Here is a 60,948-nt window from a genome sequence, read left to right on the forward strand (position 1 = left end):
TATCATGTGAATCTGGGTGGTGGTGGGGGGTGTCTGGAACCAAGAAAAACTAATGAATTGCTTACATAAAGTCTTCTGCAAGGATTGTCTCAGTCTGTCAGGATGTCTGGGAGAAAAGCTCACCACTCATTGGAGCACAGTGTCCATAACATGGATGCGCTTTAGAAGAGAGAGAAAGCAAGTAAGAGTGAGAGGGGTGGAAAATGGAGAACAGATGAGAGAGGTAGAGTTAAGGATAGCAGAGAGCAGGGGAAAAGTTGAGAAAATAACAGATGGCCAGTTATACTGTAGCTGAAAGAGTGGTTGGGTGGGTGGATGGATGAGAGAATAAGTGGGGGATGGATACCGTTAAACATTCTTAGATATATAGCTGGATGGCTTTAGCTCAAAATCTGAGAAATGAGAGGATCAAAATGACAGTGGTTTGTTGCAAAATATTTTTTTTTTGTAAAATAGCACAAGTTATTGAATAAAAAAAAGTTTTCAAGTGATTGATAATCACTGACCACATAGTTTTGTCATGTGGATCAACTCACACTTGTTTCATTGAATTTTTTGATTGATGAAAAAAGAAGATAACGAAGGAAACGAACGACAAAAATGTAGAAAGGGGAAATAATAATTTACAATGTATCTAAAATATAATAGATAAAGGACCACTGATTCATCAGTGATTAAGCTCATACAAAAAATAAAAAAAAACCCACAGAAATATGCAATCTTAAGATGTAGTTACGGATTCAGTACGGAAGTTGATGCACAAAAGAAAAGAAAGATAAATGTACTGACAGTAGTTTATAAGCAGGCATGAAAGCCTACATATATATATATATATATATATAAATTAGACTTAGCAGTTATTCGAGTTCCAAAACATTAAGCTAAGATGACAGTAGACCAGCAGTTATTGGTCATTATTATTATTAAGTCAGTCCATTATTATTTATCATTATTTAATGTTGTTTTACTTCATTACTAGATCACTTGTTGTTAATAACAAGGAAAGTGTACAGCAAACTAATGTCAAATCACATCAGATTGCACAGCTGTCTCTTTTGTAACGTTCATGCTCGAGATTCCTGTGAACTTTGCAGGTAGTTAGCTACTTCCTCAACACTCCTGTAAAGACGAAGACATGTCATGTCACTGTCTGACCCCAGTAGCAGATATTAGCCTAATGTTTGGATAAAAGCTATCGGGAAATAGGACCTTCATTTCTAATTATTAGTGGCTCATTAGACTTTCTTAGAATCAAATTTTTAGACGGCAGCACTGTTCTGAGTAGAGTAGCAGCAACTGTTGCTCACTGAACTGTCTGTACTGTGCTTGTGATCAGTGTACACATTACCTTTGGTTAGCTGTTGAGTGTTGTTACTCTTATGTTTTGAATGCATCTATTTAATGATTTCACAGCTTTACTACATGATTATATGATGTGATACCAGGAGACTCCATAAAGTGCATCCTGTTGTTCATTGGTTTTCTCGTTCTTGCCCAGTTTACTGGTGTTTTTGACCTAGCTCATTTACTGTTTTGCCTCTTTTGCCTTTGCTTTGTTTGTTTTATTGAACTGAAGACCAGTGTACTACACAAAGCCTTCTCTTTGGAGTCATGCATTTGGGTCCCTATTCTGAGTATACCAGTCAGTAAATTACCTTCACCTATGGTTTCTTATTGACACGAGTTCACACTTTTTCCACAGTATTGTTGGTGTCATTTTATTTGAGATAAGTCATTTTCTCTTTTCTAATTGCTGTCATTGAATTAGAATTTAGCATTTAGTAAAGTATTTGCATTTTTTCTATTACTAAAACCTCAAAGTATTTTGTTTGTTTAGTTGTTTGTTTTTAATTGGATGTGCACCTACACAAACAACGAGGCAGAAAACTAGCTTGAATGTTTGAGTGAAGCTTCTGCAGTACAGTGAAAAGGTTGAGCGAAGGTTAAGAAATGAGTGGGTTGTCAGAAAAAAGAAACAGAGCAAAATGCATTTAAACTGCTGAAAGTGTATATGAAAATGATACTATACTGTAAGTACATTACAGTAGATTACGAATCTGTTTTATATTCCTTTTATTTGTCTTTAAGGCTCTTAAAGGTTGTGCCCTATTATATCTGTGGTCTGCTCATCCATATGTCCCGTCTTATTCTCTCAGGTCAGCAGACCAGATGCTTTTGCTTGTTTGAAAGATACAGCACAAACTCAGAGGTGATACAGCTACAGCAACAGTTACAGCTCCAAAATTGTGGAACAATTTGTCATTAAACATCAGGCAGGCTCCTTCACATACAGTTCGTTTGCTGGCCTTCGACCCAGTGTGAGACATTGACTGTGATATATATATACTGCCTATTTAAACAAATGTTTCCTTTTTTCGCATGTACAGGAGTAAACTGGAGTCAAATTTCTTAGTTGTTTGTCATTTCTGTTTGGTGTTATTGTACACCAAACAAAATAACATATTATGTTTTCGGAATATGTTATATTATATATTATATGGGTGGTGCAGTTGTCAGCACTGTTGCCTTACATTGTTGCCTGAGTTCGACTCCACCACAGCCTGTGTGGAGTTTGCGTGTTCGCGTGGATGCTCTCCAGGTTCTTTGTGGGTTTTCTGGTCAATCTCAACCACCCTAGGGGAAATTTTGACCTTGGGATTTCCAGGCCACGTTTGGTACAGATGTTCCTGTATACCAGTGGTGTCCAAACCCAGGCCTCGAGGGCCGGTGTCCTGCAGGGTTTAGATGTGTCCTCAATCCATCACAGCATCACACACATCACAATTACCTCCTCAACATGTCTTGAGGTTTTCCAGAAGCCTGGTAATGAACTAATCATTTGATTCAGGTGTGTAGACCCAGGGTGAGATCTAAAACCTGCAGGACACCAGCCCTCGAGGCCTGGAGTGGGTCAAGCCTGCTGTATACTATGCCGGCCACTTTGTTATGGCATTCCATGTATGCTTGGTCCAGGATTTCTCCATATCAACCAGTTCTTCTATCTGGCAGTGGTAAATGCCATACAGGAGTCAGACCTTCCATGTATAGTTCCTGTTCTTGCTCTTCTTCTTTATCGGGTTTCTGCTGCCTGAGGTATTCACTAAGCACATGATCTGTTGTGACCATCTTCTTCATGTACTCATGGACTCAAAGGTATTTGTACCTCAAATACCTTGGAATCCATGCCTTCTGGTAGTGTGATCCTCTCACTTCTGACTACTACTTCTCCACTCTAAATGACATTCTGATGTTGTTTCTGTAGATCTCGGTGGTTTGGATCAGTGAATCCAAACCACCATCCATGTAGAGGAAGCAGCTGATGTCTCTTTACTAGACATTACTCAAAATGTCTAATAACATCCTTTTCCGAAATAGATCAATGGCAGTTTCTTCTCATCTATGTTAGAGCCACGTGAAGTTGAAAAAAAGCATGGACAATCAACGGGAAAGCTAGACCTCATGTCTTGGAATTTACCACACACTTTGACAAGTGCAATGATCATAAAGTGGACTGGTCATCTTAGCAGAGTGAATAGCTCCAGGCTTCCAACACAATTCTATTCCCTCTTCAGAGATAGATGTCTTAGCCCCAGGGGTCAGAAGAAGCATTTATATGACAATTCCAAATCATGAGGCACACATGACACTGGGGACAAAACAGAGGAGGGTTACTACATTGGATTTAGGGCCAGTGTGATATATGTAGTATATAAAGCATGCCCCTCAAATGCTTGGCTGACAAAGCAGCAGCAATTTGTACTTCAAATAGCATCATGTTGATTTAGATTAAATGCCATCACTATTTGAACATTAACTGTTACATATTAACAATTACACTTCACTGGATTATTATACAGAAAAATGGCTTGCCTTGGGTTACTTTCTTTCACCGTGTCCATGTATTTTAATTCAAAAACTGATGTGCTAAAGTAGACAAATTTCAGTTTGTCTGTGCTTTAAACTACATATCTTAGTTTGACTACAAAAAAAACAAACAAAAATACGATAAGATAAACAAGAAAGATACCAACCTTTCAAGTTCTACGCATTAGGAGCATGCAGAATAACCCCTTTTCAATCATGTTGTCAAATACTGACAAGTTCTATGAATGTATAAAAACCACAAGGTCAACTCTAAAAGTGTTATGGCTTTAGAGGTATGAGCCAGGACACTTTCTGTAAAATGGGATTGATGCTTAAAAGAATCTGAACCTACATTCTACTGTATAAGGCACAATACACCCACTGCAACCATCTCAACACCATCACACCCTATTACACATATAAGCTCCAGTGGTCACACCCCTCGCCAGTGTGGTCTAGTGCCCTCCATCAATCAAGATCAACTAGCTATAGAAGCTGAATGGAGGTGTGGTAGGGACTGAAAAGCATTTGGGATATGCTAACGTAGTCCCCAAATGACAGCCATAACCACTATTTAAAGATGTGTGACCTGACCTTAATTTAATTCACATTGCTTAAACGGCTTCTCTGTAAAATGAAACACTAGCAAAGGCTGTTTTAAGGTGGGTTTTTTCCAAGTGTCAGGCTTCAATTTTTTCTCATCCATAAGCACAGAAAAACACTATCGGAAACATTACACAACCGCCAGTGCTGTCAGTTTCAGTCAACATCACACAATGTCAATCTTGATTAAGCATTTGACCTTGGATGTCACCACTAAAGGGTGGGCGATACCACCTAGCACAGCTCTTGGTTCATGCGTGCTCAGTAGTGTGCTGCATTGTTATGCCGCCGCAGATCCGACTCCCCTGCATATTCTTAAACAGTGGCAAAGAATAAAAGGCAAAACTTGTTTACAAGACTGCTATGCCAGTAGTGCATGTTAAAACACGCACAACAAAAGATTGTGTCTACAATCAATCAATCATTTTCAGAAGCTGGAAGGAGTTTGTTATTGTTTTTTTATTGTATGTTTTTTAACAGCATCAACTTAGTTTTCATTCGTCTCTATAACTGCCATAAATATGAATATTTTAATATTGCATCTCAGAATGGCAGCGACTACATCAGCAGCTTGGTCATTACTCATTATAATGTCTACTACATAGTATTAATTACTACTTTCTGTTAATTTACTACTAATTGCTACATGTTTAACTAGTTATTGAGTTCTCCGCTGTTAGATACCGTGGTGTATCTCCTCAATATTCCGTAGAACCCTTAAGCTGGTTTTCCAACTGCTACGTCATTCGCCTTTTGTCCTGCTCTTCGAAACCGTCGCTTGACTGTGGGTCATGGATGAAGGCAGGATTTTCTGAGCAAAGACAATTTTTCTTATGCCAGCTGCTGAGGTTTTTTTCTCTGCTAGGGCTTAAGGGGCTGAGCCAAAAGCAAAAGCCAAATCACAGGCTCCACTCTCTGGTATTGATTCGCAGGCTCTGAGGTAAAAGGGACAATTCAATCATTTACTTTCAGTTTTTTGTTCTTCAGTGTTTAAAATTGATAACATGTCACCAGCATCATTTTACTCATTAACAAGATGACATGTCAGATGACATCATTTCAAATCAAACTACAGTAAGTCTAGTCCTGTATTGTGCATTGTTCGCCTGGACTCAGTAAGGTAACTCACACAGAATGGATTACTGAGTATCCACAACACTGAGATTCTCACCTTTTTCCTCATCACTCCACAAAAGGGAATGTGGAGCGTGGTTTACCAGGACAAAGACAACAATAATTTCAAATCCTATAGAAACAGATGCATGGCCATAACTGCGAATGTCACCATAGAGTTAAGAAGATCAGCACTCATTATTTGAATATTTGTAATTACCCAGGTGTCTGCACTGAGCAGTATCTGAAAGACACTGAAAGAAATGCCTGTATTGATAAAATGTCTGGGACCATTATAATCTGAATATGTCATGTTGGTGTGCAACAATCTATTGATTTTTCTTTTGTTAATAAACTGTGCAATTAAATGTTTCGGTGCTGTCTTTTTTTTTTTATCCTTTCCACGTTACACTGATTAGATTTGCTTTAATAACATGAAAGTAGGACTGCACGTGGCCAGAAGCTTTATTTGTGACAAGACTTTGTGAAAAGACTTTTTCACTGGTGCTCAAAATATCAATTTTTCTGCGTGTCTGTCTTTTTTTTTATTTTCCACTCCTGCTAATATATTCTGAGTGGCAGCAGCTGAACGAGTGCTAAAAGAGCAAAAACAAAAATAAGCATCAAGTTTTACCACTTGTTCCTGCTAGACTCTGATCAAAGGGGGGTTTAATTGTAGGTCTGTGTCTGATGGATTTTCTTATGAAAGCAACAAGAGACAGAAATGATGATGCCTGCAGCCATTTAATTAGGTATCTAAGCTTTATCTTTTGATTATGATGCCAAAGTTGTTTATTTTCTTCATTCTCTGAATCCTGTGCTTTACTTAACTGCTTCTAGCTTCTTCAGCCACCTTCAGTTGTCTGTAGACGCCACAACTTGCCTATAAATTTAGCAAACCTGGCTTCACTAACAAGCAAGTAAAGCTTGTGTTCACAATCTTTAAGTTCACACGTACACGCCCACACGCAGATGTGGTTGGCCGGGTCCCTTCACGCAGCTAGCAGTTTTAACTGTTGAAACAAAGCTGTGAGAGACAGGACAGAGAAAGTCAATCCAATGATGGAGATGTGCAAGAAGTCAGATGCAGATGAGGAAGAGCTGATGCAGAAAGAAGAAGCTGTGATGTACATTACATAGACAAAATTTTGGCTTCAGTGAACACAAAATAGAAAAAAAAAGACACATAAAAACTACTGCTGCTCTGAAGAGACTTACATACAGTTTGTTTTAACGATTCTTTAACACGACCATGTCACAAACTGGGTCACATACAGGTTTCAAAAGCCATATGTGAAACCTGAAGACTCAGTTCTTTTCTATTACATGTAAATCTATAACTATTTAATGTGGTAATGAAAATCCAGAACTTTGAGTTTACAGTTTAAGAGGCTTTTTCACATCCCTCTTTGTTTATAAGTGTTGGAAAAATTGCACTTTATGTTAAGAAGAATCGTTGACTGTTATTGCAAGACATGGGGTTTATAACAGAACAAATAATGTTCAACTGATGGTTCAAAACAAACCTAACATTCACTGATTAGACACATTTTAACAAGATTATCAATCAAAGGGGAAATTTGTGCTTGTTTTACAGTAGTTCACAGTAAAAATTATCTTTGGGAAGAATGCTATGAATTCACTCATATTTTTGCAGCGTGTGCATATAGGTGTATGTATGTTAAGCCATTTTACAGCATAATTCAAATTTTAAAACTCTGAAATCCACAAACTGCTTTAGAAATTGAGGCTTAATTATTAAAAAAAAATACAAGTTAAAAAAAGAAGGAAGAAATAGTATCTTTTGTTGGCTGTATGGTGGAAACTGAAGCGCAGCTTTTTGTGGCTGCAACCCAGAATAGCACCTCCATACAAATTTACAGTTTTGCTGAATGAGTGAATGATGAGCTCTAATGAGTTAGGAGATGTGTGAAAAATATTTCTTTTCCTCCATTCCCTCTATCTGTTTTTTTAATGCTGTCACTTTCTCCCTTTCACACACATTCACATGCACGCTCTGACACCATTCGTTTCTCTGTCACGCAGACACACAAGAATTTGCACAAATCCACACTTACACATGCATACACAAATACTCCTACACCTCCAGAAATAGAGGCAGCAACAGTCTCGCTGAATCTCTCCGCTCCCATGTTGATAATGTCACCTTTTCAGAGTTTCATTACCTTGTGCTAACAATCAGAGAACATCTTTCTCTCTCTGCCGATCTACTCTATCACGTTCGCTCTGTCTTTATTTTGGGATCAGTGGGATGTTTGAGAGGAACTGTCATTCCATATAATTGCCACAGTTAATGCCGCTGCACTGTAATTTCTTCATCACATCTGGGCAGGAAAAAGATTTTATGATCCATTAGTGTCAGCACTTAAATGTAAACTGCACTCAGTGGAAATATTGGGCAAAGGGACAACAGCATGGAACCGAGGTGCATCACGAAGGAGGTTTAGTCACAATTACAAATTAAGAGAGCCCCTCAACTCTAACATCCCGTTGATCTTCATAGCTTTGATTATTACTTACAGCTGATTCGTTTTAGTTACAATGCAGTCTCAGAAAATCAAATCTTATTGTGTGCCGCCTGCCACAATTTGATTTATAAACACAAACAAGCAGTTAGCACATGGTAAAACAATGGTTGAGAAACTGAGACTTTATCCATGACCGAAGGTAAGACCTCAGGAGGGCTAATGGTCAGCGAGTCAGCTAACATGCCGAAGAACAAGAAAAATACTCAAAAATGAGCATCTAATGCTGTAATTACATTTTTCAGAGCTTGCAGTTGTGTTTGGCTGTATTCAAGCGCTGGCTGGGATAACATCCGCTGATGTAAGGAGTACTGCCAAGAAAGCTTTGGAAGAATATACAAGACAACAGAATCAAATAAACATGCCCCGCTGAACAGAATGAAAACCGGTCATCCTGAGACATTAATCAACAATACCTATAACAAAATTAAAAAAAAATAAAAAATCTTCCTCCCATACCGTATTGGTATACCCTGAAGCATCACAACATCCAAATAATGATCCATCCCCTGAAGGGAAATTGGTTTCTTATAAGTCTAATGTGTTTCTCTACCTGGCTCACTTTGGAGAATAAATAAAATACAAAAACAAACCAACATACACTTGATGAGGAAAGTTTGATATCCTGCTCAATGCAACAGAAAAGAATTGGCCTAAGTGTGTTAATAATATTTTATAAATCCCAAAGATAACATTATGACAGAATTTAAAAAAAAAAAAAACAGCATAAAGGGCTACATTGTATCTGCAGCTGATTTATTTTGAAGGTGATTTGCTGTGAAACCACCGTGTGAGGCATGAGTGGCAGCAGCGGACAATTTTAGGTAGAATCAGTGTCCAGGAAAACTATTTGAAGGAAGTCAACTATGCAGTTGAACAGATGGTCAGTGAAACCCAGGCCAACTAAACTGTTGCGCATTGGTTGGCTAAATCTCAGGGTTATAATCAGTGTTATGTAAACTGACGAGTGAAAGCGCTGCTGCTGCTGCTGTGTGGTCTGCCTCTGCTCTGTGGCCCGGCTTGGATGCTTCCGCAGTGCTGTTTGTGTTTAGTGTGCTTTCATGTGCAGGCGTCCGTGTTTCTGAGATGAACCCCCCCACAAAAAAAAAAACAAAACAAAAAAAAGCTGAAGGCAGTTTGGCTATAAATCAAGCAGGACAGTAGGAGCAAAAGAGAGCTCAAGATGTGAGAGAGAGAAGCAGATAAATTCAGACATTTAGTGCAATTCAGATGCACTTGGTAGAGCAGAGATATTTAGGTGGCATAGTCACATCTCTTTCATGGAGACCCGAGTTAAACACTGAAATCAAAACAGCCGAATGCTGCAGTTACTGCAAATAATCCTTAAGTTGCATTTCCTCTAGTGACCACTAGAGGCTGGATAAAACAAGTTGTATTGAGGTGACTGTGTGAAACTCTGTGGGAAAGGATGAGTTTAGTTAGGACCTGGTGAAATTCAGGCACCACATGAAGAAATTGAAAGCTTTTCTAAATATAGAAAATAAATAACACATATTTTAAAGCACAAGTTTAAACAAGCAGTCAAAATTGAAGTTATATTTGTAGCAGAGGACATAAAAATCAGTTAATTCTCAAATAAATAATGCTGGCAGAAATAATAGGAAAATTACTTCTCATTTCCGTAAATATTCTAAGCTGTATTTAAATTGTCTTTCTCCCCTTTTACCATTCCTTGGAAACTCTTTTTTGATTATAAAATTATTCAAGTTTTTTACACTGGTCCCATAAAGGTCCTTTAAACGAATCCCTGGCTGTTTTCTTCTTGTATTCAAACATAAGACACACCATGAAAACTGAATACATTTTTTCGATTTTAGATAGATTTTAGCTACCACAAATCGAACCACAGAGCAAATTTTAACTATATATGCAGTGCTATTGTTGCAAGCCGCTGTAAGCATGTGTACATTTGTGTGCATATTTAATGTGATTGCTTTATTTTACATATACCCATGTGGCCTGTGTGTGTCAGCAAGTATTTTGGCTTGCATGGATGATTCATACGCACATCTACATAGGTACCATATCTGTATATGAGTGTGCATGACTGCATATATGAGTTCATATAAATGTGTGTGTGTGTGTGTGTGTGTGTGTGTGTGTGTGTGTGTGTGTGTGTGTGTGTGTGTGTGTGCACCTATGCACCTATGCAAGCGTGTGTTACACTGGACTTGGCCTAAAACTGTGAGTCAGAGAAGATGTCAGCTTTGGCTGATTGCAGAAAGCAGCTCACAGAGGGGAAGCACTCTTTTGTCCTCTGCACAGCCTGATGTATTTCTCTGAACAACTGATTGAGGCAAGTCACTCCTAATACTCTGCAGAAGGAGAACTACAGACAGCAGTGACAGTGGATTTGTGTCTACTTGCGAAACTGCTAGAACGACAGGTACCCAGCAATTTGGCGATATTAGCTTGTGACTACATTCTGGTTCACTTAGTGCCTCCTTAAAGTCGTTTATTAAAGGAACTATGCAAACAGTAGTAATACATGGATTCATTGTTCGTGTCTCTTCTTCTTAGTACCACTTATGGATAACACCACAATGAAAATCTTTCCACTATACTTGTACGAGTTTTACCCTGATTGGAAGGCTGAAGCATAAATGATGAAATTGGAATCCAGGTGGAGACGAAGACAACATGCTACAGAACAGTGCAAAAGTCTTGAGACTTGATACATTTTGAGTACAGTATTTTGTTAGAAAAATGGGGGAAAAGGTGTGATGACTTGTTGAAAAATGCTCAAACATACATGAAAATTAAGTATATAAAGCAAAAATTAAATATGTGAGCTTGAAAGTCAATATTTGACATCACCTTTATTCTTCAACATAGTTTAAACTCTCTTAGTCAGGCTTTCTTGATTGTTCAGATTTATTCAAGCAGTCTTAACAAGTAATTTTCCAGGCTTCTTGAACTACATTCTGACCTGAAACAGTTACACCTGTGGTGTTGTTCCATTTTACTGTCCTGCTGTACAGTCCATGTAACAAAATAATATGGGTTTGAGGGTTTGGGATCATTGTCATGCAGAGAAATTAGGTATTTCCAATCAGATGATTTCCAGATTCAAATCAGTTCAATTCAATATTATTAACACAGCACCAAATCACAACAACAGTCTCTTCAAGGTGCTTTATATTGTAAGGTAAACCCTACAATAATATGTACAGAGAAAAAACCCCCTATGAGCAAGCACTTTGGCGACGGTGGGAAGGAAAAACTCCCTTTTAACAGGAAGAAAACCTCCAACAGAACCAGGCTCAGGGAGGGGCGACCATCTGCTGTGACCAGTTGGGGTGAGAGAAGGAAGACAGGATAAAAGACATGCTGTGGAAGAGAGCCAGAGATTAATAACAAGTATGATTCCATGCAGAGAGGTCTATTAACACATAGTGAGTGAAAAAGGTGACTGAAGAAGAAACACACAGTGGATCATGGGAATCCCCCAGCACCCTATGCCTTTGCAGCATAACTAAGAGAGGATTATGGGTCACCTGATCCAGCCCTAACTATATGCTTTAACAAAAAAGAAAGTTTTAAGCCTAATCTTAAAAGTAGAGCTAGTGTCTGTCTCCCCAATCCAAGCTAGAAGCTGGTTCCATAGAAGAGGGGCCTGAAAACTGAAGGCTCTGCCTCCCATTCTACTTTTAAATACTCTAGGAACAACAAGTAAGCCTGCAGTGCGAGAGCGAAGTGCTCTAGTGAGGTGGTATGGTACTACAAGGTCATTAAGATAAGATGGGGCCTGATTATTTAAGACCTTGTATGTGAGGAGCAGGATTTTGAATTAAATTCTGGATTTAACAGGGAGCCAATGAAGGGAAGCCAATATAGGAGAAATATGCTCTCTCTTTCTAGTCCCTGTCAGTACTTTTACTGCATCATTTTTGATGATCCTGCATGGTGGGTTATAGCTGACAACACTTTTTTTACATTATTAATTACATCATTTTTGACAAGATCCACAACACCACTGTCTGAAATCTAGTCCCAAACCATGACTCCAACATGTCTTACAGAAGGCTGTAGACACTCACTATTGCACTTCTCTCCTGACATCATCAATACATACTGATAATGATTTGAACCAACAATTTAACATTTTGATTCATAAATCCATAAATCCTGCTGCCAATTCTAGTCCAGTTATTGTGTAATGTGGCATACCTCAGTCTTTTCTCCCTGTTTCCCTTGCTTAAGAATAGTTACCTATCAGGTACCCTTTCATTAAGAGCATGTCTGAAGAGGTTTTGGCAAACAGTGCATAGATCACACAAATGCATCTCTCAGGGACCATGTCATGTCTTTGCCTGATTTTATTTTCTATTTCTTAAGGACATGACTTTCATATACTGTTCATCTGCTGTTTTAGGCCTCCACTTGTCCAGCTTCCATCTTTCAAAGGACAAACTGCACACTGTGCAGTGTGAAGATGAGTAAAAAGGCACTCAATGTCCAAAGAAAAACTTTGAAAGACATTCAGAAAGCCTGGAGAACTACTGGTCAAGACCTCTTTAAAAATGGCAAAAGGTCTGACTCTTTGGAATTAAAACATAAAGAAATAAGGAATGATTCAAGACATTTCCACAGTACTTTACATCCAGGTTCAAAGGCCACAGCAGCACCAGACTTTAAACCAACTGACACCATGAAAAGCACTAGCCCTGTGGATAATAAAAAAGGCAAGTGCAAATCACCCTTCACTGCAGTAATTGAAATAAAGTACTGCACTTGAGTTTATATCTTCATCTCTATCTCTTGGTAGAGCCTTAGATGGAGTCAGCCAAGGGGGGAACCCTGCCTGCTGTTGCCTATGGACAGAGTAATCTAGAGTGGACTAAACAAAGCTAAAATGCGCAATTGGCTAGAACAGCCCAGAATCATGGAGACTGGATTTTCCAATCTAGTGACATCACATCCCAAATTAAGACATTTTTCCCTTGCGATGTGCATACTCCTCAAGAAAAACACTGGGACTCTTTCATATCATGCTTCATCTATTTTTTAAATGTTCTTCAAAGCCTACAAATAATTTGAAATTAGACTGGAGCTACAAATAAAGCTGAGGTGTTAAAGATTGTGTCACAGTGAGACCGCATGTGTTGACTAAACCTAAAAAAAGAAAAAAAAAGAGTTCAGTAAAAGCTTTCAGGGTCATGGGCCACTTTTTCTCTGAGACACAACAATCCTGATGCTTCAAGTGCATCCACAGAACATCCCAAACAGCAAATAACTGTCTTCTGGCATGTGCGGTCACGTGGCACCGACTTGGGCAACAGAGAATGCAAAAACATATTGACTCTGTGAAGACATAGACGAGTTGGCAGCTGGTTGCTATTTGCGTTAATGTGTCATTAATACAAGACTGCAACACATGGTGTATGAAAGCCAATTTACCGCAGTCGGTACTTTAAGATTGTGTGAAATGAAACAACTTATCACCACATACAGCACTTTGATGGATGCACAAAAGGAAGGAAGAGGGGAAGTGAGAGGGGGTGGAGGCGTAGTTACTCAACGCTTCTTTCAAAATTCAAAAACACTGTTCACAGCGAGTGATTATTTCACATAACCTGCACACCTCTCACCTAAATTACCATCATCCATCTCTCTCTGTACACACACACGTACACACACACACACACAGCTCACTTCACTATCCGTTCCCATCACCTGTCCAGAGATGGAGCTGTGAGGAGCCAAGTCGCCTTTGTTTGCCATTTGTTTAAGCGGAGTCCCTAGATATTCATCTTAACTGATCACTTGCGCTGTTTGGTAGAGGCTCTACATTGTTGCCCAAGAAGAAGTCCCCCTCTTCGGCACAACGGAAGGTTAATAAAACGCCAGGAGGAGGAGAAGAAGGAGGAGGGGAGGAAGCAACGACAGTCATACTTTTCCCTCTCCACTATCCATCGCGGGCGTGCGCGTCGATTTGAGCGCACGCGGGCACGTGTTGGTTGTGCATGCGCTCAAATCGAGTCACATGCAGCGGTGGCGTCTGGCTTTGAGAGAAGGGAGGCAGCTTGAGACGATACCCCACTTGCATTCTGATAGCATTAAGGAGCTGGGTGGGGTTGTGGATCTGTTATATATATATATATATATATATATATATATATATATATATATATATATATATATGCACACACCTGCAGCATCAGGTTAAGAGCGGAATGGGCAGAGTGCAAGTGTGTGTATGCGTATGTGTGGTAGTGGATATGGTGGTAGGGGTCCTTGTGAAATACATTTTCATGGATAGATTGATAGATAGGTAGGTGAAAGACATGTCTTATTGAATACAGACATAAAGGAGGCATACAAACCCATGACGTCCGTCATAACTAATCACTCACATGCACTACTTTAACCACGCGTGAAGAGGCACACACATACACACACTCACACTCACTCACGCTCACAGAGGAAACGTTGCACTGCAGACCAGACTGACGTGACTACACTGCCAGCTCACTCTGCCTGCTCTGATGAAAATAAACCCCCAGTCAAAACTGAAGGCGAAAAAAAGAGTTGTTCCTCTGTCAAAATCATTCTAGGATCAACAGCCGGGATTTATAAGAGGCTTATGCGACCATCAGTTATAGTGATATGATGTAAACTGCCCATAAGAATGCCCTTGCTTTCCACTTATGCCTTCTTTCAGAGTCCTTGGTGATGAAAATGTCCCCTGATTTGTAGTTTAACTTGAAATACGCAGATGACTACAAAAATATACGCCGGTTATCATAAGCTCGGTTTTTTTCCCTCCCTTGCAGATGCACGCAGCTCAGCGCTCCTCGTCGTTCTGTGCTCAGTCTGGAGCGGCGCGGCTGTAGCAGCAGAATATTTGGCTGTAAACAGAGACAGTGTTGGGGTCTCGATGCAAAACGTGGGTTTTTAGTAGACGGCGAGTGATTCGAGGAGGATTTTTTTTATTGCAGAGCGAGAAGCTCGTGTCATCAGTGCAAGCTGGTGAGGGAACACGATTTTCTTAACATTGTGGATGTGTCTTTTTCCCCCGCTGGTGCGCGCGAATCTGTGCCATAGCATCGTTTTTTAATTCATTTTTTCTCTTCATTGCGAGAACTCACTGTCCGTTTTATGGCCGTAACTCTTGTCCATACGATGTCCTAGCTGTTTCAGGTCGTGAGACGGTCTTTTTGATGAATGTCAATATAATCTCTTTGGAAATCATCACGTAGGAGTCAGGGAGAGAGGGAGAGAGGGAGAGCGAGATGGTGAAAAAATAACAAGGAATTCCAATCAAAAAAATGTAAGAGGATTTTTATTTAGCAGCCAGTGAAAAGAGATTAGTGCGACAGCAGTGGAAGTTAAATTGTGCTGCATATAAAATGGGCGGGCTTGTCTTTATATTAGGTCTGCACAGCCTATTCTAAAATTAAATAGTCTGCGCTTGGACATAGTCTGTTTGCTGTGCGCTTTATTTACAGATACGGTCGGTGAACAGCAATAATTTGGAGAGGGATGTCGGTACACAGACCAGATTTGGTAGTTTAGCAGAAGATTTCTCCTTTTTTTCTTCTTTGCTGCTGACAGACTGAGAGTTGAACTCACTACGGCACCACCAATGAACAGTGAGAGAGACCTGCGCATATCGTCAGCAGCCGCTTCTCCAGCCTCAAGCTAAAATTCGTCAGATCTGAGATCACAGAGGATTTTTTCTCATTCAGTCCGGCTAGAAAAGCTATTCTTAAAAGTTTGAGGATATAGGCAGCGGGCAACGAATATACCCCGACTCATCAGCTGTAAGTGATTTCTTCGTTTTTTTTCCTCGCCTTTCTGTCAGGCAAAAGCGCGAGAGAACAGTCGGATTCAGAAAAGGATGGTTTGTTGCTGGACACCGCTATAACCGAAGACGAGTTTTATTGGGGAGAAAGGGACAGTTTGCCGTCGAAATTAGAAGCGATTTAGGTGATTTTAAAAAATGATTTCTGTGGAGAACACGAGCTGCTTGATGTTTTGAAGGGAGGCAGCTTGGTTTCATCACCACGGACAGCGCTCCGAATAAAATAGCATCAACGTACATTTGCTTAATTACTCTGCCACGCACGAATCCGATCGTCATGCATGTATTTAGACCATCCATGCAACGATGCCAGTTGCATGCCAAATGTCTGTCCGTGTCAAATATGTATTCATATGTTGTTGGGGACAGGGTGACATTTCCTCTGAATAACTTAGAAAGTGTGCCTATGCGGGATTTTCTCCTCCGTTCGTTAATCTGTAGTATCCTCGCTTATCAAGTCCTTGTCAGCCTCGGGATTTATTTTCATTTCATTTCATTTTAACAGAGCAGTGCATGTTCATCTCACTGTGCATCCCGCTCACTGTGCATCTTGGCACACCACAGCCAAGTATCAGGGGTATTGTCTTCTATCTGGGCTGTGGTTCTTTGGCACCATTTTATGGTCGTTTGTGAAATTTTAGCGCTTTTTTTAATAACTTAGTAACTGGCCCTCTCGTGGACACATTGAATATGCTTTCAGGAATGGATTGTGATTTGGGGCATTGTGATCTACATGCACAATAACCCTTTCTATCGTCTGTACACTTTATGACCCGACTGCCAAAGCTAAATGAATAGAGAAGATGCAAATATTGGTCTTTTAGGGCGATTTGGTTTAATACTGCGGTAACGCAGTTTCAAATTATAGGGTATTAGATGAGGCTGTGTACAGGTGCTACAAGCTCACGGGGGGTGTTATGTGGTCAGTGATGTGTTTCCTTGTTATTTTTGCTTAATTATTATGCGCTACAGATGCAGCCATATCCTATGCATATGGATTAAGCATCAATTATGAGAAATGTGTTTACACTGTATGCCTTTTTGGTAATCAAAACGTTGATCAGTTCTTATCTCTCTCGTGGCTTGGGTGTAGAATGTGGCTCTGTCAACGTGACATGTAATGCAAAATTTGATGTCAAATCTTTGATGTAATGTTGGATGTAATGGCCCAGTACATCAGTGCATGTGGCTTGGCTTTTTGGTTTTTGATTCATGTGCTGTCAGTGAATCTGTTAGTGATGTTGAGAGTCAGGACCAGAAAACCTCACATAAAGCATCCTGGTCCATAATCATGCTTGCTGGTGTTTTACCACATCTTATTTGCTGACACTGAAATATTAGGAATGACGGTGTGCCACTGGCTCATATGACTTGATAATGATGTCCATTCTCTCTCTCTCTCTCTCTCTCTCTCTCTCTCTTTCTCTCTCTCTCTCTCTCTTTCTCTCTCGCTCCCTCTCTTTGAACCCCAGCAGTGAAAGGTCTTCATATTGCAACCATGTGTGGACGGAGCCGGACGCTCTTTCTGTATCTGTGGGCTTGCTTGCTTTTTACCAACAGCGTACTGTTTGGGAAAAGGTAAGAATAAACTTGAACTTGTGATTGCACATATCCTGTATTTCTATCGTATTCACTGGACAAGTCATTAAAGTCACAAATCTGCATAAGATGCCTCACAGATTCATATTTATGTCTTCACACTGTTAACATGTTTTGGTTTTGAAGGCTTGCACAGTGCTAGAGGGGAAAAAAACAATGTTGAGGGTGGTCATTCTTGTAGGCATAGATACAGCCCATACGATCATGCTATTATTGGAACTCTAATTGCACATCATGATTTGAACATCAGACTGCATCAGGCAAAAAATAAAAAATAATTGTGGGCATTTTTATGAAAAAGCAGAAGTACCTTTTAAAGCTGGTGTCTTTGCTTACAAAATGGTCAACAGGCTTGTACTGTAAATATGTCAGTGAATCAGCTAAACATGGAGGTAACTAGTTCTGTTCACCTGAAATGCTGATAGTCTGTCTTCCTACCTATTGCTTGGTGTATTGGGCTCCTCTCTATCAAAGCATATTCACTGTGGTTGTAACTGGGGCATCCTCACAGGACACCTCCATGCTTTTAATTGCATAGTGGTAATATTAAGTGGCGCATAGTGGGGGGAAGATGAAAGCCAAAATAGCCTCTATCAGCTTTATCACAGTGTTACACTTTTTTTGGTTCACTAGCCATGCAGGACACATTTACATTCCTAGATTTCAGTCCTGGGTTGTGTACAGTAGATGGTGTGTGTTGCACAGAGACATTTGGCAGGGGTTATTGCACATGTGTTTTTTGACGGTGGCTGCAGGGACAGCGGGGGTTGAGTTACACACACTTCTTCTCAGTGTCAACACTGAAGTGTTGGACGTCAGCTAAACCTGAAGCAAACCAGCAAGGACAGAGAGGGAGAGGAAAGTTGAAAAGACATGACACAATTAAAAAAAACACTGCCATGCATTAATTCCCACACGATTCAAAAGCAGGAAAGCATAAAAGCATAAGGTTAAAGATTCAAGAACACAAATTAAGCCGTTCCAAAAGGACAAGTAATTTATTAAATAAGACCATTGGAACTTTAACCCCTTTTTAAATCATGTGTACAATATTGGAGAAACTAAAGGGATTGGATCTGCCTCACAGCTGAATAATCCAGGAAGGCAGTTAACTTCACTGGAGATGACTTGATGTTCCCGAATGCTTTTTCTATGTCACAAAAACACACATGGAGCATGCAGTTTGTGTCTCAGATTACATGCCTTGAGAACATGCAGAAGACATATAAAATGCTTCCCATTTTAAATATTTGATGAATTGCAGCATCTCTGTATTTTTAACTCATTGTTTCTAATTAAACACAACAGCAGCTTTAGCTTGCGACTCACTGACTTGCAAATAGAGGGTCTGATTCATGGGGTTTGATATGTTGTACATTAGAGAAAATCTAAAAGTACTCATTACCTTACTGAGGAACTGTCAACGCAAACTGCAAAGCAATTATCACCCAAAGATTTACTGTATAATCCAGTCCCCTTTTTGAAGTCAAATACAAAATCACGAACACAAACACACAGAGACGCACACACACACACACACACACACACACACACACACACACACACACACACACACACATACACACCTTGGGGGATTTCAACAAGACACGGTAATCAGGAAGACCTAGAACTCTGCTACAGCATGTTGCCAACGAAAGAAATTGCCTTATAATTAGATATCCGGCTGACAAGATAGACAGATATAGAGAGAGCGAAGGAGGGAGAAAGAGAAAGAGAGAGAGAGAGAGATACAGGTTAACAGAGAAAGAGAAACACTGGCAGAGAGTGTGTGAGCAGCATTGTTGCTGTTCAGATGACCTGTAGATGGGGATGGTGTACAATGTTTCAGTAGGAACTAGCCCCTGGCTGATAAACATGTGTATTCTTCCACATCACCTTTTTTCTGTTTTCTTTTCTTGTCCTTGACATACAACTCGAACCTCTACACTCAGATATTTCCCACATACAGCTTAAAAAATATCTGTCTCTAATGAAGATCACAGTTTGTCAAGTTAAGATAAAATAAATGTCATTCAAGAAATGTGAAAAATGATTTAATAGATAGATTTTTCCAATTAGTTTTACCGATTATGAACATTTTCATTGCATCCTGTTAAATACCTGTTGACCGTAAAGGAGCTTGGCTTGTATTCTATATTGGTGGAGATTATAAGAGGAAGGCTATATTTTGGGGTGTCTTACTCCAGTTTGGCAAATCTGAAAAATACCAGATAAATACTGTGAAAATGGGAAATACACAAAACTAAAGCAAAGTAGACTGTGATTTATTTTAGTCTTAGCTGATGTGCCATGGATGTGGTTTGTGCTGTCTGTTTTTATACATAATTGGCTCCTCAGACCAGAACAAAAAAGAAAAAAAAAAGTATTATTTTGAATTACAGCACTTCAAAGCAGTTACCGACTGTGCTTATGGGCGACAAAATTGCTCATCAGTCTCTAAAGTTTGAATGCTTTTTTAAATTTATTTATTAATTTTCAGAGAAAAGTGGACACTTGTGAATTAAGGGAAACTGGAGGCAGAGTTAGATTAAGCATCTCTTAAAAACCCATGCGTGTGGATGGTGCATCCTTATTTACAAAGAAGTGCTTAGCACCTCATGTTGAAATCTGTAGGCTCTGCCTCAGACCTATAGCTTTTATTGAGAACTATGTATCTATGTGGTTGTGGCAGTCTAAACTGTATCTTCACCTTTCCAAGGCTTTCGAGTCTCTATTCCCTTGTTTTTTTTGTCTTTTTAGACTATACATTGAAGCTTTAACTCCCATTCTTAATAGGCGTCACTCTCCCACCCACTATCCCTCCTACTTTTCCCTCCAACCTTTTGCAGGTCCCCGCTAACTAATCTCGATGACCTCTCTCTCTCCTTGGAGCTGTTCAGCTAGCAGAGCTTGTTTCCAAACACTTGCTGTTTATTTTGCATGCAATCAAACCAAATCCTTTTGGCACAGCAAAGGAGGAGAAGATGATAGCAGAATAAAATATGCTGTTGAAGATAATCATTGTGCTATCATATATGGAAGCTTGTGGGTGCAGATGGTACATGCATGCATTCCTTCATAGACACACGCGCTCTTTCACTGCAGTCCTTGTGCTACACATTGTAATTAGGGGCTGTATCCCAGATTATGAGTGCGTTGAAATATTTATGTGTGGAGATGCAAACCCTCCTCTAACAATTACTGATTGTGAGTGTTTTCGGCATTGCTCTAAGCATTTTGTTTCATGTTGTTCAAAGAGCACATTCAGCAAGGCCTTTGTGATCTAAAAGACCATATTAAGGCATCAATAATGTATTATGGTTTCTCTATGTCTACTCTGTATTTCACTCTCTATTTTTCTCTGCTGAGTGTACCTAAAGGCTGTGTGTGCACATACACATACGGTATATGCTACGCAGCCCACACGCCCCTCTAATAATAAATAAATAAATCCAGTGCCAAATTGGTCTCACTATCAAGTCAACACATACTGACGTTTGGGATGGACCCCCCTTGGCGTAGCATTTTAACACACTGGATACCCCTTGAGCCATTTGTCATTGTGCATGGTGGCCTGTAAAACTATAGCCAAATGTGCCCTACTGTGCCATCACTGTTATGGAATGAGACAATGGCAGAGAGGTGGCTAACATGTAAAGTTGTTCTACTCCTAAACCTAACCATATAGTGACTGAGACTAATAAGTCAAAACTGATGTTTAGTTGAAATCAATTCAATTCAATTTTATTTCTACAGGGCCAAATCAAACAACAGTTGCCTCAAGGTGCTTGATATTGTAAGATATAAACCCTACAATAATGCAAGAAAAACAGAAAACGACAACTGTCATATAAGCCCCTATGAGCAAGCACTTTGGCGGATGTGGGAAGGAAAACTCCCTTTTAACAGGAAGAAACCTATAGCAGAACAAGGCTCATAGGGATCCATCTGCCCTGACCGGTTCAGGGTGAGCAGATGAAGACAAGAGAGAGACATGCTGTGAAAGGATACAGAGATTAATAATAACTAATAATTAAATGCAGAGTGGTGTATAAACACATGAGTGAAAAAGGTGACTGAAGAAGAAACACTCAGTGCCTCATCGGAATCCCCCAGCAGCCTAAACCTATTGCAGTGTAACCAAGGGAGGTTTCAGGGTCATGTGAGCCAAAATAAAGTTTTAAGCCTAATCTTAAAACTGAAGGCTCTGCCTCCCATTCTACTTTTCAAAACAAAAGTTAAAGAAACTGGAACTCCTGCCATCAGACTGAATAATAGGACTCTTCAATGCTATCCACTCGCCCAAGTTCTATTTTATCCAGACATTTTTTTCAGTTGCTATACTTTGTCATCTGGCAAAAATGTAATCTGTGCTTTGGAATGTAATGCTATAGTGTGTGAACATGTTACGCCAAGTGGTTCTGACCAAGCGTCAGTGATGACTTGGAAGTGAGAATGTGCTAATAGTAGAGAAAAACTTGGCCTCACGGGATACGTTCGTTTCCAGTCCACCTCTGAACAATCACTTGCTTATTTATTTCATATCAATATGATCTGAAACCTCATGCTCGTGCTCACACACTGAATTCTAATTTAGCAGCTAAATTTGTCAGTGTCATATAGGATTTGGCTGAGTTTTCTTTGTGTTATCACAATGTGATTCACGCTGCATTTACGCTACCCATGTGCATTAACTACAAAGCTGAAACTGTCCTTCTTCCCCCTTTGATTTATAATACAGTTTGTTCTTAGACAGTTGATAGTTCTGACTGTGGTTTTGGATTCTAGCTGTGACTTTAAATCTTATTCTTTGCGTTCCCAGCTCTGGGCAGAACGGCATGACAGATCAACAGAAAGATAACACTACAGTCTTCACAAAGATCTTAGACAGCCTTCTGGATGGCTATGACAATCGCCTCAGGCCAGGACTAGGAGGTCAGTAAACCCAAGTCATTGCATATATTTTGTCCCACATAATGGCTGCTGTTTGTCTTTTTTTAACTTGCAATAGAATAATATCGAAATGTTTAAATGTTACGGAGGTGAGCTTGCAGTAAGTGTCAGACTTTAAAAGGTAAAAGAATCTGAGACCTGGCCCTTCTATCCTGCTTTTTTGTGTGTTTGTTCCTTCTATTGTCAACTATCCATTGACAAAAGATGGAAGCAAAATGGCAGGAATTCAAGGACAAATCCAGGAAATGAAAAGGTGCAAACTAGATAAAGAAAGAAAAACAGAGAGTAAAAGGGAAAGGAGGGAGTGATGATGTGAGAATTAGTGTGTGAAGGACACTGAGGATTGCACAGTATGATGCAGCAGGCATCAAACAGACAGGCGAATAAAACAACGCCTGCTAGAAGTTCAGCAGCCAAGGGGAAGAAATTATGGATTATGATGGGTATCATTCATAAATTGTGCTGCCACATTTCAGTTTCACAATCACAAAAAACTAAACCTTGCACACACACACACACGCGCGCGCGCTCTGCAGCCCATTCCAAAAGAATCCCCAGTGGTCCCATTTTGGCTATCAGCATTATGGGACTAGAATGGCACATTTCCAACAATGCAGCAATGCACAAATTTATTAAGAGATTAAACCTCTGTCCGGGTAATGGAACTGACACTGAAACCAATAACAACAGAAATGGTTATTGACATCCAAAGTGGACATTTTTTAAATGTTTTGTTTTTTTGTTTGTTTCTTGTGTGCTTGTCTAAGTGCTAAAAATATTTCTGAATAGATTTAGTGCTTCAGAGGCTATAGCCAGGTGGTCCTGTATTAACAGGTAGTTAGAAGCTAATGAATGCCACTGATAGTCACTCACTCAGCAATTTCCTGCTTCAACAGAGCGTGTAACTGAAGTCAAGACTGACATTTTCGTGACTAGTATTGGGCCAGTTTCGGACCATGACATGGTAAGACTCTTTTCGCCTCTATAAATGTCATTAGTTTTCTGGTATTCCTCCCCTCCATCTTTAGCCCTGCCTTATACCCTTTCTGGACACAGTGGTCTTTAAACTGTGAAATATCTATTGATTTGTAGATTCATTCTATTAACTTATGATGTGTTAATAAAACTGTCACCTGCAAAATAAATTTTCCGGTTCATGGTTTGTAAGCTCATGCTACAAAAATGCTGTGGTACCAGTGTATACTACAAAAAAAAGCCTCAAATATCCTTCTTGTACAAGTTTGAAGGATAGACAATAAAATTACTTGCATTATTTTGGAACATTCACGTGAACTAAAGTATAATTAAGAATAAATCTATACAATAACAAGCAAAATTGTGATTATGAGTGATTGATTATGACAAGCTTAAAGTTTAACCTGATTTAAAAACAAGCCATACTTTATTGTGTTTTTCTGCAGTTTGAAAGGTCAAGTTATTTGAACCCATCTGAAATTACAAGAAGCTACAAAATGCAAAGAAATATTAATAAACACTTTTATTTTTTTCTTGTCTTATTTAACATTCAACCTGAAAAAACACACACTCACACACACACACAAAATGTGAGTTGTTCCAACACAAGTGATCTTTACCCTGTTCACTAGAAACCAATTAATCTCATTTAAACGACTCACTACCCAGCCTTGAAAATAAACCACTCCTGTTATAAGCACGTGAATTGTGTCTGCTCTGTTTGATATAATCTCAGTTAATTGCAATGGTTGACATACAGGCCAGAACTATTTTGCTTCGGTTAAAGCCAGAAGGAAGAGCTGAGGAACATTTTCTCCCTCTCTAGCCTTTCCCTATCCTGCTTTATTACCTTGAAGCTCTGTTTCACTTCATACTAATTATCTTACGAGAACTGAGAGGCAAAGGGAGGGGGAGAACAAAAAAAAAGAAAAACCCACGCTGCTCTGTAATTTTTACTGGCTCCCTTTACTCTGCCGGGCGGTCATGTGGAACCATTAAAATCTGCTCTCAGCTAGTCATTAGCTGGCTTGAAAATGAAATGTCCTCCTAATTTTGTGTCCAGTGCTTCTTTTTTGTGTCCGGTGTAATTTAGATTACTGAGCAAAGAAGTCCCCCCAAAGATAAATGCTAACAATGATCATTTTTGGCACTTACCTGACAATGCAAAACCAAATGGCCAGATAATTAATGATCCTGTATTTGCATAGGGCACATTAAACTGACCAGACAATAATTATGTAAATAGCATAAAAGAAGAAAATGGAAAGGCAAAGCCACATATTACTGTTTGAAACACAGCAAAGTTACTGTACACAGCAAAAACTGGAGTGTTAAAATTTCAGGGTTAAACATGTTAGAGTTGATTTCCACTCTCAAAGTGTCATTTTAACACATTCTGATTCAAATAGTGTTCAGTGTTGGAGTTATTAAACAGTGTTATTCAAGTCCAAGCAAATGAACTCTGAAGAGAGTTATTTATCTTGGTAGGCCCCTGGGCTTCTGCCCAGGTAAACCCGTGGATCAATTAATAGTTTGCTCTGCCGGCCGATTTTCCATGTGCTTCTGCTGGTTACACCGTGGTGGATGCCTGCCGTGTTGCTGCTTGGAGTATTTTACACAAACGGTAAGTAATTCAAACTTATATAAAATATTTTTTATATTCACGGTATTCTATCGGTGCAGTGAGGTTTTCTTGATGTTTCTTGGTGTTCGGTTGCTGAAAACGAGCTTTAATAGAGGAGGAGATGTGTCGAAAATTCTATTTAGCCTTCAATGCTAATGTTAATGTTGCAGTCTTTTTACTCGTGAGTGACGGTAGACACTGCACGTGGAAGCGCCGCGCCACGTTCAGCTTTTCCCCTGTTCACACAGACACGTCTTTCTCCACGCCAGTTCATGAGCGTTTTTGCTCCTCTGTTTATTCAGAGCAATTTTTTCACAATTGATAAGTAAATAACATCCCAAAATAATTGAAGAGAGCTTGTTTTAGTCACTCCTGCTTTTACTTTGACATCGTTCATCGTTGACTTGTCTCTAATCTGTCTCTCTCTCTGTCTCACTCTCTTCTCCCTTTGAGACACCCGCCCCAAACATAGTCAGTTAGGCTGTCCCCTCCTTTGCGATGTGTTTATTTTCATCTCTATTGTCTCTTTTCATACACGAATCTGATCGCATTTGTCAATCGCAGTATTTTATTTTGGAGAATAGCTTTTATCTTCAAAATTGCCTGGATTGTCTTGTGTGTCTTGGTGTAACTTCCTGCGGAACATGCGTGGCCCACGCAAAAAATAGACCAGATACCGAAACAATCGCTTCGTAGCACTCCGTGTCTGGTGTAAACTACACCATAGATTAACATGTATTTTGTATTGTGTTGTGTATCAATTGGACTCCTGCATGGACAGACACAGGTTTATTTGATAACATTAAATGTTATTGCAGTGAAATTCAAACGCATGGTCAGTACTAATTACCATGTACGGTATATGTCAGTGTTTTAATCATTTTTGCTTGAATTGCTCTAAATGTCAAATACTTACTAGTATGCCATTTTTGTTATTATTTTGTCTCAGTAAAATGCTGGTCCAGGTTCGATACTGCCAACAGCAGAAGTATGTGAAGTTGGAAGAGGTTGATGGGCGGTTTGAGTTTATGCAGTTTCATGAAAAAGGTTTGTTTATATCTTACCTAATTTTAGTTGGGGGGACAGAATTTTTTGTAGGGCGTTTCGCCAAGTCTCTTGAATCATACAGTGGTGTATCACTTTAGTGAATGTGAGGCAAGAACAGTTTACTTAAAAGGTGCACTCAGATATATCTTATCTTTTCCAGTCATCGAGAGATTTTGCCTGCCACCTGATGCAAAAGTAGTGTACAAAGATGGAACAGGGACAGAAGTTGATGAAGTGATTTTCAGTGACCTTATCAGCCAAGGCACTGTGGTCCTAACAGTTTTCCCAAGTGACGGTGAGAAATTTAAAGGGGCAAGCTCAACACCAGACATGGGGAAGGGCTGTGTGGCTGCTGGTTGTTCCAAATAATCAGGAGCACACAATTTGACCAATCAGCTGTTTGAACATTGAGATCAGTTAATTTAAATGAGTCAGGTCTGCAGTGTGATGTTGCTTTGCTAGTTAAAAATCTGCAGCCAGATTTTTTTTCTACACCTTACAGAATAATGTTGTTTTTTCCTTTTAGAATTTTCTGATTGCTCCTTGTCTTCTGCATCTGATTGTTCTGACTCAAGCTTCAGCTCAAATGCAAGTACATCAACTATACTTCTAGATGAGGGTCCCAGGAAGAAAACAAGAGTTGAGGGTACTGTTGATGCAGCATCTGCTAAAAAGGTTGTGACAAAACTCAGTTCCCATAGTTTTTTTTCTACTTCATTATTCTTAATATGTAGAAAAGCTATTCCTCACTTTTTGCATCTTTTTTTTCTCAAGTTAATTGAAGGTGTACTTGGAACCAATTCAGGTGGTGAAGAGGTTCTCCAGGAATATCACACAACACAAACTCTAACAGATGCTACCAGAAGAAAAATGGTCAATATAATAGTGGCTCACATGATTGATTGCCATGGGTATGTGTGTTCTATTTGTGCATTTTATTTTATTTTTTTAAATACAAGTTACTATTTTGCCATTACTTAAGCATGCTAATTTAAAATCGTTTTTCAGGCACCTCCCCACCAAAGCTGTTAGAGAACAGTACGCGCTAGGGGTAGTGACATTGTTCCCATCCCTGAAAGACCCATACTCCAAGAAAGGCTATGTATAGTCACTATTATTGCACTTTGTTTACATAATTTTCATGCTGTGCATCATTGGGATTTGTGTGCGTTGACATTTAAGTTCTGAAATTTCTCAGATTGACAACACATTATTTTTGAATGTATTTACATTTTAGGAACACTTCTATGATGCTGCAAGCAGCACTGGATACATTTCTTGGCGTTTGAAAACGATACAGAGAAAGACTAGAAGAGGATCTGCACCACCAAGTAGCTCCACTGGCTTTGCTCAAGAAGGAGGTAAGAAATTAAGTGTCCACAAACTAGATAATGTTCTCATTTACATTATATACTATTTTGTTTTCATTTACCTATCTGCTCAGCACCTATGCTTTTATGTTTGTGTGTTTTTCTTCAGGGGGCCCAAATTCCCAAAGGCCCATTAATGTCGACATGCAGCTTGATGGAGATGCTTGCCAGGAGGCCATCTCTTTGCTGAACCATACATCTGACACTTCCTTGATTTTCCAGAAGATGAGAGAGACCTTTCAGCATCGTCAGAAGCTCATCAATGATCCTGACAAAAGTCTTGATATCCTGTCTATCTTCCCAAGATTTTTGGATACAAAAGGATTGGTGAGAATATTCAGTGGAATTTTTAATATCACTTTAAATTTCAAGATGAATGTGGCAGTAGTAGATTTTCTTTCTTAAAGGTGAATCAAGACTTCACTCTCCTGTTTGATGATGAGATATCTACCAGGCTGCTTCAGAAATGGGATCCAATCTTTAGGTATCAAATCATCAAAGAGGCCAAGCAGCTCACCTCAACAGTAGAGTTGCGTCAATTGGTGCAGTCAGCAGAGAGTCCACCAGGAAGTGATCTTGATGAGGCAGCAAGTGAGTTTGTTAAATATGATTTGCTATAAGCAGTTAAAGTTCAATAGCATCAGGATTCTATTAATAAATACCAATTCATTCACCTGTTAGCTTTGCTTCATCAGTTTTCTTTAGCTGTTAGTTTAATGTTTATGACAGCACATTTCAACTTTCTTAGGAAGTGCTTTTCTAGTTCTCCTTAAAAATTGCATTTGAAAGATTTGCTGTCAATTGATTCTTGTGACTCTTTGGCCGCAGCCTTTGACCAAGACATGGCCTCCCTGTTGTTACTGTTACATCTCCTTCCGCCACCTCCAGGAGGACCAAAGTATCAAAAAATCAGCGCCTCTGATGCTGTTGAGAGACTTGTAGTCTTTCATAAGGTAATTTAATATTTATAGTTTTTATCATAAGTTGTCATGTCACTGGTTAAGAGGTGAATGAAACAAATTACAGTTGAGCTTACAAAGGAGGTTTACATACTCATTTCTGTGATGCTATTATCTCTGACTTGCTCCTGTCTAATGCTCAGTATCTTTGTCTCAACTCCAGTCTTGCTGCAGTTTGGAAGAGCATCTCCAGAATCAGCAGAGTCAGCAGCCATACCTCCTGGCTGTTGGGCGCCAGAAGAGGAAGGTCGACAGCTTCTATGTTGCCATAGACAAGCGTCTCATCCCCTGCCAGGCCAGCCGCTCCCTTGGGGCATTTGATGAGCTTTTTAAAGCTCATTTTGTGTTCAATGTGTCTTATGATGCTGCACTTGTGAATTTCTACACATTTCTGCAGACAACAGTATACAATATTGATATGGGGAAAATGAAGGAGTCCCCAAGAGTTCGTGACCTGAGAGCCAAAATCCTTAACCAGGAAATTCTTCTCACAACCTAAGTAAAAATCATTAAAATGCTGACATGTTTTTTGTGTAAGAGAGCTTATCCCAGCAGTCAGCAGCTGATTTCACATTTAAGAGGTGAACATGGTTATTATCCTGGACCTAAGTTTAAGTTATTTTGTTGGCAGCCAGGCTGCAGGCTTCAGTTCCAAACTTATGCAGGCTTTAGGAAGCACCTCAGTAGTTTTCACAGCAATGTTGACCAAAATGATCGAACTTCAGCCATTGCTTGTTTTTCTAATGACACAGTTTCACCTGCTTTGGAGGACCAGTTTAATTCCTCAAATCTTCCTCACAGTTCTCCCAGTGTTCTTCCAGAGTCTAGTTCTTCCAGTGTTCCAGTGAGCATTGATTCAGTACTTACAAGGGATTCATCCAAAGAAATGTGTGCATCCATTGTGGCCAAACTGCAGGGTAGTGGCCTTTCTAACAGTTTAGTATCCTCACTTGTAGGCGATTTGGAGGAATTAACAAGTGAGCTTCGCTCAGAAGCAAAGCAGGCCATTCTTTCTGCGTTACCCACAAAGGACTCCAGCATATCTTTAATAAATGAATGTTTTGAAAATTTTGAAAACCCTTTCACCAATCTGAACACAGAATGGAAACGAAATAAATACTTCAATCTAAAATGGGGAGTTGTAGAACCTAGAGAAATAACACTTGGAGTGTGGTATGACATCAGGCGAAATCAGAAGTCTGGTACTTATGATCAAGTACCTGTGAAGGATACTTTTATATATGTACCTATTTTGGAGTCTTTGAAGTTCATGTTTAGAAATCCAGAGATTTGTGTTTTCCTGCAGAGAGAGTGTAGCTCAGAGCCTGATGCTTATCATGACTTTTGTGATGGAAGTTACTTTAAAACTCACCCTTTGTTTTCAGCCAAAAGGCATGCATTACAAATTCAGCTATACTATGATGATTTTGAAACAGCCAATCCTCTTGGCTCTAAACGTGGAATTCACAAAATTGGCTGTATTTATTTTGTTATAAGAAACTTGCCCCCAAAATTTAATTCCATTTTGATGAACATTCATTTAGTGTCACTTTTCCACACACCAGATCTGCAAAAGTATGGTTTTGATGTTATACTGGAACCACTGATAAATGATGTCAAAAAACTGGAAAGCCAAGGGCTAAGTCTTCCATTTTCTGATGAGCAGGTATATGGCACAATATCACAGATCACTGGAGATAACCTAGGGATGCACTCAATTCTTGGTTTTAATGAGTCGTTCAGTAGCCATCATTTCTGTCGCCTTTGTTTGATTGAGAAGAATGATTGTCAAATGGTGTACAGTGAGGATGATCCTAAAATTATTCTTCGTGGGAAAGATTTGTTTGACATACATTGCCAGTCTCTTCGGGAAAATCCTAAATTGAAGTCACTGTATGGGTTGAAGAGAAATTCTGCACTCAATTCATTGCAGTATTACCATATTTGCAATAACTACTCATTTGATATAATGCATGACCTTCTTGAAGGTGTGGCTCAGTATGAGGTCAAATTGCTTTTTGAGTATCTTACGCAACACTTCATATCAGAACAGAACTTGCTTTCTAGGATTTATGGTTTTGACTATGGATTTTTAGAAAGAAAAAACCGGCCCACTAAAATCATATTGGACAGTGCTGGCAATAGCATTGGTTTGAACTCTATCCAGACATTCTGTCTTGTGAAAAACATCCCACTTTTGTTTGGTGACATTATTCCTGCAGGGAACAGACACTGGAATTTGTTATTGTTGTTACTTCAAATAATGAACATTGTTTTTTCACCTTGTCTCACTCTGGGAATGACTATATATTTGAAGAATTTGATTATTGACCACCACAAACTATTTAAGCACACGTATCCACACAGAAACTTGATTCCTAAGCATCATTTTATGATTCATTACCCATCCTCTATTCGAAAAATTGGCCCTTTACTGTATATGTGGAGTATGAGGTTTGAAGCTAAGCACAAGTTGTTCAAAGATTATTTCAAAAATTTCAAAAACCTCACCAAATCGCTTGCTAAACGGCATCAGATGGCCATTGCTTATCACTGGGAAACCTTTTCTCTTAAACAGAAGGAGTTTGGGCCAATTAAATCATTTTCTTTAAGAGATGAAAGTGTGGTCAATAGTGAAATGCTATTGTCAAAAGATGTTTTCTCAACAAGTTGGGTTAAAATTGATGGTGTAGAGTACAAAGCTGGACTCGTTGTTTGCAGTACAATGGAGGAAGACATGCCAGTCTTTTGTCAAATAATTGATACACTTATGGTTGAAAATGACATTTTTTTGTTGACACACAAACTCTTTACTGAAAACTTTGATGAACATCACCATGCATTCAAAGTAGTACAAACTGAAGAACGGTGTGTCATAAAAATAACTGAACTCAAATGTCACAGACCATTTGATATTCAAAACTCATACAGTGCTGCAGATGAAAGTTTGTACATTATATCTTCATTTATTATGTTTTAATTCACTTTCTGGGAAAAAGAAGCATGATAATAAATGTTTTTGGACAATGTACAGTTTTCTTGAAATTATTCTCATAATTGTAATTGTTGTCGTTAAAAAGTTATGTTAATCTATTACATAAATAGTTCTTTTAGGGATTAAAACTACCTTAATAAAAGAGTAAAGAGTTAAAGTAGTGTTATTTTTCAATCTGTGTAGTGTTAATTTAACCCAGTTTGGTGAGTTAAAATGAACTCAGACATGGTGTTAATAATAATTTGCTCAGTGTTAATTTAACCCAGTTTTAAGAGTTAAAGAAGGAACTCTGACAAAGTGTTAAATAATTAACTATTTTGAAAATGTTAATTCAACTCTGTAGAGTGTGGAGCTATATAAACCCTGAAAAAATGTTAAAATCAACTCTGTGGGAGTTGATTCAACACTACAGTTTTTGCTGTGTACAAAGGAGGCGTTCTTTAAAAAAAGAATACACTTACCAGCCAGGAAACCTTCTACTTCCATCCACTAGATTCTTTATGTTCGGCAAAACCGTTAATGTAAAAAGACAGTTACCAGCAGGGAAACTAGGCCAACCATAAGAAAGTCAAAGTGACATGAGGCAAAAAGAAGAAAAAAAAGAGAGAAGAAAAGTGAGAACATGGCAACAGGGGAAAAATGAGGTTAGATTACTCAGCATCTTCCTCAAGCCAGCTGAAGGTAAAAGTACAAAGAAAACTGCTACAAGGTGGTGGAGCACGACTTTTTGTTGACTTGTGTTTTTTTTGTTTTTTTGTCTGTGCCTCACCTGCTTCTTGTAGGAGTACACAATTGATGTGTTCTTCAGACAAAGCTGGAAGGATGAAAGATTAAAGTTCAAAGGCCCCATGGCTGTGCTACGTCTCAACAACCTGATGGCCAGCAAGATCTGGACCCCCGATACTTTCTTCCACAATGGCAAAAAGTCAGTGGCGCACAACATGACCATGCCAAACAAGCTTCTGCGAATTACAGAGGAAGGCACACTACTTTATACCATGAGGTAGGCCAATGTATTCTACTGCACTGGTGCAATAAAGATTTTAAAAGGAACTAGATAATGTTTTGAGATTGACTGAAAAGCGAGACTGGTATTATTTCATTACATGCATCATTTGATGAGGAATCGGGGCTAAAGGAACAGTAGATCTTAGTGGTCTAAACTGAAAAAGAAGAATTCAGTTATGGAATACTGATGTGGAGAAATTGTGAGGAATGATGTAAAATTACTTAGCCTAGAGTTTTGCTTCTAGTTCTGAACTCCCTGTTCTAGTTGTGTCAGTCCTTCCCAAGACCATGTATTTATAAATCAAAAAAAAAAGTCTGACATAGTTTGATGAGGACAGTAAAAGTCCATGTCAGTCCCTACAGCTGCAAGCCACACTGATGTATCCCCTAGTACTAATAACTGGACCTCAAAGTAACTATGTGTATCTTTTTGAGGGTCAAAAAGAGACAAATTTGTTCCCAAGCAGTAAAAAAGGTACTGGAGAGCTCTCACTAAAGGCACAGTGCTCTGTTTTTTTTCCCACATTCTGAAGACGTGTGTTATAAGCACATTGTAATTCGTAAGTAAGACTAGGAAGGCGTTTCCAAGTGTATGAATAAATGATAATAAAAATGCACAGTGTAAAATAATGAATGCCCCCTTATTTTGCAGTTTTTTTTAGAAGGTCCATTTCTGTACTTTTTACATTACGGCATAAAATTGTCACCAGAGGTTTAAGACTGAGCTCTATAAAATGCAAACCACAAATAATTACCCCCTGTCAAGGACACAACAGCAACACATCAAATGGCACTGCCCCAGTGACAAGGCAGCATAAACCAGTAATAAGGTTTTGTATTTTCTGTGTCCAGCTAGAAAACGTTTATAGCACACAAATCAGACACAACAGCTCGTAATTTATTAAATCTTTTGTTTCTCAAGACACATTTGGTGTATTAATAAGTAAAAATTTATATTTGATTGATTCATAATAAATTTTAAATGCCATAGTCATAATAATGAATGATAATATCATCCAGGGTTGTCTTTGTTCATGTATTTTTAATGGATTTGGTGGTCATCATTGGATTTTGTCAGGCTTTAGCTAAACTTGCAAATGCAATACTTGCTATAGGTCAGGTCTTGGTGTTTGGCATTAGAATGTGTTAAAAGGTATAAAATACTGGGAAAAAAAAGCTTCATGTTACAAGTCACTGTGTTCATGAAAGGGCTGTCGACAGTGTTATCTGAGTTAATGTTTTATGTGCACTGCTTCTACCCCATTTAATATAAGGAATATACTTTTTTGGCTCCTTCACACAAATATGATTTACCATACAACTATATTTTTATTTTTATGTTCTGTTACATTGATGAAGTGTTTCAATGCTTGCATTTTAATGTCTGTATTACGGTAAGGCACCATAAATTTCCAGCACAGATGTTAATGTCATTGTAACTGCAATAGCATTCGTCAGGAAAATACATTTTTATTTATTTATTTATTTTTTAACCATATTATGATTTATTGCTTTGGAGATGCCGCATGAACCATCGAGTTGATAAGGTGTGACACCTCGGTATCCTTCCACAGAGTTGGTTAAAAAAACCCATTTATGACAGTGCAAACCTCGATGCACAAAACAGACTGATGCTAATGTGAGATGTCTAAAGCAAGGATCATAAAGCATTTGTTTCAACATGTTTACTAGCAGGGGGAGGGGTGATAGGCGGAGCCCATATTGCTGTCACAGATGAGTGAGATGAGGGATAGATGGGAGATTAGTGTGTCACGGGTGGCCTGACATGCTGTTTTTCACCAGGCTGTCAGGAAATAGAAACTCACAGCTCAGGGAACTGGAGCACTTCTGTTGGTTTGGGGAAAAGTAGTACAGCTTCGTTCAACAGGCGCTGGTTCCAACAGACTGGAAAGAAGAATAGTATACCGCATGTTTCTTGTGCCTAACTGTAATGAATTGTCATTCTGCCTTAATTCTACTGTCATCACACTTTCATTATTTTTCTGCTGGCTTTGCCACATGCTCTGTTTTCCTCTATACGCTGTTTTTTTCTAATTCACTGCCCATGTCTTTGTGAACATTTTCTAGGCTTACAGTAAGAGCAGAATGTCCTATGCATCTAGAGGACTTCCCTATGGATGCTCATGCTTGTCCATTGAAGTTTGGCAGCTGTAAGTAGCCTCTGTTGTCACTTATAATCTTATACAAGCTAGGTTTCAAAAAGCATGCAAGACTGTGTAATCCTGTGGAAATTAAAACAAAATGCAATGATTTGCAAATCCATTAAAGCCCTATTTCCTTCAGATTACAAAACTAGAAAACATTAAATGTTTGAACTGAGACCGTATGCTATTTGATGGAAAAATATTAGTTCACTTTAAAGTTTGATGGAAGCAACATGTGTTATAAACGTTGGGATAGGTCAAAAATAAATGGTACTAAAAAGAAATAACTGAAAGAACATTTTGAAATTATTTGGGTTAACTGAGAACAGATCAGTAACAGTGACTGGGTATGTAAAAAAAAAAGCATGTTGTAGAGGCAGAAGTTCTCAGAGCTAAAGACAGGCAGAGATTGACCATCTCCAAAAAAAACTGTCTACAAATTGTGGAACAATTTCATGGATACCCCAGCATCTACAGTACATAATATCACAAGATTTATAAAATCTGGAGAAATCTCTGTGCGCAAGGGGCAAGTCCAAAAATAAATCTAGGATGCCTGCGATCTTTGGGTCAGGAACATTTATAGAAATTGCAGTCTATTAATACAAATAAAGGCCTTACATATTTCACCAAGACCATGCTAAACTGCATAGTACATACAGGCATTGAATTCTGACCATTGATAGGTAAAGTAAATAACAATCATTATCTCCTGATTATATTACCTGTCAGTGAGTGTGATGTGTTAGTGAGCAAGTGAACATTTTGTCCTCAAAGTTGACATGTTAGGAGCAGGAAAAATGGGCAAGCATAAGAATTTTGGTGAGTTTGACAAGGGCCACGTTTTGACGCCTAAACAAATCGGTCAGAGGATTTTCAAAACTGCAGCTGTTTTTGGGTGTTCACGGTCTTCAATGGTCAGTATCTATCAAAAGTGGTCTAACGAAGGAACAGTGGTTAACCAAAGACAGGGTAATGAATGGCCAAGGCTCATTGATGTTTTGGGGGAGCGAAATCTAGCACGTGTGGACCGATTCAACAGATAAGGTACTGTAGCTCAAAATGCAGAAAAAGTTAATGCTGGTTGTAATAGAAGGGTGTCAGAACACACCGTGCATCACAGTTTGTTACATATGGGGCTTCAAAGCTGCAGACTAGTACATAATATCACAAGATTTATCAAATCTGAAGAGATCCCTGTCCACCACTGAAAACACCAACAATGAAGAAGAACAGAGGAAAAGGGTAGCTGGTTTCATGAATCATGTTTTCTTTTATGTCATGTGGATGTGTGGACTTGGTGCATGTGTGTTGCCTACCTGGGGAACACCTGGCACCAGGATGGACTATGGAATGCAACGTTTTGCCTGGAAACCTTAGGTCCCGCCATCCATGCGGACGTTACTTTGACACGCAACTACCTAAGAATTGCTGCAGACCATCTAGGTCCTTTCATGGAAAGGTCATTCCCTGATCACTGTGGCTTCTTTCAGGAGGATTTTTTACCCTAACACAAAGCAAGCATGTTTCAGGAATAGTTTGATGAGCACAACAATTGGTTTGAGGTGTTCACTTGACCTCCAAATTCCCCAGATCTCAATCCAATCAAGCATCTGTGAGATGTGCTGAACAAACAAGTCTGATCCACGGAGTCCTCACCTCGCTACTGCTAACATCTTGGAGACCAAAAGTTACTTGGTCTCCTCAGGTCTTAGATGCTTATGGACTATTTTTAAAAGATGATTGGATGCTACACAGTGGTAAATATAGTAAACATGTCCCTGTCCCAACTTTTTCGAGATAAATTGTTGTCATGAAATTCAAAATTACCTTTTTTTCCTTAAAATCGTACATATGATGACGGCATTGTATTGTGAATAATGATTTTCAAATTATTTGATTTTGCAAATCACTGCATTTTGTTATTATTAACATTTTTTTACAGCATCCCAAATATTTTTGAAATTGAGTTTGTTGCTTATCCTGCTAGACATGCGAAGTGTAGACCTATGTTTATTGGAGTACTCTAGATAGTATTGTCAGAGTACCTTGCCAACTGTTCACTGGTGACAGCTACCTGTACCCTATATTACATTTGAAAAAACAAAACAAGAAGAAAAGAGACACAAATAAAGAATATCAAGAAAAAAATTATGAATGTGGCAAAACTAAGCCAATAGAGAAGTGAATGTAACACCGTCTCTGTGCCACTTTTCAGACAGCTGCACAGCGTGACTGAGAGGACCAAGCCTTAACTGCTTTTAAATTGAACTCACTCCCTAAATATTTTAGTGATGAGCTCTCTTCCTTATGCTGCAGTCTGCAGTTGAGCCATCCTTTTCTCTGCAGTGGTGGAGCCACACTGCAGCTTTGACAGGTTGGGTGGCCGGAGGGAAGAATAGACTGACTTGTCTGGTTTAAGGTCATGTTGTCCTGATGGGAGGTTGTTTGCTTGTTTTCTTATAAATTGAGAGATGACATGATGTGTCATGACATAATGTGACACAACATCAACTCACATTATAACACATGTGAGAAGATATAAAATATATATAGGCAATAGACAAAAAAATAATATAATAAAGATAATTGGAAAAAATGTTTTATAAGGTCTGTGGAAACTCACTGGATAAAAAAGGGAGATAATGTGCTTGGATAGCAAATAAGCCATGATAGACAGCACTGAGGTGCTAAGATGAGAGAATAGCAGACAAGAAGACAGGATGATACAAAATGAGATGAGGTAGGACATGAAGAATTAAGAGCAAGACATCACTTCAGATTTATCTTTTTTTCCACCTGGTATCCCTGGCAGCTCCAAAAATATAATGTTCAAGGCAGCAAGGGACGGCAGACACCAGGAGCACAATAATTCATAACTTCTTACTCTTTTGTTTCTTGTCAGATGCCTACACTAGAGCTGAGGTGGTGTATGTGTGGACTAGAGGGGCTGCCCAGTCTGTAGTGGTGGCAGAGGATGGATCCAGATTAAACCAGTATGATCTGATGGGGCAGAGTGTGGATTCTGGTGTGGTCCAGTCCAGCACAGGTAGGTGTCATTTTGGTTGTAGGTCTGCTCTTCATTAATTGGTCTGTTGTAAAATAAATGAATGTCTTTTAAGGGATTTTTTCTTCAGTTACTAGACATTTTAATATTCACATGGCATTTATTTGCTGGGAAAGATCAATACATAAAGAGCCATGTAGACCCTTTTGTTATCCTCTTGAGGTCTTCTTGTTAATTATTTCTTAATGCTCAAAGGATGGTGTAGACAGTCTGAATTTACAAATTTTGAGAACTGCATCAATGCATTGGCATCTGTAGTGGCATCACTTTGAGCCTCACAAATGACAGACTATGTCCCACATACTTATTTCCCTACTGGCCACCACATCTTTTTTCCATCCACCTCATTTTGGTTGATTGATACTGGCAAAAATTAGTCGCAGCATAAAATGGGTGACCTGTTTGCAGTGATGTTAGCTGCTGGAAATAAAAAGTAATGCTTAATCCCAGGCCTCCATCCTTTGTTTGTTTTACTGGAAGCAGGCCCTCAATTGACTTAATACCATCTTATTATTATTATTTTGTTTTGTTTTGTTTTAGTTGTTTGGGTCTCTGGAAAACCTCAAAATCAATGCATTCTTATGCCCAGTTTAAGTCCTACTGCTGTTTATGTGAAAAGTATGACCAAGACAAACCATGCCAATAAATCTCAAGCACAAAAAAAGAAAAAAACTGAACAGATGCAGAAGGGCAAAATACAGCAAAGCATTTATAGCACATAGACTCTATGAGCTATTTCAATCTTGTACTTGTTTTGCTGGTACAAATTTGTTGATGAGTTTGTTCATTTGGAGCATTTACCAATTGGTGGTTTATTTTCACAGAAAAAAACCAAAGAAAAATCCATCACTTAACCTTGTGATAACTTATTGTTCACCTGTATCTGAATTGGGAACAAGAAAGGGCAGGGGGGCTTTGTGTTCTAGTCACTGCTATGTTCTTTAACATGAGACAACAACAGTGTTAATATGTTTTCATGACAATGTAAAATATCTGAGCTAGATAAAACTATTCTAGGAAAATGCCAAATTTACTTGAAAGAAACATGAAAATACTCTCTTGCTCTGTACTATACTATAAGATGTTTATGAAGTCAGACGACTGAGCAGAAAAGGAGATTTTATAGTCATCATTTACAGTATCATGTTGCAGGTTTGAAAGTCTGATCATGTTCACATCACAAGCAAATAGTTTATTTTGTTACCAAACCTAGACCACATCATTTTAAGCACCTCGATGTGGTTGTTTTGGGCTACACCCAAGCACATTAACTGTGCTCCCACCTGCCCAAACGAGGAAGAAAATGAACCTGATTTAGGCAGAGTTAAAAACCATAGATGTGAAAACACCCAGTGTTCATGGGGCATTCACATTAGTAACTGCAATTGAGAATAATAAATAAAGTGCAAAGTCCACGCTCTAATTTTAATAGCTTTATCAATAAATTTGAATAGTTTTGTCAATACAGAATAAACTGTATTAGAGATATGGTCCTTTTTAGTGTCTGATGTCTAGTAGTGATAGAGACTATATAATCACTGTAAAATCAGGTTTATTCCAGTCAGGACCACTTTTGTCAAAACAAGACAATTCTCTCCATCCGCCATTATTTATGCCATGGCTCTTTTCTTGAACACAAAGCAAAAAGGTAGAGAGAGTACTATTCCCCACCATTCCCCTTCCATGTTCATGTACAGTGGTGTGAAAAAGTGTTTGCCCCCTTCCTGATTTCCTATTTTTTTTATGTTTGTCACACCTGTTTGCTTCAGATCATCAAATAAATTTAAATATTAGACAAAGATAACACAAGTAAAGAAAAATACAGTTTCTAAATGAAGGTGTTTATTATTAAGGGGAAAAAAAAAATCTAAACCTTGTGTGAAAAAGTGATAGTTCCCTAAACCCAATTCCTGGTTTGGGCCACCCTTAGCAGTAACAACTGCAATCAAGTTTTTGCAATAAACTGGCAATGAGTATTTTACAGCGCTGTGGAGCATCTTTGCAAATTTGTTGTAATTCAGCCACACTGGAGGGTTTTCAAGCGTGAACCGCCTTTTTAAGGTCATGCCACAGCATCTCAATCGGATTCAGGTCAGGACTTTGACCAGGCCACTCCAAAGTCTTCATTTTGTTTTTCTTAAGCCAGTAAGAGCTTGACTTACTGTTTGGAATCATTGTTCTGCTGATGATGTTCTGATGTTCCTTTTGCTCAGCAGTGGTTTTCGTCTTGGAACTCTGCCATGCAGGCCATTTTTCCCCTGTCTATTTCTTATGGTTGAATCATGAACATTAACTTTAACTGAGGCAAGTGAGTCCTGCAGTTCTTTGGATGTTGTTCTGGGGTCTTTTGTGACTTCTTGGTTGAGTCCTTGCTGTACTCTTGCGGTAATATTGGTTGGCTTGCCACTCCTGGCAAAGTACACCACTGTTCCACGTTTCTGCCATATGTGGATAATGGCTCTCACTGTGATTCGCTGGAATCCCAAAGCTTAAAAAATGGCTTTGTAACCTTTCTGAGAAATTGAAAGAAAAATTCCAAACATGTTATACACCATAGTTAATCTATGCTCTAACGGGGGTGGTGCTCTGTACTATACTATAAGATGTTATTAGCAGGGCAATCACTTTTTCACACAGGGCCCTGTAGGTTTGGATAACTTAATCAATGAAATCATCATTTAAAAACGGCATTTTGTGTTTAATTGTGTTATCTTTGTTTAATATTTAAATTAGTTTGAAGATTTAAAACATTTAAATGTGACAAACATACAAAAAAACTGAAAATCAGGAACACTTTTTCACGCCACTGTATGTGGAAAACTGGAAGCAGAGGCAGCAGACATCAGTGACAGTAGACACAACTACGGATTAAAATAGCCAGTGGAGCTGGGTTGCAAAGTATAAAGCTGATGTAGGCAGCTTGAAACAACTTAAATGGTGCATCCTATGTGAGATTTCCTAGTTGGATGTGTAAAAGCTGATGTGAAGATGACATTAGTTGATCTGCTGAGACTGAGATAAGTTTGACTCCATGTTGGGGTGGGCAGGCGTGGCTAAACTATAGCTAGGCTCGATTTTGTACATGTACATATGACCACAGTGTATAAATAATGCTCTTCATGAAATTTAACAAATAGCTTTACTTGCTTTGACATTTGTCAGACAACAAAACAAAATAAATGAAAATAAAAAGATGTTTCCAGGCTGGAAATATTGCCTGGAAACATATGTAACCTAGCTCTGTGAAGCTAAGGGTAGACAGATACAGAGAGACAGGAGTAAGATGCACTGTCAGGCTCATCAACTCGCTGTTATTTGCTATCATTAAAACTGATTGCTTTTCGATCTCGTAGTGATTTGTTTGTTTTTTGTTTGTTTATTTGTTTTACCAGAACTATTTTCTACCTTATCAACGCTAGCTAATTTGCTAACAAAATGGGAACCAGGTCTCTAGCTTAATTTGTAGGTCACTACGTGGGATTGACCTGGCCACCTCTGGTCAGTCTCAGCCTTAAGAAGTAAACCAAAGCAGTGGTGTTAACGCTCATGAAAAATACACAATAATTCCAAAAACAGACTGTTATTTTCCCAATTTAACAGCTAAAACCTTAACTTTTTCCCAAAACTTAAATCATTGTGTACATTACTAGATAGCTTTTAATTGATTTCTGCATCTTCAGGTCAATCCTCTCAGGTAATTGTCTAAGAATCTATGCTTATATCCTAGGGAATACTCTTGGCTTTCTGTGAAAACATAAAGGAACGTAAAGACAACACTGTTTCCATCACAATGTTACTTTAGAATATGGCAGTTAGTGTTAAAGAGACACCAAATTGGATTGCTCCATATCAAAAGAACTAAATGCATCATAAAAGCTCTTTCTGTGTTGATAAAAACCATGTCTAGGTACTACAATCTAGTATCCATAAGTAAAGTTTTTTTTTAATTATTGTAAATGTTCAATGCTTTCTGTTTGTGAACAACAGGAGAATATGTTGTGATGACAACCCACTTCCACCTGAAGAGGAAAATTGGTTACTTTGTGATCCAGACATACCTACCCTGCATCATGACAGTTATCCTCTCCCAAGTGTCTTTCTGGCTAAACAGAGAATCTGTCCCTGCCAGGACTGTCTTTGGTGAGTTGTTTTTTTCTTTTTTCTCTTCAAAACATCTTTGGCTAGAGCCCATCATCAGAAGTTTTCAAAACTGCTCTTGAAAAGTCTGGAAGATAATCAAATGATACATTAGGTAGTCACACAAAAGCTAGGCAACAAATCAACTAATTGCTTAAATATATAATAACATTAATTAATATATTAAAAACAATAATAAAAAAGAATACAACAAAAACTATTTAAAGCCAACACATGACTCTTAGACACACTGATATGAAATTATTTTCAATTGCATTTTTTACAATACCTTATTTTAATTTACACATTTATTTAATGAAGAATACTTACTATTGATGAATACTTCAAACCATGTTCATTTAATGAATAATATATCGCTTAAGAAATGCTTTGCTTTTTTTTATAAAGTAATGCCATCTGCATTGTTTATTCAAATTAACAAAACAGAAAGTCCAAAAACACACTCAACATAATATTGTTTTATTCTGCAGTACTACATCTGGCATTTTGATTTTTGCCTCAATACATGCACAGAAAAGCGTGTGAACAACATTTTTCAGATTTATAACACAAGCTTGAGTTTAAGTTGTTTCTAAAAAGCTGTTGCTTAATGATGGTTTGATTTTTTGCTTTGTTTCGTTTTATTATTCTCTGATTTAGGAAAAAAAAATATTTCCATAAAGTACTATTTCACTATTTTAAAAATATATAAATGGAAATAAATGGGGGGGAGGGAGTCAGCCTGGCTATGCTCAATGTTTTTGTAAAAAAAGACATAGCCTCTAAAATTCACAAATTAAAATGTGTGTCTCATTTGTTTGTGCATAAACAGAAATGTAAAAAAGGCGAGCTGCAAGCTACTTCGATATTTTTCTTTATCATCTGCTTGATGCACTTTTTTTCGGGGGGTGGGGTGTCGGATTGCCGGGAAGCCTTATAGTCATGACAAGCATTTTTCTCACAATTCCCCTCTAATAATAATAAATAAACAACAACAATTGGCCATCTAGTAACCACAGTTTTCGAGGGAAAAATGGGTATTCTTAGACTGGTTGTGAGTTATTGCTGGAAGTTGCTAGCAGTTGCTGTGACATTACTAAGACTTCATGAGGTATACAGTGCTGCACTGAAAAGCCTCTTTGTGAATGCTTTGATAACAGTTTGCATGGCAGATGCTGACACAGCTGCAAAACAGTAGCAAACTACTTGCTAAGCAATAGCGAAACTGAAAAATGCTACACAAACCAAAAGTCTTTTGAAATCTGTAGGTTGCAGTGGTAAGACACAACTCTGAAATAAAATGTTCCAGTTTTCCAGTGTGTATCACACCTTTTCAAGTGGCAAGTGTTTGCGGACAAGTTGGTGTCTTTCATGCAAACTCTGGGTGACCGAATGTGGTTATAATCAAAGCAATCGAAAGGACTTTTAGTGCATTAGTTTTTCTGACTGACTTCACCCAGTATCAGCCAGTAACCTCCTGCAATCACTCACCAGCTGGCCAGGGAATACACGTTTTTCCCTTGTGACCGGTGGTTGCCAGATGGTTGATAAATAGCCTGTAGGCCTTTTTAACTGAAGGCTAAGATGGCTATGTCAAAAACATATTTAAAAAACGTGAGATATACCAGACATTTTATTGTCTCTGTTCAGTACATCCATACTGTTCTATTCTGTTTTGTTTTTTACTAAGGCAAAAAGAGCGTTAATCACTTGTGGCAAACTGCAGTAGAATTTTAAGCTCAGTGTGAATTTAGATTTACGTGCTTAGAATGTTTGACTACAGCTACTGCGTGTTTGTGCCTGCTTGTGTACATCAGTGCATGTGAGAATGTGAGTCTACACGTGCACGTTGGCCTGAGTGTGTGTGTGTTTGTTATGTGAATGTGTGTTTGTGTGTGTCTGATGGTGTGTATGTAGAGTGTATCTGTCTGTCACACTAAGGTCTTACATAATACAGCCCACAAGGAAAGCTCTTGCTAGTCTGCAGCATGCTCTGTAGCAGCAAAGCACAGCAGCAGGCAGAATGTCCTTGAGTTACCTCACCCTCCACACTTTCTTCTTCTTTTTTCTTTATTCTCCTTCACTCCCTCTTTCTCTCTTCATCTTCTTCTCATGAATGTCAGTGTCTCCCCTGGCCCACTACTTAAAGAGCTTTCCCGGAATCATTATACAGACACCAGATTTGCAGCTCTGCAGTCTCCAGCAGGTTTTTCTACTCTCCCTGCAATGTTTTGGAGTCTGTTTGTGTGAGCTGTGAGTTTCTTCGTGTGTGTGTGTGTGTATATGTATGTGTGTGTTTGTATGTGTGGGTGTGTGTATGTGTATGTCACAGCTTGCTACCTGAGGTGCTTGTCACGTGTTTAGGGGGGGATGAGGGTGGCCTAGATTAGATTCAATCAACTATCTAGGGCGTGTGTGTGTGTGTGTATGTGTCCCTCAATACTGGTTGTGCTTCATGGGATTACATGTATGTAGCATGAGCATGACAGAGAGCAACACAGTGTCCCAGCACATTAGGATGGCCATTCATATGATTAATATGCATCAGCAGATGAATGAGCCTGTTCTTGAAAGAGGTTAGTAATGTCAGTATCACCATGAATGAAGCATTATAAAGACAATCGATATCTTTCATTTTCATCTTAATCCTTTAACTATCATCAAAGTCAAACATTTATATGATCTATCAGACCATTGTACACATGTTCTGCACTATTATAATCGTAGGGTAGAATGAGTGCCACACCACAGTGGCTTTTTTATTGCTTGTGTGCAGTATATATGCTTACTGTATGCAAAAGACAACATAATTAGGAAGGTACTTGGCATCATAGAGGGATAAGACAGGCTTGGTTGTTCCAAAGTGTATAAACACTTTAAATATCACATCTGCTGCCAAAATATATGTCTAACATATTGCAAATAACCCACATTTCCTTAAATCGTTGTCATTTTCATTCCTTTTTTCTTGTTATTTGCTTATTTTATGTGCATTTTAGGTTGTTTTCATTTTCAAAAACTCTCAATAATGGTGAAAATAAAAATGCTTGTTTACTATAATTATTATAATTACATCCATAGCTTTCCACACATACACATGGAAATGCATAATGTACATCTAGAGATATCAACCAATAATTTTATGTGATACGTTATGAGACATCACATGTGTCAGTGCTCTGGATGTTTGCTGCAGACTAGGAAAAAAGTGTTTGGGCACCTCTGTTCCTGTTTGTTGAAGGTTTCCTCCATGTATAAATTCACCTTGATATGATGTGTACAACTTTCACAGATTTGAAAGAAAACCCATGGCACCTAAACCCAAATCTCTTGTCTTTATATACAGTAATTTTAGCTTCCTTTCAGGAATGTGCCTCATTATGTAGAAGAAACTGAAATTTTATAGTAGGTCTGATATTTTTAATCTATTTCTGTTTTCTAATTACTTACTGAAACTTCCATTGCTGGGTTTAGTAGATCTGATGTAATATTTCAAATAAGGAACGAGTTTGATTTCATGGCAAACATGTAGTGATTTACCTTATTAGGACTACTAATAAAAACAATGAAACCATTAAAAAAACTCATCATAGTCAGTGCCTTTTTTGGGGGGGGGTTTTGGTCGTGTGATCAACCAAAATGATAATCAGACCCACACTAGCTCACTATATTTTGTATTTTCAATTATACCAACTTCATGGATGGATGGATAAAAAGTATTTTTGCAAAATGTACCACATCCATGTGGGTTAATAGGAATTAAATGAGTTTAATGCCTTGTCATTCTATTTGTGTCAGACATTATAAATGTGGCTGCACGCTTCTCTGGTAAATAAGGAGATTTATGAGAAGTATTATTTGGAAGATTCCCTGTGAGAGGCAGGAACAAGCATGACTCAAGCCCACATTAGGTCATTAATTAAATCTTTATCATAAATTAATTTTCAAAAGCAAAATAATATTTTGCAATATAGTAATGAAGCAGCATGATACACCTTTACATACTGTACATAAAAGCGCCACAATATTGCATAAGCACAGTGGCTCTGTCAGTCCGGCTATACCCAAATATGGCACTGTAAATTTTATCCATGAACAGAGATCTAGGAATACAAATAATGCTATTAATATTGAACAAATTACTAAACCATGCAAATTCTATTTAGTCATCCTGCCACAGATATTTATTTATACCTTGGTTTTTCCTCATTTTTATCTCAGAACCGCATCACAGTGCATCAAACATTTCATACTAAGAATAAGCAAACAGCTACTGTAGTACTGGGTTTTGTTATTGCTACAGATGTGATCGGGTTGATGTTGCCACACAGTTGTGCACAGCTGACAAAGAAACAGTATTAACAAAAACAAATTGAACATTGAAAACCCTGTTTAAATTACATTATGTGACTATGAAGCACAGCTTCTGCACTAAATCTTTTTTCCTAAAGCCTGCCCTGTAGATGAATAGGCAATTTAAAAACACAGCAGTGGGTAGAGTTATCTTATTTATCACTGTACCGATTAAGAGGCTGATTAGTTTATAGCTAGTTCAGTGTAGTGGAAAACTGGTGGCAATTTATTTATTTAGTCCAAATGAAAACCAAAAGGAAACAGCCACTGATGGCTCTGATTTGACGCTCTCTCTTACATCCCACCTCCCTCTCCCGCTCCGTTTTTCTGTTTCTAAGCTGTCAGGGACAGCAGGGCTCAGAAGATAAGCTCCCTTTCTTCCATCTCTGTTTTAAGAGCGATTGGCTGGGTATTTATGGGTTTTCCCATGATGATGTTTGAGGTATCTGTTCATCAGGGAATAACACCTTGTATGTGAGTGGGTGTGTATACTGGAGTTCGCACATGTGCGCTCATGCATTTGGGTGAAAATGTGTTTGTTTGCGATATGTGAAGAAATTGGGTACTCATCAATTTCTAATTAGTAGCTAACAACAGTGTAAGCACTATGTGTCTCCGAGGCTGCGTGTCTGTGTGTTACAAATCTCACATCTATAGTGTTGGCAGAGTTATTTAACTCACCTGCCCATCAACGTGTCCGTTTATTTCTTCATTATATGTCAGTCAGAGGTGATGTAATAATGCTGAAGGTATTGTGTGCGAGTGTGGCTTCCCAGGGGTTTCAGTTATTGATAAGGCATGAATAAATAAATAGCTGCTGCACAGCGGGGGTGTTGATAGACATCCAGCAAAGACAGCTTTGCACTGGGGAATGTTTGAGGAAATTATTTTTTAAAAAAGTTCTTTGACAACTCCACACACAGCAAACATATGAATTTACTCTTTAATACACAAGCATGCAGTCAAACTGATCATCTTTGTCCTCCCACAAGCATAAAAAAACTAAAATTAAAGTCAGTGGACCATTTGCTATATTTCCTAATATTGTGATTTAAATTGTGATTTCACAATGACAATTTAACAGGAAAAATTTAAACCAATGCATTTCATATGTCTCATTTTCAAATTCTTTACTCACATACTTCATCTGTTTACTACTTTCAGCTATTTGTTATTATGCCTTTTAGGGTTTGTAATGAGATGGCTGGTAGTAAATGTAGTAATAGGCCTCGTCTAACCTCAGTCGGCTTTTTATCTCTAATGTCACAGACCTGTGGTTGCATGCAAAATATCTGTATAATCTGCCACGCTATAGAGAGTCCAGAAACATTTTAGAAAGGTCATTATTAGGATGTTACACTAAACATGTTATAACAGCCTTTTAAGACTTCAGCATAAACAAAGTTTGATGAACTTTACAAGTGAAACAAGAATTGAGTGTTGATGTTGTTTATGCATAAGTAAGCTGGTCATATTTGCAATCACCCAGTTAGGCACAAGGTTTAAGTTGCACATAAAGTTTGCATATTCTTAAAGTAAACACACAACTCAGTTCATTAAGTACTTTTGAACTCTTGTAGCATTTTGAATGTCATGTGTGACAGGTTGCCTGTAGAAAACATTCTAACTGGAACCAGGGACATTTTGCTGAAGGCTCACTCCTGAACAAAGATTTGTGGCTTGGCTCCAATGTGGTGGCTAAACAGTATATTTTTCTTACTCACGTAAGATTTGCCAGATTATTTGAAGTCTGTCATTTAAGGGTTGTCAGTGAAGGGCTAAATATGGAACAGAACAATCAACTTTGAACCTTACTGAAAAATGTTTTGACCTTGAGTTCAAGTTAATTTATTTTGCTGACAACAATTTCTATTAGGTTGATTACGCTAATAAGCCTTAAATCAATTTTCTGTTATTTTTCTACCTTGTGTTTAACCAAGTTAACATTTTTTGGCTGGCATTTCCCAAAGAAATAAAAATATACTTTTGAAGTTAGTAACCATTAACCTCTATACATATGTTAATATTTAAAAAATAAGACAGAAAACCTTGTTAGAAGATTTGTATCATATAAAAAAAGCTTGTGCTTGTGCACACTGAGTTAAATTGAGTGGAAGAAACTCTCAAGAACTGAGTTACACCACTATTAATCCAGTTAGAACTTTCCAGATCAGTGACTTTGTTCATTAACAGCCTTCAAAGCCTCGAGTCTATTAGTTACAACATGTCAAAGAGAGTCATTTAAAACTAGCTCTGGAGACATGTTCTAATGAATCAAAATGCTAGGGCTCTAAATGATTCCAAGTTGGCCTGTTGCTTAACAGGCACAAAGGGAAATTGTTCTTACTAGAGTTTAAGAAACACACCTTGTCGGCCATGTTAGTCAAGTCCCTGACATGCACACATCAACAAAAAAAAAACAACCAAACAAAAAAGACACACAAATGCACACACACATACCTTTAGACTTGTGTGCAGTTGATTAAAAGCAGTGATACACCTGCAATTATTTTATTCTCTATTTTATTTAGTTTGTGTGCACTCAAACAGAACATCACTTAATGTTCAAATCAATGGAATATTTCATGCTTTAAAAGCAAAATGTTTTTATTTTCCTTTCTCCTCTTTTCTCTTGTGGTAATAAGACATTGGAGGACTTAGAAGACTTGTTTCCATGACAACGGAGCTTACCAAACATAGTATATATGATACCAGCATCAGGGTGCTTTTGTGAAGGCTTGTGTAATACCCAGTGGTGCTGTCTTCATCCTCCCCCACAAAATTAACTGATTTACAGGCAAACAAAGTATCTGACAAATTGACACTACTTTGTTGTCACCCATTTCTTCCACCTACCAATCTCTTCCCAAATATATATATATATTCATTTATTTTTTATTTTTGCTGCTGTATTCAGTATATTTCTAAATAAACATTCTTCTTATGCAGGATGTAGTTTGTGAACTGTTGAAAAATCTGAATATTTTAACTTAAATATGACCTAAAACATTGTACAAGTATCACACAGGTTCTTAAAGTACATTAAAAAAAATCAATTCAACAAATTAGACAAAAATATTACACACTGGGACAGATTTTCTAACAATTTTCACCTCCTTCTGGTTGAGGAGGAGAGTATTTGAAATAATCACATGATTAACCAAAGCTTGCAATATGCAGTTTACCACACTATACTGAAAAATAGAATGTCTTGTTTTGCAACAGACATAGTCATGATAGTTGCCTCTGGAAGTGCTCATATATTTCAAATGAGAGGGGGGTAAAGGTTGTCAGAACGAGTTTGTTATTGGCGCGGGTGGATGGCTCAAAGCTGTGCACGTGGTGCTAAAGCTTTGGCTCTGTAGCTCTTCACTGAGTCCTCAAACCCCAAATCTTTAGAGCCTAGCCCTACAAATTTGTCTTCCTCAGTAATATTTTGTATATTTTCATGAGAAAGAGCAGAACCTAACTGGACTGGAGGAAAATCTCAGTACAGCACACATACAAGGATTTGTCTTCATTTCCAGGTAGCCAAGTTACTTTTTATAGTAAGATGATGGCTTTAGGCTTTTAGTAAGATTTATACACAGAAATTACTATATAATGAAAACATCTGCAATTTCAGATCTGTTACATATCACAATTGCATATGCAGCTATTAGCAGAACTTAGATCAGAAGTGTGTTGGATTAATATCTGGAAGTTACAAAATGTAATACAGTCTCTAAAAAAATCTTCTCACAGAAGAAAATAATGCAATAAACAAGAGTGATGCATGCATTTATGCTCATGGTACAGAAACAATAATTTCATTAACACCCATGTGAGTCAGGAATGGGCAGTAAATAATGTTTGTCATTATAACGTTATTGTAACACAACACAATAATTAAATAACACAATATAATAGTATTAATGTAATAATAATGTAATAATAACCCTCCTCTGGATAGGTTCTGTGCGTAACCTTAGTTGAATGCTTTATCCAAAGAATGCCTGTCTCAGTCTACATGCCTTCACATAGTTCCCTTCTGACAGAAGAAGAGTAACCCTTTAAATCATATAAAGCCTCCTTCAGCTACAGTACACCTCATTGTTCTGGATTGTCTCGCTATTGACCAAGAGAAACACTTGCATAAAAACCTGTGCTTACACAGTATTATTTTGGTTAGTTGGTTAGCTAATTTGCATTGTTTTTGATAGGATGAAATCATTTGGCTGTCGCAGATTATGAATTAGTGTACATTAATCAGATTGCTCGAAGAGCTTTCCGCTCCCATTGGTAACTGTGGCAGCTAATTTGTCACACTTAGTAAATTTGGCCTTTGTTCTTTAGTTAGTTAAGAAAAATGATCCAATATTTTATATCTATGAAAAGGAAAAAAAATCTAGGATTAATTGTATAATTGAAGGGGAAATTAGATACAGGTGCTTTCCATTAATGGATGTGAGTTTGTACTTTGTTTGTTTTTTGTTTTTATCAGGAACTACCAAAGTCTGCTTCTCAGAACACATTTGAGGAAGTAAATCACTCCATTAACAAATTAGATTTTTGAGGAAAAGGTTGTTCTTGCTCATCAGACTGGAAAGGGGTATTAAACCATGTTAAAGGGTTTGGAATGCTAAATGAGTCAGACTGTGTATAAATCGAGGACATTTAAGAGCATTGTTTTCTATCTCAGGAAAGGTCAACTACCAAAGTTTCCTACACAAGCAAAGTGGACAAAAGTTTGGATGGCACAAAGGAACCCAGGGTAGCTTCTAAGCAACTAAAGGTTTCTTTCAGAGTGACTAATGTTTATCACCCCACCATCAAAAGAGCACAATGACAAAGCCACAGTCCTCCAAAAGTGAAAAGTGCTGCCCATCTGCAGTTTCCTAAAGAAAGTAAAACCCATTGATGAGACCAAAATAAAACTTGCTGGTTTAAATGAAAAGGGTTTTGTTTAGCCACAAAGCTCTATCGCCATTCATGGACTAAAGCATGTTGAATTTTACCAGCGAATTCTAAAAGAAAACAGACCACATCTGCAAAAAACATTAACAGAGAGAAGCAAGACAACAGCCCTCAGCACACATGTTGTTCTAAAGTAAAGACAATCCCCTTTGAGCAAGCACTTGTTGACAGGAGGAAGGATGAACTCCTTTCTAACATGAAGAAACCTCTAGCAGAACGAAGCTCGGGGAGGGGCAGCCATCTGCTACGACCAGTTGGAGGGTAAAGGCAAAGTGAAAAGAAAAAACGAGAGCATAGAGAGACAAGGACAAAACACAAACTATGGGAGAGTGAAGGCAAACGTTAATGTAATGCAGTTGTGGCGCACATGGTGAGTGAGGTCAGTGGAGAAGAAATTCTGAGCAGCCAGAGCCAATGGAAAATTTGGTGTCTTCATAGCACCATTTGCCGTATATTCCCTTAACCATAATTCAATAAACCACTGCATAGCCTGCTTAGCATCTGGTACAGTGCAGAACATGGTCACGCATAGATTCCTAAATATCTGCATTAATACTCTTAACAAGGCATAAAACGTGCTTTTCTAGCTCTCGTTTTCATTGCATGTATCTAACTGTAGCGACATTTAGTCTTCATGTAGCCACTCTTCATCTGTAAGCATCACTTGTGTGGGTGGCTGTGTTTTATCCTTATACCAAACAGGAATTGAATATAGCCGCTTTCATCTGAAGCTATCATTTGTTTTTGTTTTTGTTTGTTTTTGTTTGTTTGTTCAGCTTGTGCTTATGCCAAGTGCAATTATGCCATCCACGAGAAGCAGTACATTTCAACAATAAATGACTTCACAATAAATAACTTTGACCTACTTAGTTGTTATTCCCCTTAGAGACATAATAAGCACAAAAAAATGTATGACCATGCACGTTGTGTTCCTAGTATGCAGATGCAGCAAACCCATTTAAGGTGCATTGTTTGCTCATGGCTGAGGACCAGTCGTTTATTTGGCTATGAGTAATGATAACATAATAATCATTCTTTATGGTCCATGTCACAGCACCCAGTCAGCAATGGTAAAGGCTTGTGAAAAGAGAGTGGGAGGACGGGGAGTCTGTGAATCATCACTTAACACTTCACCACGAATGAGGAGGAAGCAAAAAAAAGAATTCAGAATTATAAAGGGAAACAGTAACTTTTAATCTCAGTACAGCTGCTTTTGCTTATTGGAGATGGTGGACACATGAATAAGAGCAGTGTGCAGTATATAATTGGATTACAGTAAATGGTAGTTTTAGTCAGCTTTTTAAGCTTGTTTTAGAAAGATGTTTAACTCAGTATTAATCATTTGAAACTAGTTGGACATCTTTTTTTAGGTTAGCTGATTGAGATTGTTTTTCTCTATTTGCATACAGTATGTGACTGTGATATAATATAATGTGAAGTGTAGTAGTGTTTTATTTTTTGTGTATTTCTAATTTAAAAGAGAACAATAAAAACAGTAATGAAAGCCGTGATGTTAAATGGCAGCTAGTCTTTACTCTTTAGCCGATTTGTAAAAGATCTTGTTGAGGAGTGTGTGTGTGTGTGTGATAAAAAGTGCTTAAACTGCACAGAATAAAATGCTTTATGAAACTGTGTGTGAATGCGTAAACATGACTCGTAGTGTAGAAACACTTTAAGTGCTTAATATGATTGGAAAACGTTATATAGATGCCTGTCTACTCTATATTGATGAAAACTGTTTGCATGACTGATATTACTGATAATTACTTATCCCTGCATGGCATAACAATTTACAGAAAGTTGATTTTTTTAAGCTTACAAAGGATTAGTATATGCACATATATTTACATAAAGATCTCTCTGTATCGGGGAGGGTCTTCTTTCACACTCCAGCTGTTCTGCATGATATTCCAGACCAAATTGGTGGATTATTTGCTGCTTGGGTTGATGTTATTTAGTTTGTTAACATCTGCAGTAACTGCTTGTGTGATATGTCCCTCACTGCTTGAAGTGCTGTGCTCCAGTTCCTCTTCTTCTCCATCTATTCTCTTCACAGCTTTCATTTGTTGGGGGTGTAGACTAGCAATTTGAGTTTCAGTAGCTGAAACACGGGACACTTTTTAGTGCGGGGCATTTTAAATTAACACATGCATTAGTTTACTTTTTTTTTTGTTTTTATTTTTGCAGCAGCATGAAAAAAATCATGTTCATGTTACTTCTGCTACTCTTTATTATAATTAAAATCTTTAACTTTTCTTATAACATCAATAAAGTTATAACATCAAAATGCTTCATGAACGACGCATCTCATTATACAATGTTGATAAAATGTGCACACTTTTTGTTTTCATCTATTTATGATAATGATCAACAACATGAGATTTTATGTCTGTGTTCTCTGTGTGTCTGTCTGCAGGAGTGACAACTGTGCTGACCATGACCACACTGAGTATCAGTGCCAGGAACTCTCTCCCTAAAGTGGCCTATGCCACAGCTATGGATTGGTTCATTGCTGTCTGCTATGCCTTTGTCTTCTCAGCCCTCATTGAATTTGCAACAGTCAACTACTTCACCAAGAGGGGTTACGCTTGGGATGGAAAAAGTGTGGTGCCAGAGAAGGTATTTGACACCTTTTTAAAAATTTATTATTTTATTATAATAAAAACATTTTTTAAAAGCATTACCACTGGTATCAGTACATAGGAAAACCTTACCACATTACCATCCTCTGATGTCTTTTAAAAACCCAAACAAACAAAATATGAACATTAAAATGTTTATTTATTTATTTTTTTTGCACCAGCACATCACTTAACTGCTGATGGAGCTGCATCAAGCAGAGAACATTTAATTATTGTCAGCGGCTCATCTAATAGAAAATGCAATTTGAGTAACATGACATGAACATTAATAGTTTAGTGTTCAGCTTGTGCTTTTCTGCTCTACTTGTCTCCGTGCTGCAGTTAGCAACAACATACTCTGCAGTCTCTGGGTATTTTTAAAAAGGCCCAATGCTGATTATATTTATATATATATATATATATATATATATATATATATATATATATGTTACATTTCTGACATTAAAGCTTTCGCTTGGATATATGCCAATGTGAGCAATTAATATTTCCCAATTAAATACCTATTTAAACCCAGTTTGATTCACCAGGATTTTGCATGCAACAGTGAATAGTGGTAGTTTGCGAAAGGATACAATAGCAGTGTGCGCAGTATTGAACTCTTTATCCTTTTGCCTTTCTCCGACAAACAAATCAGCAAAAGAAAAAGAAGGAATCCCTCCTTAAGAAGAACAACACTACGGCCTACCCAGCTGCCACTGCTACAGCCTTCGCCCCCAATATTGCCAGGGACCCTGGATTGGCTACTATCGCTAAGAGCGCCCCACCACCCCCAACTGAGCCTAAGGAGGAGCCAAAGCCCAAGCCTCCAGAGGCCAAGAAGACCTTTAACAGTGTGAGCAAGATAGACAGGATTGCCAGAATAGCCTTCCCTCTGCTCTTTGGAACCTTTAACTTGGTCTACTGGGCGACCTACTTGAATAAGAAGCCCAAATTGCAGGGGGCCAATCCACACTAATCAAGTTTTTCATTCCTTTTAAACTATACCTGTAATTATTTCATTTTCTTATTCCTATAAACAGTGTTTATTTTCAGACAACATGGTGTCCATGCTGGTTTCCAATTCCCAGTTGTTGCATTGCTTCTATGTTGAACAAAATTTTGAAGATTTTGAAAAAACGAAATATAGGAAAAAAAAAACCCGAAAACAATACAAACTTTTGAAAGAGTGTTGTTCAGGTCTGGGATGATGCTACTAGGAAAATGCTACTTTAAATATATAGCCAAGAGAATGCTATTCTACAACTGCACATAGCTCAAACTTATGGAGAGGCATGTTTTTGTTGATTTATTTGTTACCTTTTATTTGATTCTACTTCATTTAAACATAGAATCACAGATACAGTGGGCATTTGTGTATATGCATGGACAGGACATCTTATAATTTGTATTTATTTATTCAAAATACAACTCATCATTGACTGTTGGCTTGGTTTATTTGACATCAGCAGCAAAATGCTACAGTCAGTCTCTTTCCAAATATCTTCCATTGTTTGTAGATGTTTTATGAGCCTAATTATACCATTTTCCATAATATGTTAGGACTTCTGCAATAGCAATAAAACATGTCTCAGTGGACACACCATTTATTTAGAGATCAAAAGATACAAAGATTCAATCATGGTTGTGATCAACATTGAAAAAAATATAGTAAGTTATTTTCACAGCATTGTAAATATCAGGTGTTACAGATGTCAGTATTATGTTTAGGCTTTGCAAAGTGTAACTAAAGGGTAATTGTACACATGGAGAGAAAAAACTTTTTTGGATTAATTTGTTATTGTTTCCTCTTTATGATACTTTCTACAAAAAAAGAGTATATAATGGTCTAATTCATGCTTAAGTGACTGTTTTTCGCCAAGTTAATGTTCCATTCAAAGCTGCTTTTACATTGGATTAAAATATTAAACTGTGTGCTTGTGTACACATTGACGGCAACAACATCAACAACAAAATCAGTGGTAAACTGACATTGGCTAGTTACGAATAAGAATGTAAAAAAAAATATATCACAAATCATGGAGTGCATTAGATTTAGAAATAAAACACTCATTACCTATGTAATTTTGTTTTTGTTTTTTGGGGGTTTTGACTACTTATGGTGGGGCCTCCTTTGTCAGAAACACCATTGGTAGGAAAGTTCGGTTAGCATCAATTGAAAAAAAGGGGCAGGGGCACATTGAGAGGGAGAAGTGCCTTTTCCATTTTCAGAGTTGAAGCTGTGAAGGCTGTTACTTTGGCGATTGACGGCACATCTGTATTTTCCATCCCACTGTGTCCCCTGACCATTTTTACCATATTCAACCCCATCCCCATTCAGTTAAATATTGAGACATAACACTCAGAAAGTACCAGCTACACTGCCTTCAGTATCACATGCCCGTTAGGACTCATTTGTTGCTGCTTGTTGGTGAGCAACAGCGAGAGACAGGGACAGAGACAGAAAGGGACAAAAGAGAAAGGAGACATTTAGGTGAAGTGGCATTGTAAGCTTACTTTAGCCAGCGCTGTGTTTCACACAGAGGAATTGTCTTGTAGTTCTACGATAGTGACAAAGATGAATCTATTTTTGTAGCATGATGTCAATTCCTCTTCCGAGAAAAACCAACAGAAATTAACGCCAGTGTGAAAAGAATGCTTTTGTTTTTGTATTGAAAATTGCTTGCTACCTTCATTTCTTTAAAAAACACACACTCTTTAGGAAAATGCTCCTTCTCTGACGTGGCATGTTAAGGTTTCTGAACAGTCCAATTTAAATTATGTTAATGTAGCAATATTAATTAGCAAGGGCTTTTCTTAGGACCTGAACCTGACACTCAGTCTGGAGTTGATATCCATTGTAGCTTTACACTGACCCCTCTCTACTTGTAGTTTCATCTGTATGCTGTACTTGGAAATTTATTCTATTTAGATTTGGTTAAAGCAAACAGGCATCACATTGTGTGTCCATGCTGGGTTCTAAAGCCTTTGGCTCGCACTCAAACTGTGTTTGATGAAGAATCAAGAGTGCTGGTGCATTGCGTCACATTACTGATTCAATGTCTTTTGCTGAATATATTTTACAGGGCACTAAACAGGCCAAAGGGCAAATTAGAAATGTGCAGAATTCTCTGTGTGCTTGTGCACTGAGGTGAAAAGATCATGCTACTACCAGAGGGAATCAAAAAGAGATTGGTTGCTGTTGCTATTGTTATTATTTGCATTATCATCATAACCAATATGGAATCTATCCCCTTATAGCAGACATCTTTACAAGCATATGCAAGCAGTCTACTGTTCACAGCCACTTAACCTACAAGCAGAGGGTCATGGAACTGCAAAGTTCAGGGTGAAGAGTTGTATAAAGATATTTGAATTCTAAACTATTGTATGTATGTTTAATATCATAAAGAAAATCTATATATATATATACATATGTAAAATACTTAATGCATATAGTATTTGATTCTATCAATGAAGATATTAGCTAAGATGATGATGAATATTGTTTGTATTATCAACCTATTGTTATGCATTTTGCACATTTAGAACAATAACATTACATTTATGTAGTCAGCTTCGTGCTATGCAAGGACAGCTTTGAACCACATCACTGACCTTCTTTCCCTGACCATTGTGCTTCAGATTTACAAGCTATTACTACAAAAAAAGGAAAAAAAGCTTAGCTTTTATATCAGCTGTGCACCCATTAGCATTTTTTCTTTTTTTTTTCTCCAACCATGGCTATACAGGGTGACATCAAAGAAAACAGTGGATTATCTCTTTTGTTTGCGCTTTGGATTTGTCAGTGGTTGAAGGGAAAATGGCTTTCATTGTTGATTGCACTTTTTCTCCAGAGACATGCAATAAAGTGATTGAACTGGAAAACCAGGAGCAAAACCGTAACCTTGTAAAAAAAAATTTCTGTTAAGTTCTTGAGCTTATTTGTCATTCTAAAAATGGAGGCGGGTGAAAATGTTACTTTACTAAATAGATCATTTTGTTTTTCTTTTGCTTTCCAAAGCTCAGTGATATTACAGGAAGCAACAGTGAGTTTTGTTTCAAGTTTGTAAAGCCCCGAGTTCTACTCCAAGCAGAATGAAACAAAGGATCATTTCCAAATATTTTTGAACGTGGTCTGTCTAGGTAATGCTCCAGAGAGAATGTGAAATATGAGGCACAGTGCAATCATGAGCTTCCAACCTTTACCCTTACACTCATAGGCAGAGCATACATGTAAATATCACATCGGTAGGCACATCAGTCATTGATTTCATTGTTTGATGCAGTTCTCAGCAGCACTTGCTGTTCAACATTGAGTCTTTGGTTATTCCTAGATACCTACTGGAGTTTTTCTTGTATTTTTATCAAACAAAATATGTTCTGATTTTCACTGAAATGTAAAAAAAAAAATAATTTTCTAAAGCACAAAAGTTGACTAGGGTAGGAGAGATAAGAATGACACTATACATATGGACATCAAGGAACAAACACAAAATGCACACAAGCTCACAAACCTACATACAGTTCATGCTGGCAGTTCAATGATACTGACAAAAGGTTCTGGTGGATGTAGATGAACTGGTGAATCTTCTGTAAATGTTTTGTTTCTTTTGGTTATGATATGGCCCTGTAAAATCTGATTCTCTGCATTAGTCTTTAAATAAAAAGAAAACAAACTAATGTCATGGCTATACTTCTGTCTCTGTGCTATGTGCTACCTGACCAAGGCTATGATAGATTTTGAAAGTTAGACCTTGTTTTTGAGTGTTTAATTAATCAATAAGAAACATTCTCCTGGTCATAATTAATAAAATATAGAAATAAATAGACTGTTTATGATAACTGGCATCTGGATTTACAAGATCCAAAGAAGACTTGCTCTTAGATGACTAAATGCAGCAGGATATCACAAGCTATGAAGATTTGTTCCAACCATATAAAGTGAGTGTAACTCTCCCACGGGCAGAAGAACTCATAACACACCTCATTTATTCAATTAGTTGCACCACAGACAGGATCGGTCAGGAGACCTCGGACAGCTGAGCTGTTACGCACGTCACAGTTTTCAGCTTAAATCATTTGTTACGCAGCAGCTGTCTTCTGAGTCTCAGTCCCGATCACAGCTCTTAGGACATTTTAAGCCTGATCCATTTTGCTAATATCAAAAATACATATTTTTGCAGTAGTTTCAGCAGTTTATATTAGAAAAAATGGCGATAGATAGATAGATAGATAGATAGACAGACAGACAGACAGACAGACAGACAGACAGATAGATAGATAGTAGATAGATAGATAGATAGATAGATAGATTTTGAGGCCTTTTACTGTGTTTATTGCTAACTAGCAAGTGTTAGCATACAAACAAAACCATTGCTTTTGATATGATATGATAAAAATGATAAAAACATGATAAAAAAGATCTCTCTCAAAATAAGCATCCTGTCACTGTAACCTGTTTTCGTTCCAAGAGTGTCTAATAACTCGTGTTCATAAAGCTGCAGGCACCACCTGTGCATATGAAGTAATATTATTTGCTTGTGACTATCTGGCAAGAACAGCTATGTTCTTCAGCATGTTTTCTCCTGAATATTCCCTCTCTGCTCTCGCTGCCTCTGCTCACAAGCCTCCACCTCATCCTCGTCTTCTCCCACAGTGCCATGAGACTTCAGGTGCAGGGGAACGTGCGCTTCTTCCTTAAAAGCATGTGAGCTGCCAAGTCCTGAGACTGTTATGTAATAAAGCTGCTTCTCCCTGGCAAGAGAGCAGAAAGAAGAACAATTTTTCCCTCTCTCTGTGTCTCTCTGCATAGTTCTCATCTTCTTCCCGCTCTCTGTTTGTGTCACCTTCCACTCATAAGCACAGATTAAAAATGGGGTTGTTAGGCGAGGAAATGATGGACATTTGGACAAGTTCCATTCAGTCTTAGGCACAGGATGAATTGTGCTTAAAGTTTAAGCATCCACTGCACATGCAGTGTTTTTACTTAATCACGGTTTAAGGCACGTATTGAGATTTAATAAAAGCATTTTCTGCACGGTAATTGTCACAAGTACAAAGCCAATGCATCCTTCTTTGTCTGCTAGTTTCCCTAGAAACTTCATTTGGAGGTGCATTTAACAGTCTGTCCATTAATTTTTTGTAGTGTTACCTGAAAAAAAAGGCAAATGAGGAAAGTAATTTTCTAACTTTCTTAAATCAAAACAATCAATCTCAGACATTATCATTGCTAAATACTCTTAAAGGGCACATATCATGTTGCTGTTAAGAAACCAGCTTCCATTTTTGGTAATATAAGTGGAATTTGATAAATGTCTCAGGCAATCATTTAGAATGGCCCTCAGTGGCCATCTATTGTGACTGCAGAGAAACAAAACTGAATAAATCAGAACAGTCAAGTTGCAAACTCTCAGAGTCACATTTTAAGCATACAAGTAGTGGAGTTATACATAAAGTAAATGGATTTTGTCATTCGCCAACAATGACATTATCAGCCTCAACAATGTATTGTGTTACCACAAGAAAACAATGAGATTAACACTGTGCCCGGAGTACATGACTATAAATTTAAGGCATTTCTAAACTAAATCTCTATTTCTCATTGAAGTTAACATCCTCCACATTGGGATGATGAAGACTTTGGTTCACGGAGAAGAAAAGGAGGAATCTTTCTCGCACACGTCCAAGTTGTGTCACGTCCAATTCTTCAGGCCCTAAATTCTTAAGCAATGGCCATATCAGGGACCCACATCTCCTGAGATTTCTATTAGCTCTCTCTCTCTCTCTCTCTCTCTGCTTGCTCGTGTTTGCTTCAGCTTCTCACTCTCTTGAATTGCCTCCTGTCTCTCTTTCCCCAATTACCCTTTGGAAGACTCCATAGATTACTTGGCCAGGTATCAGGATCTGAGATTTGTTTTTCTCCTTCAACTGAAATGAATAAATGAATACATAAACAGAAAGGAAAGGCAATTGGGGGAAAAAGATAATTACTTCACATTCTGCACCTCCTGAAAGTAAATGCCTCTGTCATAGAGGTTTAGGGCGAGGACATAACTGTTTTGGATTTTTTTGTTTGTTTGGTGTTTTTAATAATTCGTACATGCTGGAAAGTGATTGTCATACAGAAATTCAAATCAACCTTTTTTGTTTCTATATATGTCTTAAG

General features: G+C 38.0%; 2 protein-coding genes across 6 annotated transcripts; both read left to right on the forward strand.

Moving 5' to 3' along the window:
* The first annotated feature begins 14,917 nt into the window (after positions 1-14,917).
* Positions 14,918-58,476, forward strand: gabra1 (gamma-aminobutyric acid type A receptor subunit alpha1). Of its 5 annotated transcripts, none has more exons than XM_063485617.1 (10): positions 14,918-15,119; positions 17,427-17,532; positions 22,376-22,488; positions 23,403-23,470; positions 32,259-32,479; positions 34,573-34,655; positions 37,555-37,698; positions 41,704-41,856; positions 53,579-53,781; positions 54,439-58,476. In XM_063485617.1, exons 2-10 carry the CDS (start codon positions 17,453-17,455, stop codon positions 54,757-54,759), a joined length of 1,386 nt encoding a protein of 461 aa, XP_063341687.1. In that variant the 5' UTR covers positions 14,918-15,119; positions 17,427-17,452; the 3' UTR covers positions 54,760-58,476. The 5 variants fall into 5 exon arrangements, with proteins under 5 accessions (XP_063341687.1, XP_063341690.1, XP_063341686.1 ...); XM_063485620.1 differs by having other exon boundaries at positions 17,430-17,532; XM_063485616.2 differs by lacking the exon at positions 14,918-15,119 and adding an exon at positions 15,214-15,913.
* Positions 24,922-31,416, forward strand: LOC134635927 (uncharacterized). The gene is made up of 11 exons (XM_063485614.1): positions 24,922-25,105; positions 26,055-26,152; positions 26,313-26,447; positions 26,679-26,827; positions 26,927-27,063; positions 27,161-27,254; positions 27,390-27,513; positions 27,632-27,849; positions 27,930-28,113; positions 28,351-28,475; positions 28,645-31,416. Exons 2-11 carry the CDS (start codon positions 26,059-26,061, stop codon positions 28,978-28,980), a joined length of 1,596 nt encoding a protein of 531 aa, XP_063341684.1. The 5' UTR covers positions 24,922-25,105; positions 26,055-26,058; the 3' UTR covers positions 28,981-31,416.
* Positions 58,477-60,948: the final 2,472 nt, after the last annotated feature.

This window comes from Pelmatolapia mariae, linkage group LG10_11 (genome assembly GCF_036321145.2).
Source record: "Pelmatolapia mariae isolate MD_Pm_ZW linkage group LG10_11, Pm_UMD_F_2, whole genome shotgun sequence".
NCBI lineage: Eukaryota > Metazoa > Chordata > Actinopteri > Cichliformes > Cichlidae > Pelmatolapia > Pelmatolapia mariae.

Coding starts and splice junctions, on each gene's coding strand:
- gabra1 (XM_063485617.1), top strand. CDS start 17,453: ATGTGTGGACGGAGCCGGACGCTCTTTCTGTATCTGTGGGCTTGCTTG. Junction 32,480..34,572: donor ACACTACTTTATACCATGAG/GTAGGCCAATGT, acceptor AACATTTTCTAG/GCTTACAGTAAGAGCAGAAT. Junction 37,699..41,703: donor TGTGGTCCAGTCCAGCACAG/GTAGGTGTCATT, acceptor TGTGAACAACAG/GAGAATATGTTGTGATGACA.
- LOC134635927 (XM_063485614.1), top strand. CDS start 26,059: ATGCTGGTCCAGGTTCGATACTGCCAACAGCAGAAGTATGTGAAGTTG. Junction 27,064..27,160: donor CACATGATTGATTGCCATGG/GTATGTGTGTTC, acceptor ATCGTTTTTCAG/GCACCTCCCCACCAAAGCTG. Junction 28,114..28,350: donor TGATCTTGATGAGGCAGCAA/GTGAGTTTGTTA, acceptor CTTTGGCCGCAG/CCTTTGACCAAGACATGGCC.